General features: G+C 37.0%; 4 protein-coding genes across 4 annotated transcripts in view; 2 read left to right on the forward strand and 2 right to left on the reverse strand.

The window, feature by feature from the left end:
* Positions 1–3,487, reverse strand: part of LOC117345102 (hairy/enhancer-of-split related with YRPW motif protein 2-like) — a 3,928-nt gene extending 441 nt beyond the window's left edge. The window contains exons 1-4 of the mRNA XM_033908054.1: positions 3,335–3,487; positions 1,445–1,537; positions 770–854; positions 1–376 (exon numbers count right to left, since the gene is read on the reverse strand). The exon at positions 1–376 is cut by the window's left edge and continues 441 nt beyond it. Coding sequence (XP_033763945.1) covers positions 1–376; positions 770–854; positions 1,445–1,537; positions 3,335–3,391 — 611 coding nt within the window. The 5' untranslated portion in view covers positions 3,392–3,487. The remainder of the gene's footprint in view (positions 377–769; positions 855–1,444; positions 1,538–3,334) is intronic.
* Positions 3,488–32,558: 29,071 nt separating this feature from the next.
* Positions 32,559–38,382, forward strand: LOC117314555 (snaclec alboaggregin-A subunit beta'-like). The gene is made up of 4 exons (XM_033868622.1): positions 32,559–32,877; positions 37,259–37,448; positions 37,831–38,063; positions 38,375–38,382. The coding sequence occupies exons 1-4, from the start codon at positions 32,814–32,816 to the stop codon at positions 38,380–38,382; spliced, it is 495 nt and encodes a 164-aa protein (XP_033724513.1). The 5' UTR covers positions 32,559–32,813.
* A 138-nt stretch (positions 38,383–38,520) lies between these two features.
* Positions 38,521–44,015, forward strand: LOC117345103 (spore coat protein SP65-like). Its single transcript, XM_033908056.1, has 2 exons — positions 38,521–38,793; positions 42,082–44,015. The coding sequence occupies exons 1-2, from the start codon at positions 38,586–38,588 to the stop codon at positions 42,570–42,572; spliced, it is 699 nt and encodes a 232-aa protein (XP_033763947.1). The 5' UTR covers positions 38,521–38,585; the 3' UTR covers positions 42,573–44,015.
* A 1,829-nt stretch (positions 44,016–45,844) lies between these two features.
* On the reverse strand, positions 45,845–46,927 carry LOC117314556 (cold-shock protein CS120-like). Its single transcript, XM_033868623.1, has one exon. The coding sequence runs from the start codon at positions 46,925–46,927 to the stop codon at positions 45,845–45,847; it is 1,083 nt and encodes a 360-aa protein (XP_033724514.1).
* Positions 46,928–72,089: the final 25,162 nt, after the last annotated feature.

The raw sequence follows: 72,089 nt of genomic DNA on the forward strand, positions 1-72,089 counted from the left end.
GAAACATGCATCGTAACAGGAGATATTTGAAGATGAACGGCAGACATCGAAATTTGTTCTTGAGAAACCTGCATTTGATATTGAGGAACGGTGTCCAAGGCATTGCTGTTACAATGCATTATATCAGCTTCCTGTTTGATATATTGTACAGGCGTGCACTGATTTCCGGCAAGATATTGTTGGGGAAGTCGATGACGTATCTGACTGGCGGATTCAGAGAGGGGAGTTTCCATTGGTTGATCACTTGAAGCCTGTTTACTCAGCAGACATGCGCGTAAGTTGTTTTTCTGAAGAGGTGGCAGTGATGAACTCTCGACGAAATTAAATACTTTTCGTAAACATTCCTTATAGCCTTTCTCGTAGTCTAATCTTGAACCTAAAAAGACAATAATATTTTGCATAAAAACAAAAGAAACAAAAACAATTTTTATTAGTAAAAATGTATAATGTATAAATAGCAAATAAATTTGAAGAATTCCATTTCAGGCTAGTGATATAGATGGAGCTATAATTTATGTATAGAATATTTGTATTTTGCTTTAATTACAGGGCATAAAACAGCAATTTGTATTTAAATAATTTAAGTGCTGCTTTTATAGATTAATCTTATAGGGAAATCAATAGTTTTTCGTTTTGTCATGACATCTTCCAGAGTTACCGAAAGGACAGTATTTGGAAGGCGAAACCTTCTATTCCGAAGATTGATATGGAGATCAATCGTTGATGCATTCGAACATTATTTACGTGTAGATATAAAACAACAACCTACCTTGTCTGTCTGTACTTCTACGTCTCTTGATGTAGTCTACAGTTTTCTCTAGAACTTCGGCTTTCTCTAACTTCACAGGAGACGGCTACAAAGAAAACAAACAAATACATTTAAAAATAATCCGGGAACGACCTACGTGACTTTGTGGGTAGCAGTATAGTTATTCAATTTTTTTTAATTTTTTTTGCGTTTTCGATAATTACCATTTCTACCTAAAGGGAACTCTAGTAGAAAGTGTGTTGCAATGAATTAGCTAATCACATATTTTAGCCAAACCTCGATACGTCATTAATTGTTTCATGATGATAAACTTACGGATTAGAGAGACATTTGCTGTATTTGAGCTATGGAACGCTATTTTATTAAATATCAGTCCCTTGTTTAAGTTCTTATTGATTTTTCGATACACAAGGAAGCTGGATTATAAACATTCCTTTCTTTATTTCCTTTCCCGGATGTATGACCACACTTCATATGAGGCAGAGAACAAAGTATTACATAGACTTGAATTGCTCAACATAGAAATATCCCAAGGCACAGCGGTTCGTTCATGAAAGGACTCAACGGACCGCTGTGCCTCTTTATCATTAAAATCATGAAAGACTTTTAACTGAAACACAAATCTATCGTATAGATTTAATTGGCGGTTCTGTATAGGTACAGCATGTTACGTACCTCGGAATCCTGTGGCAAGATAAGTGTCTCCAACTGCTCGAGGAGAAGGTTAATTCTCGCTCGTCTTTGTCTCTCGGCGATGTGTTTTCTTGTCTGGAACAATATAAATTCTATTGTTAAAGTTTGTTTGTATGACATTAAAAATAATAACGGGGAATTTATAACTCTGTCCTCGGGATATTTTGTCTTGTCTGTTGCAAAACAATTTCTATTGTTATAGTTTTTTTTTTTAAAATGAATATGATAACGGATGATACATAAGCTTGTCCTAAGGATAGGTATCTAGTGTTGTTATTATCTTAGTTTATTTTTTATATATATATATTTGAGGATTACCTATATTGTTGTTTATATATCATCATAAGTATGTAGAAATAAATTCATGAGACACACTACCATACGTGTTACATAACAGTTTGAACTTAATTTGAAAACAAATGTCATTATTATATGTTATCATACATGTAAGTATAATATTACTTTAAGTTTTAATTATGAACCATGACTTTATCATTATATTTCATTTGAATGAATATGACAATGGTTCGAATGTTTATTTCATATTTTTTACAGTGATGCCTTCATTTTTATTGAATGAAATTAGCGTCATATCTTCATAAATATAGATGAGAAATATGCTTTACTAACGGTAAACAGAGATTGTCCATTTCAAGATAGTGCATCTTTGAGACACTTCTAAAAATACGTGTGTATATTCAACATTGAACCAATATGCCACATGGTATCTACAGCTGAAGAATGTTTCCTTGTATCCATAAACTATAGAGGTAAGTAATGTTTATCTTAGTAGTACAGTAAATAATGACTTATCTTGTACACATATTATTAGAAATCATAATAGGGCACTTGTCTGTTATCTGATATCATCTAACACTATATCCCGAGGGAACTACTTAAATATCCACAGCTTCCTTCCTAAAACAAATTTATGGGGCGTTACCAGCCTTTGCGGTGTTTAAATGTTTGTTTTTACGTATAGGCGGCTAGCTTTGTGATGTAACAAATGGGGTACGCCCCTCTCGTGCATGTTGTACAGCCATAAATCTACAGTAATAGGGATCTGGGTAAAACGGTTTATCAATTAACTCCGGGCCGGTATTGTTATATCGCTATACGGTTTAGGTAGAATTATACCGTTTACAAAAACAGTTACGTTTGATGGATAGCATTTTACTGTAATTATGATACTCCATTTGAAATACCATAACAACTACAACATTAACAATATATATATATCAATATTTCATGTTTTGAAATTTCTATATTAGCATCATATTGGTTTTTATTATCTATGACTAAGTAACTAATCTAAGAGGTATAAAGATGTTTCAGGTAGATTTTATTTGGAAAATAACAAATTTCTTGACACTATCATACTGACGAAGAAAATGCTTTGTATATTTTGAATAGTCATAATTTTTTAACATAGTAAATTGTAGTATTACATAGAAAATAGAAAGCGAGTATAGATAAAATTCGAACAATATTTTACACAATTAAAAAATTGAACCCGTTTTTTCTTCTTCAGATAGGTACATTATAAAGTTATACAGACAATTTCATGAAGTGAGTACCAATTAGAGCATATTGGGTATATTATTATATATAAAATGCTCAGAATAAATGAATATAACTTCAATACGAATAAATGATATAATGAACTGATATCGATGCGTTTTGGAAGATTATATTTTCATTAATTTTGATATGTTTTTAAAGGCTGTGTCAATTTTATAAATTAGTAAATAACAACAAAATTAAATAAATGCGTCTTCAATGCCAATTAATTTTACATACTCAAAACCGATGTTAATATCGAAAATAAATAAATAAATAGATAAATAAATAAATAAATGAATATAAACTTACCAAACATTTAAGATTTTCCTTTTCCGTATGACTTATGGACGTTGTCATGAATTTCATTTTTCTTCTTAAGAAAGTATTTTGATGTTTGAAAATAAATGTGTAAATATCTACGGTAACTTAGCGACCACGGCCACAGACAAACTGATGACCTTCTTCTATCTGGTCTCTGCTAAATACCGAAACATCCTCCCCTCGGGGCTTTTCTAGTTCTTTTCACGCAACACGTGGCTATTATTCCGAAATCTGATTGCTTACAAACAGTTTGTAAGGCGAAAGCAGTAGCTTGCTTCTGGGCGTATGTCCGATTTGGATCCGAACAATGATTTATCTCCGAAAATCACTGATCGGCAAGATTATAAATCTATTTAATCTTTTGGATGATTGTTAAAAATGCCCAAACATTTACGACCGAATGTTAAGTAGGATTAAAGGACAGTCAAGACTTCCTCAAAGATCAAAGAGTATGTCGTTAATATGAATTTGGAAATGACCACTTGACCATATGCTAACGGTACTGTTATATCATAGTTCCGCATGCAAGCACGTGTATTATGTATTGGCTATTTATGTACTACCTAGCCCAGGTGTAAACTTATAACTAACGGTTGTTATATGTTTTTGTTTCCAAGCCGGAAGATAACGTCCAGACATTTAGAAATGAGAGTATATGGAAACATGCATTTTTTTCGTACAAATAATGACACATATCCTGTTGTATGCAAACAAGTAATTGTTGGTTGATGTAACTGTATGAAACCAAAAACTAATCCCATTTAATTTAATAGATTCTTCAAAGTTACAAAATACATACAATGTAATTTCATAGATCAAAATGCTTGCTATTTCACATTTGAACACGTGTAAATACAATAACTACAATTTGACATATATGACATGCCGATAGTCTGTTCAAAATGCAAAAATAAAAAAGACCTGTGGGTATAATGATGGCGATCTGATAGAAATGTGTTTTGATTAATATGGTTTTTATTTACGATTAAGAGAGAAATTTAAGAAGGGTGGATTTTTATCGCCAAAGATGTACTAAATTGATATTAACGCATCATATAATAAAACATGGATATATAGTAATTTAAGTTACCACTTCATCTGAAGCGAATATTATTAGTATTTGATATACATATTATTTGATATCTGTATTTGATATATTATATGTACTTTTAATACATATATTCAAAGTTTACTAAAATTTTCTACACATGTGAAGACCCTTGTAAGAAAGGGACTTTTTCTTATTCCCCTTTTGAAATTAAAGGCATATTGTTTTCAGAAAGCACAATGCGCATACTACAATTGTCTATGATAATAGAAGCGTGTCGCAAGTAAGTGAATAGAGAAATGGCGTCAACCTATTAAGGAGAACTTATCTAGAATAAACTACTAGAGCATATACCAGGTTATTGGTGTTGCATATTGTTATTATGTCATTAACGTCATATTCATAAATATTGTCGAGCACCGTCGCCATAACAGTGTCACCCTGTAACCATACCGTTTGTTACTTGATACAATTTATTTTAGTCAACATTTCTAATGTACATCGTATTTTTGTCTTGATGTTAGAACAGAAGCCAGAAACGAACACAAATCGTAATGTTAAATAGAGGATCAACAGGAGGCAGCTGGGAAAATCAGCGGGACGCAAAAAGAGAAACGGAAGTTAGACTGACTAAAATAACACATCTGAGGTTGACTTTATATACACCAGGCGTCAAACTTACAATGAAGCTTTGAAGACATGCCCCAAGTACAAGATTACAAAAAGTACCCATTGTGGGGATGTTTCTCAAATCTGACAAATAGACACCAACCGAGAATGAGTCAAATACATGTGTTATGTTCTTTCTTGTGTTATGAGTAATATATTGATATTTCAATCTTCATTTACAGCTGGCACACTTCCTGTGTCCTAGATACAATAAAGTAAAACGATGACTTCGCGTCAGTCTCATTAACAATTTTACCAATGTCATTTAACATTGCGAACTACTCAAGATAATATCTTTAGTCAACAGCATCCATATATCATACAGACCTTACCTTAAATATCCTTTTATTTCACTGAAATATATCACAAGAACATAACACGTACTGTAAGGTAGACAGCCTATCGAATATTCCAGAAACTCAATAAGTAGTCGTGCGTAGATAAGCCTTCTTCTTTAATTACGGACGGGAAACATCTGACATCTCAACAAAACAAACCGGTCTAAATCAGTACACAGGATAAATAATATTTAATCGATAACTGGTATGTCATTCGTAGTTCGTACATATACTAAGAGGCAGAACACGTATCATTTTGCTTGTTAAAAGGAAAATGTTTTCTACCTTTCGAGGGACTACTCGTGTAAAGGATCTAAAATAATACCAAACCAAACTATACCCACTGATCAATATGAATACTGGGTCTTAAATCAGTACATATGTCTTTCATGGATAGTGACCCGTGTATTATATAGACACTAAATACACGGGGTAGTGTAACCACACACACCGACCCCGAGAACGTTCCAGTCCGCGACTCCAAAACAATAGCAGTCATGACCGGAAAGAAGATGGGTCAGATAAAATTAGGCCCGGAACAGGTTACAATCTGAAACTGGGTGTTGATCATGATTTCAGCAACATATATTGCTGTTTGACGTTTTTTGATAACGGTTTTAAAAATGGTTATTGGAATAAAATAAAAAACAAACATAATAAGCAGTAATTAAAATCTATATTCCGAGTAAATATATAGCCCCTTACTGAACCTATTTACCGTTAATCTATTCCTGACATACATTTTGATTTACAGATATCCAAGTCAATGCATTTTACGTGACTTGATCAACTATATATATATATATATATATGTATAAGTGTGTGACTTAACACAGAATCATTGTTCGATGACGGTGTTACGAAGTGCAGCCGTTACACGGCTTTTATGAAAGCATTGATTGTTAAGACACACTTTTGATTGTGTGATCGCTGGATAATTGTTTGTACTATGGGATGTGGTCAAAGTGTCCGGGTTAACCTTCGGACCAAAAAGGAAGACCCGAAGGTAAGGTTTTTGTGATGCCCCGTACTTCATCTAGGACAATATAGTGAATACAAAAATGTGTTAAATTAAATCGATATTCTGTAATTCTGTTACGATAGTACCTAATCTAAATTGGAATGCATATCAATTAAGTACTCTGCATTCTTTTTAATAAAACAGTGGACACTTTTGGTATAATGATCTCTTAAATGTACGTTTACATTTAAGGAGCTTATCGACATGAATCCGTTACAGACGGGATAAAGATATACCTATACGATTCATAATACTGATTGAATAGTGTCTTCATTATCTGTATGTTCTGTATGTATTGTCAATTATCAAAGTATTAAGCTATAAAATAAAGTTTCGCGGGATAATTTGAGGTATTTAGTTTTTGATTAGTCTGTCATTACAGGTGGCCATGGAACGAAATACATATATGTTTATGATCAGAATATATTTACGGTCAAATCAAGAGTATTTCGGATTTGTACATTGTAAATTATCGCAGAATTTGATTTTGTATAAATAATGTCATGAATCGCTATACAAGTTTTGTTAAAGAATCGCAGATAGATTATCGAAAAACTAATTAAATCTGCATATGACTTTGTGAAGATCTTCCCAAAGAAGAACAAGAAACAGCTTGTCTAACAGGAGACGGATGGCAAGTAAAGATAATAAAACGTGGTCTAACAATATCGATATCGATGTTAACCAAGTTCATGTGGAGTATATATAGTGAATGTGCATAATATATTTAAAATACTCGTTGCAGTATAAAAAAAACGAAAAAACACAGAAACATTATAAATAAATAATTGTGATCTGATTTTGGAAAGAGTATAATGTATATTGTTACAGATCAAATGCCCGGTAAACATGGAATCAGTGAAAGGAAACATGCGTAACTTATTTACACAATCTTTCGTAACAGGTAATTTACTGGTGTTTGATACGACCAGAAGAAATGTTTGTGGGTAGTTAACTACTGAGAATACGTGTGATTTTCGTATCGACCGACCTTAGTATATAGAATGAATAAACCGATTTGAGTTTTTGAAATCGAACTTTTCTTTCAGCTTTTTATCAAGGTACTTGGATGTTTTTATCTTTTTTCTAGCCTTGATATCCGAAAGATAACACAACTGCTGTAATCATAACGATGATTGTACATGGCTAATGGCCTAGACGAATGTAAACAATGACACCGTTGTGATAACACATCCATTTTGCAGCTTTTATATATAGTAAAAACATGAACGACAATATTAATTGTGGTACAAATAGTCAAAAGTATGGTTAACTTAACAGTAATTCAAAGTGAATGAATTTTTTAAATCTAATTATACCTTATTATCAACAAAATAGTATTTTCAGTGGAGGACTGACTGGTCTTTGATATAGGGGTTCTAGTGTTGATATTTGCTATACATTTAATATAATATTACATGTATGTATGAAGGAAGTGATGTCAACACATATAAACATCTATATAAGTTATAACGATTTAAATACATGATACTTGCACCTACTATTGAAATTCGGGACTGAGAGCGTAAGAATATACCCAAAATAATACGTATGTACATATAAATTTAATTTCTGTACGTCTTTATTATAGTTATGATATAAACTGACTGCTTTTGTTATTTCACGATTGTGTCCGCAAATCACAAGTATGGTATACGGTTTTGCTTTTTCTGGTGTTTATTGACAGTTATTAGACAGATTTGGGCTTCAGATTATCACTGTTAATCAAAATCGCTATTAACTTGAATAATATTGTGAACTATTTATAATTTATAAAAATGGAATGTTAGTGTCATCGACCACTGAATAAAGCCGAATACCTAATAAATGTCTTACACAATTTCAATATACAACGAGTGATTTTCGAATTCACGTGAGCATATACAGTTACATTGCCCTATCGCCTGTTTAGCCAGAAAATTAAACACAATTTGTGACACGGATATGTCTATTGTTTAAAGAGTGTTACGGTCGGTTTAATCAGTATAACAGTAATAGGGTAGCGATAGATTGTATCACCTTTATACACACAATGGTTCTATTAATAACAAGTAAGCTAGGCGTTGCAACTTGCTATCGATATAATTTAACTTGAGTATTACGTTATAATTCGACACACATATACCATAACGTATCATAACAATTACCATATCTAGCTGGTAGGGAACTACCCAACCCTAGAGCCCCATTAAATTTTAATTGATATAAATAGTTTATGATATAGAAATAACTGTCTTAAATATATTGATGAAGAAAGATTGATCCCGGTTTTATATTTTACGAGAGCTGATTTATATCTTGTGAGCTTCATATTGAAGGATTTGAATTTTGCCGGACATATTTTATTATTTTGCAACATAACCCCCTTCAGTATCTATACACGTTTGCCAACGGAGTTTAACCACTTTTATAGAACACCTTTTCTTGACTGTTCAGAAAGTCATCCACTGCATTTATTACGTCATCATCGGAATGACAGTGGGTGCCTGAAATAGCTGTTTTCAGATTGAAAAAATAGATGAAAGTCTGATAGAGTGAGATCAGGTGAATAAGGCGAATGCTCAATCAATTTAAAGCAACAATCTTGTCAGCATTGTCCTGATGGAATAAAACACCTTTAGTGAGCTTTCCGTGGCGCTTAATTTTAATATTTTCCCGTAACTGCCTTCGAGATAATCTATGAGCAGCATACCATCTACATCCCAGCAAACCGAGGCCATAACCTTTCCAGTTGATGGACCAGTCCTTGCTCTCTTTGGTGGGGGATCTTCCTCAAAAACGTTACGGCTAGCACACGATAATATGAGCCTGGTGTGCTTCTGGTCAACAGTCAGAAGTCTTGGTACCCATCGAGCCAACAGCTTTTTCATTGCAAGATCCTCGGTCAGAATAGAATGTACTGTGAAAAGCAAACTCGTTTGGCTAGATATCTTTCTGTGACTCGTCTGTCAGTCATAAAAATATCATGAACTTTATTGCCTATTTCTGGGGTTGTAACATTGACAATCCTTCCAGGACGGGGAATCATCCTCAATGCTCTGTCGGCTGCGCTTAAATTCCGTCACCTACCTTTCCACTGTAGCATATGAAGGGGCATCTTTCCGTAAGGTTGCTACCCATATCGTTATGGACATCCTTAGGTGTTGATATTTGATCACTGCTCTTTCACCGAGTTTGTCCATGTTGCAAAAGCCACTTGTCTTGTTGACTTTAGAGCGCTACCTCGTCAATATAAACTAACCAAATTAGACCAGTCCTTAAGTACACGGCCCTATTTAATCAGAGAATAATAGGACTTAAAAAGAACATAATTGAATACCTCCTTCAATACCAGGCTCACAACATATCAATACTCCCTCGTATGTACGTGTCTTTAAAAGAAATGCAATTGTTAAAGATGAGATTCATATAAACTATCTAGTAATCCATTGCATTAAAATGTATAGGGCTGTATTGATTGTATTGTATGGTATTGGTCGTACTTTATTATATTATGTTATATTAAATTGTATTGTACTGTATTGTGTAATTGTTATTTCTGTTGTATTGGTTGTATTGTACTGTTTTGTTTTGTACCGTATTGTATACTATTGTTTTGTATTATTTTGATAATATTGTATTGTACATGGTGTTATATTGTATTATATTATACAATATTTTATTGTATTGGTTGTATGGTATTATATAATTCAAATATTGGTACATATACAGTGTATATTAGATGTAGAATTTTACTATCTATAAACTACACGTATCTTTAAATAGTTTTTGTTTTCCATATTTAAAAGATATCAATAGTAAATAGTCGCAATAAATGGAATGGTTAGAAAACCAGGGACGACAAAGATCACTGTGTTAACATATGTTTAAGATGACTAAAACATTTTGTTTCGCATAAACATAATGATAATGTGATGAATGTATTTCATTTGATAAAAAAGTTACCAGTTTAACAAAGAACGACCACAAATCCATGGCACCGTATAGTGAACCATAAAAAATGCGTGTCACTGTCAAATATTTCCAATCTTTCAAACCTAATGGAAACATTACAGCGATATACATGATGATGACAAGCTTCATTTCTCCTGAACTGTATCCACTAGCTAGGTTCATGTGCGTGATCACGTCATCGCTATAAAGGTATATGTTTTGAAAGTGGTAAGAGTGCTTGCTTACATATGTTGTTTACAGGTGATTAAAATCATATAACATTAATTTCGTGTTTTTCATTTCAGTCGAAAACAATTGCTGACCCGGTGATTCAGTATGGGACCTACCAATTTAACAGAAACAGTATATTCGTAGAGACCCACAGCCTTTATGTGGTCGACCCCAGCCCTCTCGAGTTATGTCCCCCTCCCCATGTTCCGCCTACCAGTAAGTCAGAAATCTTCAATCTAGAGGAATATGAACATCTTGATAAACGAGCACTGAAGGTAAATATAAATTACGCATCAGTAAAGATTACTTAATTGATCAAATATTTTACTCTCTCTTTTTTCTCCTCTTTATCTCCAAACCTGTCCTATATACAGTGTTCAGAGTTGCAGAGTATTTCTGTCATTTGACACTAACTGAACGGTTAAATGTGATGATAACTCGAGATAAACGATTATTCACCCTAACAGGTACTTAGTGACAACCAGGATTTCTAGAGTCGATATCCTTTAAATAGTAAAAAAATACGGGTGTTAATTGATGTTGTCATTGCTGGACTCCTATATAAGAGCTTATACGCAATACTGCAAAATAATCGAACAGAGAAAAAAGATGGATTATCTCATACGAAAGAATAATAGCATTTAAGATATTTCTAAAAACAAATATCGGTCGATATCTTACTGATTTCGTTGTGAAAGTGATTTTTCATGTCAGCAATACAATCAACCTTTTCGCAATCGTAGGTCCCGAATGAAAAGAAGAAAGGGTCTCTCATCAAACTCGTGAAGTACCTTATCAAAGCTTGCAAGGACGATGTTGGGAGAGTTCGTGTGCTCTTTACTTGGTTGTGTGCCCAGAACATGGATAAAATGGTAGTTCCCATGCAGCCACCAAAGGAAAACTCTGTTATTTACTACCTGACGCGGCTAAAGGTCAAGAAAAACAACTACGCGCAGATGTTAAGTTTCCTTTGCAGGTATATAACACATACCATGTATAATATGTGTTTATTATGAAAACAAGTACATTAATTTACATACATTTAATCCACCTTCTTTTCGATCAGACATTTGATGATATAATACGTTGATTTGATAGGATATACGTTATGTTCCACTGACTCATCGCATGTAGTAGACCGTTAATATGATAAAGGATAAATTTGCAATCAGGTCGTTTGTTAGGAATGACCTTCAGAAAGTTTTCTTCTGACTTTTCTTGTTTCTTAATTTAATGGTAATGTTTTGGTAATTATATGATTTCTATTTTTGGCATTGCCTGACCTCGATTGGTCTGTTTGGTCATGCTGATTTCTCGTATGTCTTCTGTCTAAAATAATAAAATCGTATCACCAAGTGGCTTACATATTCATACCAATAATCATTGGTATTCATTTTTATTCACATATGACAAACTGTTCACGCAGATTTTACATATTGGTGAATGCATGTTTCTTATGATGTAATATCCATGATAATAACACAATATTACAGTGGAAATACCGCATGTCTTTTTTTTAGAATTGCTAACATCACATGCGTTTGTATCCATGGATACCTGAAAGGAAGTACTTATCATATTGGCCAGTCTGTTGAGAAGAATAAGGCTGCCCTATACGGCGAATGGAACGCGGTTCTTATCGACAATACCTGGCGTTTGATTAACCCATATTGGGCCGCGTGCGCCGTGGGGTCACAACTTAGTGAAACTGTAGAAAGGACATTTAAGGTAGACGAAACTTACTTCCTGACTGACCCGGAACAGCTAGTGTATTCTCATTTTCCGGAAGAACATAATTGGCAGCTTGTTGATAGACCAGTTAGCATACATGGATTCGAGAAGAAGGCTTTTGTGAAAGAGAGATTCTTTGAGTTGGGTATGAGGCTGCTAACACATACAGTATGCGAGATCCAGTCAGAAACAGGCGATGAGGAACTGACATTTGGAATACCCGAGCACAAGAAGATGGATATTCAGCTTAACTGTCTCATATTTAGAGCAGATTTCAATGATTGGCATTTACAAGAAGACAGTCGTTTCCAACCTGACATGATTTACAATCCGAACGATAACTCTGTTGCTATTCGTATTCGCTTCCCAAGAAAAGGTACATATAAACTGGAAATCGTCGGGAAGGACCGGACAATCACTGACGATGATTACGATTTCGATTGGGTTGCAGTTTTCAAGATCCGTGTAAATGGCTTCCCTAAGAAATACCAATCATTTCCAAAAGTTGGGGACGCTGGATGGGGAAACAATCCCCGAATAGAGGAGCACGGGTTGGTGGCATTATCTCATCCTCATGCTGTAATTCTGGCAGAAGGGGACGTTACTCTAATTGCCTTCGGAATTGAGGAAGATGAAGCAAGAGGTAATTTGAGAACTTTTAATGTCCCTGTTTAGTACAGGTTGATTTGGCTTTCGCAATATTCATTTACCTCCGGGAACACATTGATTAACTCCAATAAAACTCATATCAGCAATAAACATTGTGTTGAACGGTCACAAAGACGCAATGTTAGCGTCATAATCGACAATGCCCTAAAAGTTCAACATTAAACAAAAACTTCCTCTGGACATGTCAAAATAACAGAGAAACATACCAATCTTATTTTCTTTGTAAAAACTTACATTATCTAGAAGATAGAATTTAAATATCAAAAATAGATCGTGTAGAAGTATGTTAGCAATACAAATATTGCATTTCTTTTATCAAGTCTCTGAAATATTATTGTTGGTTGCTTTTCAGACATTTCAGACAAGGAACCCATATAAAATTGTATTCAGGATTTTTTTATGTATTATTTTAGGTTTGGATCTCCGCTACCGCCTAACAGATGTGAACAAAAGCTTAGAGTCGCTTCCTCTGGAGAAAACAGGCGTGACTGAGGAGACTGACCAGTATATCATTGGTGAGATTGAAAACAATACGAACCGTATTTGTATATAACATGCTTTATTCCTCAGAATATACATAAGTACTTCTTTCATTTGAAACCCAAAATTGAAAATTATCAAATGCATTGGGTTGTTTTGCATCATCGCATCGAGGAATTGACATTTCTGCCAGTCTATTTGGAGTTTTTTTTCCATCCCTTCCCATGTATCGATACTTTATGCATTTAGTATCAATGAAGGATAAAATAACTATGTAGTGGAATTCGTTGCCCTACATCATCTTACACTCAAGTTTATATTGAATGGTGCCAATATTATAATGTTGTGTGTGTCTTAGGCATTACACTCTAAAAGATATTACAGAAGAACGTCTTCAAGTCTGCAGGGAGGATTAAAGTCCATCATCACCAGTTGCACGATGCTTTCAAATGAATAGCATCTGCATCGCCACCGGTTATATACATCTATCACGAAGCAATTGTTTTTTGCGGTCTAGACACTTTAAGCCCAGCGATCCGTCCTCAATAAGTAATACAATGGCACTTGCTAGTAATCTGTTCATATCGAGTTTTGTTTCGTAAGCTGTAAGTCGTATGTTACATTACGATTTAATCATTGATATTTAGGAGGAATCCAATAACCTTTTACTACTAGAATTGGTGTTGGACGTCCGATGAGGGTACAGTGGAGGTTGGAGGGTACAAACACCATTTCGGTGGGTTTCGAATATTTGAGATTGATTATTTCCTCTCCATCCCTTTCTACAATGAAAGGAATATATTGGTTTTAAATGACAAACCACGCATGCTATTCGGTATTTCCTCTCTCCCGAGACTCTGACAATAAACATGCGACGGTTTGCTTTTTCATCGAATAGAAAGCTAAATGATAAAATAATTTCGACTCTACTTACAGAGATCCACCCTCCCCAGGGGGACGAGGCTGCGTTGTGCGTCTACATACAGACAGAAGAAGGCGATCAGATCAATATATGTAATAACCTCATCGTCGGCGTCGACGCCGCAAGTGTAAACCTTGCTGAAGACATCGCAAAAGTGAAAACACGTAAGATATCGAGTAAAATGTATTTGGTGCAGAAATGTATATCATTTAGTATATGAGTACAATCTTTACAATGTAATCAACCCCAGTCAAAAGGTTTTGTTTCAATCCAAATTTGTAATACTTTCTAAGCACTAGTTGGCCGTTGGTTTCAAACGTGTCAATATTAATTATGACGCGCTATATCGATACACATGTTTTGCTATACAATAAAGACAGCAGGATATAATAAGATAAATTGTAGAAATGATACTATCCCAATATTAATTTCATTGTACCGTATAAATCTTAAAGTTTAGTTGACTGGTTGTCTACAACAATTTTTATCATATTTACCTGTATAACTTATGAGATATAAATTGGAAATAGGTTTTATTGACCAATCCGAAAACAAGTTTATTATACAAGAATATGAATTCATCTACATTGACACAAATCAACAAATATAATCATCTTTCTTGCTTCATCAAGATTTAATAAGACACAGCGTCCAAGAAACGAAAGAAACTTGTTTTTTTATTATATCAACACAGTGTAACCCGCCAAATCATACAATACACAACACATTTATTACATAGGTATATAGGAGTTAAATGTTCTATGTCTTCTCATAGAGCTCCAGTTGGCTATAGATGACCTTCACCTTGCCGGGTTAGATCGTGCGGTGGATCTTGTCAACATCAAGGAGTACGAGGAACCAATGCAAAGAGAAATGAACATCGCACGTGATCTAATCACGCGCTTTACCGACCTGCATGTGCAGAAACACGACGTGTTGGCAATTCCAAACTCAACCATTGCGGAGATTTGCAACAGTCCAGTATTGGACGAAGTACACGAGGTCGTCAAGGCTATGCTGCTGGTGTTAGGGAATTTTGAGGAAATAACTACGGTAACTATACATATGTATATACATGATGTTTGGTTGGTATGTGAAGGAGCGGGGGAATATACATATTGTATTTCTGTGTCTACACCACACCATCCCCCTTTTTAAAGTTTTGGTAAGGTTTTTCTGATGTCTTGTGTTGATGGAACTTTGGAGAGTCCAAGAATCAAGACCTGCTTTATCCGACATTATGTAGAACGTCGGAGGCGACAAACAGTGGGCTCCTGCAGAATCGGAAATGGCGAAAAAAATCATGATAGCTCACTTGTATAATCATCACACTTCTTTCAAAATTATTACTGTCTCCACAGGGATCAAATTATATCAAAGCATAATCTCTCTAATTTTTCATATCATTCGATATGAACGGGTGCATTTGTCGTCCCACTTATGCTTAAGTATTTCCGGGATTTTCCCTCGGATTATTCACAAAATCAGTATTGGCATGTGTTTTCAACACAGAATAAACTGATACATGTAACTGATGAATGGTTAACAGGTGGGCATTTGGTTTGGCAAACAACGAACAGAAGCCAAAGTAGCTTGCAATGCTAAAGTGCTATTTATATTATTACGTATGTTATCAGTGGTTTGCAGGATTACAATTAAGGTACATGTCCACACTTCTGACATAAAACATGTTTTTTATCCATTTGTCTGAAAGGTATTGCTATCAATGTTTTACCTGAGTATTGATTATAAATACCAAAAAATAATTGACACATGTACCAACCCCCTCTGAATTGGTATGTTGTAACATAGGGTAGGTGATTTTGCAACACTGAACGTTAAAATCTAAAATGCATTTTTAGAATTCAAGCATAGGAGTAGGAGTACCTTTATCAATGTCATATGGTTATCCACGGAAAAGTATAATTTCGTACCTGTTACCTGTTGTGAGATGGATTTTCTTTAAAAGTTTCTACTTATTCTCGCTGTAAGCAAACCAGCAATTTGGTTCATTAGGACGAGTTGGTAAGCCTTTGAAAATACTAAGTGTTCCATTTCCAAAAGAAACACAGGTAAAACCATAGCTAATCTCGCAAACAACCTGGTGCTTGTACACACATGTCATGTCTCATAGTAGCACCTTTACAGTCATTGATTTATCATATTCAAAGGTACTGCGTCTCTTTATACAGCTGAAACTAACCATAGAATACATTAGCACAGATTTTCAATTGATGAGACTCCAAACGTAGTGTATAAGATATATTTTGTTCTGTATAGATATGGACAAACGCCTCGGAAATACTACAACGGAAGGAAAGTGAATCCTTAAGGCACAGGATCAATACATTTAACCTTCAAAAACTGGACATGGACATCACACTTGGTGCCAACAAGCTAATCAAGAGGCTTGACCTTGAAAAAATAACAACCAACTGCCCTGCAGCTGGACATATGTATATGTGGGTAGGTACTCTAGCACTTGTTTAACACTCGTTTGTGTCAAATTCAGAAACTACTCCAATTTTCTTCAATTTTTGCACTCGTTTTTTGCATACACACAAATAGTAATATTAGTTTAATAAGGACATTAAATACATTCGAGGAATCTTACTGGAAGTTGTTTTAATTATAGTGCCATTCGATCAAGTAGAGTTTATTTTACTAGCGGTTTTGTGTTATATAGATCTGATTTTAATTGTAACGGTCCAGATTTAATCTGTGAGTACTCCTTAGTACATTTGTACCTTTCCATGTGTTTTGCTAAAAGGTACGTATTAGGGGACATCGAAGAGTTTAAAAGAGATCTTCTGTCCAAATTGCAACACTTGGGATATTAAATCTTTCCTTTTTTTCCTCCTCGATATGACTTTCTATGCTTCGTTGCCTTACTCTAGGTTTCTCCAGGACTCTCGTCCCAATACAACCATGATTATAACGAGGATTTTAAGCCCCTAAAAATACTTGTTATTTCCTTCTTTACTCATGAGAAACGCTATAACACTATAATATTGTTGCATGGAGGTTACTTTAGATAACCTTACATGTAGATCATTTAATTTAAAGATAAATTGGAACATAACTATACATATTGTAAATTGTAAATTCGATAAGGTATCACGTATTTTACGACGATTACTATTCGCAAAAATTAGTCGCCACGAAATGGTTTAAATCAAAGGTACAGAAGGCGTTTTATGATCGTAAATCGCGAAATCAAATCGCCGCTTAAATGTCGTGAAGTGTTGAAACATGAAATAAATTCGACCCTGATAATAAGTTAGTTTACAGTGTGTTGTGTTTTATATCTTGCATCAAAAATAATTTTGCCAAGATTGTTACTATCGCACAAAGTCATTGTTACCCTACATATAATTGTTATATATTGTGCATAACTTAATAAAATAACATGGTCCTGGCTAGTGTGAACTACATGTACGTAAACTTTGCATGACTAAAGCAATGTTTTATTTATACAATGTACCTGGAAATATACTTAGCAGACGCATGCGACACGAGCCAAAGACCACATTTGTGTTTGTAATTTTTATTCTTTGTCCCTTACATCAGGTCAAAGGTATCACAGAAGAGAACATGAAGAGGAGACCAGATGAGGCGAAGAAAACTATCCCGAGGACACACGAACTGGGAGGACCTGGAGCCCCGATATTTAAAATCAAGGAGGTCGTAGGCAAAGTCCCCATCAATGAAATTTGAATGACGAATGTTTTACAAGAGAAACGTTGTTTTGGCCGGGATCTACACTTTAATTTGCTTCCTGCATTTATCATGGAGAAAACATCAATTTATTCATTTATAGCATGTCAACCCGTCGGCTAGAGAAGTACGCGAGAGTAAGGTTCTTTTCAAAGAGGTTCCGCATGACCTCAAGGTACATTACATTTTAACTTGGTTTAGCTGCCGAAGTGTTTTTCTTTTGACTTCGTTTCGATATCCATATATGCCGCGTTGGCCTGCTGATGACACCCCAAGCACCAGCAACTGACAATAAAAATGTTAATATCTTTGGTACTTTAACTACAGTTAATGCCTAGCAAACTATGCAATCGTTTTATTTCGTATTTGTTCCAAGTTATACAAGATGGATATCGAACCGGATATTAAACAAATGAGTAACATGTTACAGTCGAATTAACCATCCAAATGGTGGGGATTCTGACTAGGGTGACGGTCACTATCTGTACATATCTTAGCATGAAATAGTTCAGCTGAACGGTACAAATGTGATCCAGGCTTACAGTGTTTTTATAGATATAAGTTCGAATTGAAATTCTATTTTGATTTTCGTGTCAAGTTAGAATTTGTCGTTTGCGAAAAGCAGGTGAACATTTTATAATAATTATGTAAACTGATAGCTAGCATGTGTCAATGATTATGTTTGCGTCCCGGTGATATTGTTTTATAAGTACCGCATAGACTCTCATTTTTTTTTATTTGTATTTGATTAAATTACGAAAGATTTTAAATCATCATTTCAATCGAAACATTAATTATTCCCGATGATGTTGCTGTCGTACGATAGTTTCTGTGATCCACACAAAATGGCGTCTTTTCACTTATTTCATAAAATACGTGTATTTCATTTGATTCAATCAAATTGATATAATTAAGTTTTCTTTGTTTTCATGGTAAATCCTCAAATGTGATTGGTCGAAAAATTCTTTTCATTCTTCTATATTTACATTCTTCATGTGGTTTGCTGATATGAACAAACCAAGTGAAAACAACAAACATATGACCATGAATACACTATGAAAACCGTATGAAAACATTGTCTCTCGTGCTGATTTTCCACACATAACATCACAAAAATATCAATACGCTTGAAAAATAGTCCTCGTTTCATTTCCGTAAATTATGTTTTCTTTGTAATCTATTTCATAATTTAATCTAATTTAACACAAATTATTGTATTCGATGTTATTTCATGTCTCTTTGTTTTAAATAACAAGCAAAAACTAAATAAATAAACTACTGCAAACTGCGGAGCGGGAGGACACGGTAAACGATGGTGCATAGGCGGGATCTCCCGGCTGTTCTAATAATTTGGCGTTTCGTCGTATGCATGACAAATTTTTCTTTTTAATAAAATTTCTCGTTTTCTCGATATAAATTTTTTAAATCAAGGTTATGTAAATATATGAATTGAATAGATTGTTTTAATTTTCATTGCGGCTATGAATACCAGTAGCTAGCTACATATCCTCCCAGGCGCGCTACCGCGCGCCACGGGATATGTAGCTAGCTACTGGTATTCATAGCCGCAATGAAAATTAAAACAATCTATTCAATCCATTTATGAAAGAAATTCCGAGAATGGCGCGAAAATTGTGACGTCACAATACGACAGTTGACGTCGCGTATTGATTTGAGAAAAAGAATCCCATTTAAAACCAGTAAAATTGTACATAAAGCATGTTTTAGATTAGAAAATCATTTTCAAAAATTACTATAAGCGTTGATGTCAATTATTTTTTTTAGTTTCATAGGGGTATGAAACAAATTTTGTTTGCAAACTTTTGTAAGAATCCGCTATTACATCAATGCTTAGATAATAAAATCAAATCTCATAGTTTCACATCATTTATGTCACGTATTTGATATATATAATTGAACTATATTGTCCTACTATATCAAACTAGTAACTTTTCTCCATAAAGTAGGCTGTATTACTTAATATCATGTCACTTAGTCCAGTTTTCATGTATAATTAATTTAACACATCAAGAAAGGAGATTAGGGGTACAGCCAATATTGATGAATGTCACATTTTTTTATTAATAGTTTAGCGTCGCCCAATTTTATATCTATTGTGGAACAAAGAGCATTTCAGTTTCAACATATTCAAATTAATTATGCATTTAAAAAAAATCCTTGTCGCGTTTTTGTTTTGTTCTGATATGCTTTCTATATTTGGTTTTTATCGCCATATGGTAGTTTATATATCGATCTCACATTTTGTTTTACATTAAAATGGAAACTTTTATTTTACAACAATTGTGTATTGTGAAACACGTTATAGATGTACCAACGTGTATATTAATCATGTGCTATTGGCCCGGATTGAGTTGCACGAGGTGTCTTAAAATATCTTAAAAAAATATTACTGGGCGGAGTTCTCGGGGGGGGGGGGGGGGGGGGGGGTTGACCCACGGGGAAGGGGACCATATACCTATTCACGTCTGATCGTGAAATGGAACTCAGACCGCCAGGGTGAAAGACAAGTGTGTTACCACTGTGCCACCCGACCACTTATAAGGGTGTGGGTCTATGACATACGTTTGAGTGTTTTCTTTTGTTTTTTTGTTTTTAAATCACATGGAATTTGTTTTTTGTAATATGACATCTTTGCTAAATTACCGGTGTGCTGTAACTCATATCCGAGGACATATGGCGTTTTCATGTTCGAAGGACTATGTGCTAAACTGTTTTTATTTTGTTATTTTGTTTGAACAAAATTGCCCTCTTTCATACATCCATCTGTCATAATCCTTGCTTCATGTTAAGTTTAATAAAGTATTCGATCATAACCTGATCTTTTTTTTGTATTACATTTGTATATAAACACGGGCATTGTTTCGGATCTATTGCTTCAGTAAAAGGAAAGTAGGAATGTCTCGCAGCTTTGGTAAACAGCTAAGATTAAACGACCATATTTAGATAAAAATACAGTTTTGTTATCTTCTAAAATGTATTTTTTATAAAAAGAGGTATAAAATCCAGGAGGTAAATTACGACGATCATTTCTGATATGCCTTATTTCATGATTAATAGAGAATCATATGTACCGCTTATGATACAACACAACGATAACATTGGATGTGGAAATAAACAAAAAATTCAGAAATACAAAATCCTTTAGATGAATGGCTCCGTAATTGATGGAACAACCATGATATTGCGAGAAAATAGTTTTTGGTCGTGAGGAAAATCAGACGAAGACGTGCGACGGGAGGTAACTCGTGATAACTTCGGCGTCATTTCGAGAAATGTCACATATACAATACATAGAGGATCTGTCATGAGTTTCCCTTCATATTAGATTTATGATACGAGTTTTGAATTTTTTATTTTTGCGAGCCTCTGGCGAGCAAAAATAAAAAATTCTAAACGAGTATCATCAATCTAATATGAAGGGAAACGAATGACAGATTCTTTTTATCATATGACGTTTTCTTTCATCGTTCCCCATCAAAAACTGATTTTCTCTTTTGCCTTGAATCGTCACATCTCAACCAAATCACCCGAACCTTCGAAGTAGGTCAATTATACCGACGAGAGAAGAAATAGTTCTAACACAACTGACTCTTGAAAAGGATTCATTTATTAAATACACGTCTCAAAACAAAATTTCAGCATTTTTTCATTTAATCTATAATAGATAAATTGTCCTTGGTGTTTGAAACAATGAGGAAAATATTTTAGTTTGAAAGTTCATGAGCGACTGTTTTTGATGTGACGAAGCCGTGACGTCACTTGGCGCGATAATGGAGGCTTCGTTGTACAAATGTCTATTCGCTGTCGCTGTCGTACAGAACCATTGTACGGCGCCTTTTCACTGCTTTGTGTTTATCCTCGTCCTCGCGGGAGTTTATGGAGATGTGAAATGTTCCATCGTGAATATTCCCACTGAACATTGTGTTCAGACTGCCGTGAAAAGCGACTTTGGATGCCGATTTGTTGGCAGTGTTGTTTGTTTTGACATTACACGTGTTTGTCGACGACAGTGTCAGCATGTTATTCTGAGTAACCGTTGAAGGCAAGTTGTTACAAACTACATTGCCTTTTTTCATGAGGATTTTATTAAATAATGTTATTATTTGTTTATTTGAAAAGAATCTAGACTAGATATGTCTCATCGGACAACGCAACCGCAATTTTCTATCGGAGTTGAAATATGTTACTAGGGGTCATAAAATAGATGTTTGCCAGGCCTAATTTAACATCTTATAGTATAAATATAATTAAAAAACTTAGGATGTTTACATCTTGGATTTTATCTTTGATTGTACAATATGTTATGTTAATAGACCAATTTGTCGTTCAGTTGATTTTTTTTCAAAGTTTACAAGCACTAGTCACCATTTTTACGAGTCGTAGTAAAAAGAAGTAGGTCGTTCCCACGCGTATGAATACAGTTCTCACGGAACCAGCCAATCAGCGTAGCGAAAGGTGTTATTACACTAGTGTCATAAAGAAAATTTATGTGATGGGTTTATGACACCGTATATAACGGTAGTCATATGATAAAATGTATTATGTTGCAATTAAATAGCCCGGTGACCTTTTGTTATGTATCAGGACGTACGTCAACTTTCTAACATACTTCTAGCTACAGTACATCTATACTACAAAGCTACCATCTTTCGTAAACTATTGTATCCTAACGACAACATGTGCTAATTTATGCTAAAAGGTTACACTGAAGATGATCTACGCGGATGAAATCCATTAGGTTTGACGTCTTTTCTACCTGGTTGTCACATATACTTAATAACAGGGCACCAAAGCGTAATACTGTAGTATTTCTGACGTAAATCTTAAGTCAGAAATTTACGTCAGAAAATGACGTCAATGTGACTTTCACTCTTGACCATTATTTGACGTAATCCTGACGTCAATTTTTGACGTAAATCTGACGTAAATATGACGTCAAATGCCTGCTGGGTAGGTAGCTACTAAATTTACCTGATAGACTATTGCTATTTGATTCATGTGCCGTTATCAAAAGATTTGCAGTTTTCAACCAGTTCGATTTGTAGTCCTATGACAGATTTTTAGCTATAGACAATATCGAATATTCCATATCCATCAAGAATGCTGCAGATTATTTCATCAAAATCCCGTTATCCATACAGAAGAAACAAATTCATTTAAAAAATACTATTACTCTTTTGGACACACTTCTCCACATCCTGGGAAACCAAATCCATCATTTACCCAACGATTATTTGATCAAAAGCCCCCTATAAATACAAAAGTTAAATACATACTTCTTATTACCCTTTTGGGCCCCGCTTTCTCCAGACACCGGGACATCAGGACATACAATTATGACCGTATTTTATTAGTAGGACGGTAAGTAAAGCATATGGGAAAGTTTATACTCGAGTCTTATACGGATTATGTGATTACCAATATAGATTTTGTTTGAAAAAAAATGGTTGCTTGATAAATTGAAGATGGGAAGGTGATATTATCCACGATATATTTGATATAAATAAACAATTACTTCCCAATCAATAAGTAATAGCCGCATTCGGGAAAAACCATTCATCGCAGATCAAAGATATCAACAAAACATAGTTACCTTTATACAGGTATTGATGTCTTAGACATATTTGATTAATTAAGGGAATAGTGTGGTTAATTAAATATCAAGAACTGGGGTGTAACTGGTACGACGAAACATTCTACTAATTACGATCCACAGATGTTGTTTTCCCGCATTGAATCCCAAGCAATAGCTGCCATTTAAATTATTCGTAATTCACCCGAATCGTTTTTTTCCCATTTTTATAACTACCAATGCAACATTACTGTACACACCACCATCATCCTCTAGGGATACTCGGATTTCCGATATAGTGAATGTTGGTTAAAGAGGCTTGCCCGCAGAGCGATCAGAAAAATTGGCTAATAGAAAAAGATTTTTTACACATGACAGATTGTTGGAATTGTTGAGTTTTTCATTTTATTTTCCTTATAAAACGCTGAAAAGTGATATTAAAACCTCATTTTTTAAATATTATTTATTTAATCGCAACCCGCAATAAGTCCCCGCTATAAAGTGGAGTCTAATTTGATTGACACATCAAAGAAACAAGCACGTGCACAGTGCCGCACAGTGATAACTCCAAAGGCAGCGGCGATTTACAAAGAAGATTTGCCGTTATATTCCATACATTTCCCTCTCAGGTTGAGTTTTAAAACGTCTTTTAAATACATATTCTGTAATTGTTTTCAAGAAATAAAGTCGGAAAGCCTCTATTATTGTCACATAGAAACGTGTACTGAAGTTTATTTAGTGATCGGAGATGTGCCGTTTACCGGTCCGTCTGCGGGTAAGCCTCTTTAAGAATGATCTCACGTACTGTCGGATAATGGAGAAACGAAACAACGCCATCTATATGGATAAACAGTTTTGATAGAAAGGCTAATCTGTGGAGAAATGATACCTGTTCATTCTGCCAGGAAATATATAAATGGAATTTGGGATTCCAAAATGACTTTCAGCCAGTGTAGTATTGCTAATATAGCGATATACACTGAAACATTTCACCATCCGTATCCTATATTTAGGGTTGTCGGGTGGATCAATTATGGATCAATCACTTGCTTTTCATTTAGGAGGCCGGAGTTCGTTTCCCTGATCGGACATTAAAAGGTATGGGGTCACCTGCCTGACCACGTGAGAAGGTCACCTGCCTGACCACGTGAGTGTTCCACAGTAAAACCCCAACAGCGCTTTCATCCGGGCTAACAAGAGACATTAATATTTGCCGATAGAGCTTGTTTCACAATTGTTTCATACATTAACAAAGCTTTATCATGTATTTAAAGGTTTCTACGAGCACCTTCACCTACTTTCAGTTTACTTAATAAGCTCTCAGAAATACTTGACTGTAAGTCCTAATCAACATGTAGAATAGATTTGTAGGAACAGTCCCTTTGCTTATTCCAGGTCACCGAACTGATTGTTAAGCTCGATGGCGACAACGTACAATTCTTTCATGAACCCTGGTGGATTTTGTCCAAAATTTCATTTAGCATGGACTCGCACATGGTGATACTCGAGTTGCTCATTAGGGAACCTTTCCGGATTTACACCTCAGCTATGAGTGGCCAATATAGATTTGCAGGTTTTGACAGGTTTTTCTATAAGGGGATCCTTTCAGGCAATATTGTGTGATTTCTTGACATGTTGTATCAGTCATTTATATCGCGCCAGATACCAAAATAGTACAGTTTGTTTCAATCTTTATGGTATATTCCACATAAGCTAAGATTTCATAACATGCTCTTTAAAAAAAAACAAAAACAAACAAACAACACAAAATGTTAAGATATAATTATCTACTTCTGTTCTTAACTTGCACGCCTTGATTTGCCATATAAACAAACACAAACTATCTATCTAAAAATCTTAATGTGTCTAGCTGAATAGATTTACAAACGTTAGCGCTACAATTTCTGCACTATGACAGGTTTTCCTTGTATTGTCCGAACAGTATAAAATACGTATGTACATTGTCAATTCAACAAGTACTAAGCCGAACGATGCAATGAAATAGCAGCAGAAACGTGAACACCATACACACTTGTTTCTTTGACGCCATGACAGCACCTCTGTAGTCTGGTAGGTGACAATGCCTGTCCACGTCCGATCGGGGAATCGTTCCCCCGCCGCCTAGGACGTGTGGTACAAAACTACCACCCGACCACCTATGCATTGATGAATGATATATTGATGCTGACAATACAATTTTTAAATGTCAGTTCTAATGAGGTACAGAACAGCCTGAAATTGTGCAATTTATTTCTAATTAATGGTCACAAAATTAACAATTGAACTGCAGAGATATTGATTTGGTCCATTTTCCATTTATATTGCGAAATTAAGCGTGAAGGAAAATGTGTAGATATATATCTAACTTCAATAGAGAAAATCGTAAAACAGAAGTAATGGCGTTCATTTTTTCGGGGAATTATTCTGTCAGATAGCTGTCAATAAATAACTATTAGCTCTCCGCATTTTATAAACAATGTAAAACCGTTTTTAATTTTCAATTTGCAAATTTAAATACGGCAATGCATAGTAACGTACACTGACATTTACTATTATACAAATAATAGGATTTTAATTGTAACACAATCATTTCTTAACATGTTAATAATATGAAACCTAGTAATAATGTTCGTGAATGATTGATATTTCATAATGTAGATCTCAATATGGCATACGTATTTAGATCACATAACTAACGTTTTTAGAAGCTGTTGACATGACGTTAAATAATAATAAACCAAACCCACACAGGGGAGGCCGTCCTCAAATAACCTCAACTGTTGATAGGACGTTGAACAATTCTAAACTTACCGAAACAGGGGAGGCCGTCCTCAAATAACCTCAACTGTTGATAGGACGTTAAACAATACTAAACTTACCCACACAGGGGAGGCCGTCCTCAAATAACCTCAACTGTTGATAGGACGTTAAACAATACTAAACTTACCCACACAGGGGAGGCCGTCCTCAAATAACCTCAACTGTTGATAGGACGTTAAACAATTCTAAACTTACCGAAACAGGGGAGGCCTTCCTCAAATAACCTCAACTGTTGATAGGACGTTAAACAATTCCAAACTTAACCAAACAGGGGTTTGTTTTGTTTAACGTCCTATTCACAGCCAGGGTCATTTGAGGACGTGTCAGGTTTTGGAGGTGGAGGAAAGCCGGAGTACCCGGAGAAAAACCACCGGCCTACGGTCAGTATATGGCAACTGCCCCACGAAGGTTTCGAACTCGCAACCCAGAGATAGAGGCTAGTGAGAGATGGAGGTTAGTGACAAAGTGTCGGGATACCTAAACCACTCGGCCATCGCGGCCCCTTCCAAATAGGGAAGACCGTCCTTAAATGACGTTAGCTGATGATATCGATATGACGTTAAACAATACTAAACCAAACACACACAGAGGAGGCCTGCTTTGAATGACCATAGCTTTGGATATGACGTTTCACAATACAAAGCCAACCGTCTGCATTATTGATTATCAGTTATAAGATGAACTGGTATATTATCTGGTTATATTATGTGTATTTGTTACTGGCATAAAAACGCAAGCATTTAGAAAACAAATAAATCAGCCGAAACGTATCGATCTACACAGGGGAGCTGGCACTTGTGCTGGCTATATATTGATGACTATGTTTATGAAAGATATGGCAACTGATCACTTGTTTGCATTTTAAACAAAACGGATTGTTCCATTATATGGATAACAGCAGTTCCCACGGTCTGTGAACCGTCGTGACTTCAAAACAATCGCCGCATGACGATGATAAAATTGCAGCGAACGGATTAACTTTCAAAAATAACGATTTGGTGCGTCTAGCCCATTTTCATTTACAAGTATAATGTGACCTTGTAGGGTGTCATGCTACTAGCTCCGGGAATAGCATTTCGATGGGATTGCATTATAAAAGCCTGTCAGTCGCTACATTATCTGTTATACATTTTTTACAAAATGTTTTTTTTTTTGTTGTTGGTATTTTTCGTTAAACAACCCAGTTTTTAAATGACTGCGCGCTAACATTCAAAGATAACATTGCTAAATAGATCGTCAAAGCTGAATATTATACTAAACACTGTCAGATTCAATTGTAAGTATTAATTTATGACTTGGTACATATAGCTATGCGATCATTGTTTATAGTGGTGTTAAAAAATTGGCCCTAAGATTTGCTCATTTATGACATCATGCATTTTAACAAATATTTCACAACTCGACATGAAGAGCTAAGCAATGTGTGTATATCAAAATTTGTCAGTGTGTTTAGATGAAATATCTGTATGTGTTTACGGAAACGGGATAAGTGTTTCAAAATGAACTTATATATGTGTGTGTTTGAGAAACAAATTCGCAATAAAGGTAAATGGACTAATTAGAAAAAGTGTATTTCTTTTGACCTGTTGGTGAGAATATTCGTATCGAATGACACCGACCTACCGCAGTACCCCGAAAAAAGAAACCCGAGGCTTATACAGGGCCTACAAACGACTAGGACAGTGACTGAACCATTTTGTCGCATGTTTTTGATTTTAGGTCCAATGCATAGACAAAATCAGTGGTAGTCAGTTTTGGTTAACTTGTCATGCTCAATGCTATATCTCACTTCCGTGTGTACAGACATTGACAAACGAAAACAAAAACGCAGTGGCTTTGAAAGAGGTTCACACTGCGGCGTGTAAACAAAAACAATAACACAATGTTGCAAAGTTGATCACATGTTATGTGATAAAGCACATGTCACATGCACATGGAATGTTATTTGATGAAGCGAAATATCATATTATATGGGCCATGACAACAAACCGGAAACGGAAACCGCGACGGTTATATCGAGAAAGGAAACGAGAGGAAAGCAGTATAACAGGAAGATCGAGCATGATGTTCTGATATATAGGACCTTCTCAGAACAATCTGATTGGACCGAGGCAGAATGTCCACACCATTGTATTTCATGATGTCGATACATTATACAAGTGTAGTGATAGTGTACACGGTAAACATGAACCTTGGAATGGTGGAAAATATGTTTGATATACAGATCATGCATGGAATAGGACTTTCGCAATACTACAGGGAAATATCTACTTTTGTCATGGTTTACTTCAATGGACGTATGGTTATTTAAATAAGAAATCGATTTGGGTCAATTATTCCCAATTCATTACAATGCAGTCACAAGGTCTATCAAAATGACGACTTGGGCAGCATCTAGTTAATTAAAATGCGTTCCGAGATTATGTTTTACTAGAAATATCTTAAAAGAGGAAGGGAGATCAAAACACACTGAGTAGTTCCTGATTAAAAATATGCTTGGTAGATTGGTTAAGAATGGTGTCCTTGAAATTAGGAATAATCGATGGAATCGTGTCATACTGTACACACACAAAAGTATTTAGAAAGTTACAATGACACAGCGAATTCGACAAGTACATATGTCGGTTGAGTTTGGTTGGTAGACATTTTGCTGCCGATGTCAATGTGATCGAGGTCACTAAAGGGTAGCTAAATACCCAGAGGAAATACATATATTTCTGGAGGTCATATACCATACTGAAATATTGTTATAACCCGTCTTTAATGCAAAATTGAAATTGATATCCACAAGCCCGGCATGGTTTTGACTTAATGATATATTGCCATACTGTATTTCTCTTCCAATTATATATCCAGATAATGTCGTTTAATATGAAAGTTTTAAAAAGTCAAATGTCTGCTTATGTAATTTGGATATTGAATTATTTTACTAAAACATTATATTGTTGATATAGAACACCAGATCAGTCTATGGATTTAAAGAGAACAATCATTTGACTAGTTAAAGTCTTTTTTTTATAATTTACTTTTTATTCAGTGTTTTCATCAAAAAATGTACAATACATAACTTTCTCACACACACACACACACCTACACACACACACACACACACACACACACACACTAAGGCTTGTATACACTCAATCAATTAAATTTACTTAATTTGTATAAATCAAAGATATTCAAAATTACTGTAATTAATCATTTATCACATACACACATTTATACACACACACATACATATGTCCCACTCAAACATTAAATGCAGAGAAAACTAAATAATCAAGATTTCTGTACTGTAAATACATTGCATCAATTACACTCACAATTTACACATGTATAATTTCTTTACTACAATTTGTTTATATATTTCACCATCACATACACACACATACACACACCCTCCCATGCATACCCTCATATACCCGCTTCCTCACATGAATAAACACTCTCACATACATACACACCCTTACATACATACACATGTACACCCTTACACACATGTACACCCTGATTAACACATTATACATTTGAATAGTATGCTAGGAAACATCAATGTTTACATGTATATGGACAAGTAGTGGAATAAAGGGGGGAAAATGAGATAAAAAAGCATATTTCAAAAGCCTTTATTCACTCACTCTGTATCCTAGACAGTATCCTACAAGGTATTGACTAAGAGAGAGAGAAAGAGAGAGAACAATGGAAGAAAGGAGAAGTAGATTTAAGGTAGGGTGAGATGGCAGAAATGCAACTTAGAAGACTGTATACTTGTTTTTAATTTTTTAATTTATATTCTTTTTTCAAATATGGACTAGTTGAAGTCTTAACCGGTCTCATAGCCGGAGGAGAAAATAATCTTGATGGTAAAGTAACAAAAAACAAACATGCGAAGCTTGATGATTTCAACCCTTTCTAAACGAAACCTGTCGATTTAGTTCGGTCATGAATTATCATCTTCAAAATGTATATTGATGTAAATATACATTACCCAGAAATACCCGGAATGTAATTAGGAGTATAGAAAATGTCAATCAGCACTGTAGTCAATTTCATCAGACAATTTCCCATGGGAAGACGTACTTGTGACAGTCAATCAAAGAAACTAAACCACCTCGTTATGGGAAGGCACATTTCCTAGTTCAACGTCTATGATAGCGAAAACGATCTTAAGGAAACATAGTCAACAACGCAAAACGAATCGTGTAATTATTTATTTCCGATAACTATTAAAGCAACTTAAGATGCAAAAGATCTTCGGGAATCCAGTGAACTATTTGCTGACGTATTATGATTAGATGCCTTCTGTGTGGTATTTCACGTGAAATTTCACGTCATGTGGGAACATGTACTAAAATGAGCTAGTCGAACTCAGTGACTATACCCAAAATACAAATCAGACCACCCATTTATATCATACGACATGTAGAACCTCCTCCATTCACATCTCTCCCTTCTGTATTTTGGTAAACTCTGCGAATAAATTAGTGTATACACAATAAAGAAAGACTAAGCGGTTTGATAAGCGCGGGAACTGGTAACATAATTATGACATGTATTTTTTGTGACGTTACGAAACGTCAACTAGACGGCACCATTTTGAAAGGACTGATTAACGCAATTTAAGCGTTTTCTCCTGCCACCCAATGATCTCTTTATAAAAAGCTAAAGCGAAGTGAGCATTTTGTCAAAAAGTAAACTGAATATTGCCAAAATCGGTGCATATTTAACTTCTCCACGCGGTAGGCTAATGACAAATGGATGAAGCATACAGCTCCTATAGAACAATCGGCCACGTCACTACTAAATCTGTGTCAATATAAGCTGTGCTTGACAACCACAGCTGATCTGAAACAGAAATGGTACATTGTCAATATATCAATTAATTAAAAAAACGTAAAAGGCATTAAACAATAATGTTGAGTTGTTTCGTTTAATTTTGTTATACTACTGCTGTCTTCCGTAGATTCACTGAAAGTATATTATGTTAGCAATCACAGCTGCAGTAGTTACCAACGTCGCAACACATCCCGACTTTGATTTTCGTTGTTCTTGTGTCTACTGTAGTGGTAACGCAAGGATATGTCTGTATCCCAATGCGTTCATACCGCCATAAACGACGCGAGAATATTCCCTTACTCTGTCTGTGAATGTCCTTTTTCAGTGATACATTTACAGTATACGACTCGAAATTATCCCATTTACTTTGTCTGTGAACATCCCCAGATATACATGACATATTGACTCAGGCTATATAAAACCAGCATTTGAACCGTATGTCACTACAGGTATCAAAAACACATGTTAATATGACACGCGGAACACATCCAACTTATCACTTACGTCAATATGATACCGACAGAAAAATTACCTATAAATATATCAGGCTTCCTTCTGTTACATTGGTCTCTCGTGGTCAAGTATTCTTCACTCGCATATTAAATATGTACGACGGTTCGGGATGTTTTTTGTTATGTTCAACCCATCAATAATTCATAAAGTACGTAGTGTTTTATATTGTTTATATGAGTTATATTTAGGAGTGATGTATTATTGATAAGGTAATCTCGACGATTTCGAAAATATAGGAAGGAATGCCGCTTTAAGTGATATTCAATATCTGTCGCAAGGTGATAGAACTTGTGCTGAAATAACTGGACAAGGCCAGATGTTCTTGACAGGGAGACGAATTGACAATAGAGAAGGACGTCACTCTTAACAAATGATTCTTAGGTATCAGTGCTTTATAAATAGGGATGTCAAGAAATAAAAAAGTAGATAAATATATGAAAAAGAACATTCCTGTAGTAAATAATCGTATTTATTGTCAGAACATGACATATATCAAACCGTATCCTTATTTATTGTAAATGATTAATACGGCATTGGTCACATTAGGAATGCAATCGATATAAACACACTTACTGTGCGTAGTAATCTCCAATAAACTGGTAGTAGTTCCGATAGATATCAAAGTGGCAGATTGATCGGCTATATATTGGCATGTATTTCATCGTCTGTAACTGAAAAGAAGAGTTCGAGGCGGAACATTCCGAATTTGTGTACATTTAAGAGTATTGTAAGGGAGCGCCGATTGAGTTGTTATTGAAGTAAAACTTAATGTCCTAATTGGTTTGTGAAAAAAATGGTTCATGGTAAAATCATGGGCATTATTGACTTTGTATAGACAGACACACCAACGGACATAGAGGAAGTATGTTTTGAGGGGATATACACCTCAACTGCCTCAGTAGATACTGACACTGGAAGTTTTAGTTGACACTTGTTAATCATTATGACTGGTATGATGGCGATGGAAGGACATTGGTTTCTAGGCCTTCTAGCTAGTGTTGTGATACGTAAGTATGACTTCTTATAACAATTTAGACATGATGACTTAAATCAGATAAATACTTAGATTTGAATTTTTGTTCTAGTTGTTTTCCTATGAAATGTTATTAGGGATGAACCTCAGCTTAGATCGTTAATCAGTCGTTTTATTTAAAGATGCATACTACATAAAAAGATTATAGAATTACATTATAGTCTTATATATATAATCACATATCACATCGAATCGACCCGCGATGCTTTTCTGTTAAACCTTTAAGTTATATCATTTATTTATTTATTCATTCGTTCATTCATTCATTCATTCATTCATTCATTCATTTACTTTTAGCATCTGTACACTACCAAAGAGATGTTTCCTTATTAATCATAATAGGCCCTCGGCGAATTAAGTATCGGCCGAGTGGGATCATTTTTACAACATTACGATATTTTTTGTTGTTTATACCTACTATATTTGTGTAACTGTTCCATGTTCTATATCTATATGTGATCGTATGTAATTTACATGTGTCTTGATAAAGGGCCAGATTGCCTCGAAAATTCGACAATTTACTTGTCTGTACTGTCGTTATTACTACTTGACATATATATAGCTGTATATATATTCCTTTCAATGAGGAATCCGTATCATTTTGGCCGCCAACATGATGTTTTACAATATAGGTACACTTTAGGCACATCCATCACTTAGGCAACAAGGATAGTACATATATGTATATGTTTCGTTTTTAGGCTAAGTCGTTAAAGTGATATTAACAACAACACGATGTTCTACAATTTGGTACTAATCATCATTTTATCATTTTACATAGTTTTTATATTGATAATTATTTCATCTTAATCTTTTTCTACTGATTGCATCTCGATTTGTCAATGGTCTGCATGCAATATACATGAATACATATTTTTGTACCTAATTTGTGTTGTGTTCGAATCAGGGTATCGTTTTAATGTCTGTATCCCTGTTTTTATTTATTAGAATAAGCAGTTATTTTTGCCATTTTGACCTGAAAAATAGAAACGAATGGTTTACCAGAATCTTTCAGCACATATCCCAAAAAAATAGAGAATAAATAAAAATAAAAAAAAAATGATAAAGCTGCGTTCATCACCAAAAAACGAATTTATACTGCAACAACCTATTTGCAAGCTATGTTGTTTTACATACACACATTTTAGTAATATTAAACCTTTTTTCTCGTTCTGAAAACAATGCTTGTTTGATGGAAAACTTTTGACACATAATCAGGATTTAACATAATATACATGTGATGTGTTGGGGAACCTGATAAGATGTTTGGCAAATAAGACGTAACGATTACTAAATCGCGGTGTGTAAACAGGTTTGAATTGTACGCCATATGTAGTAAGATTAGAATCAAACCTGGACCTGTTCCATGAACATGGATATCTACACAAGAGAGTAAGAGATTGACTGGTCAGGACGAGACTTGCGATATGGTAACGCCACATTTGACGATGACGCTACCCGATTTTAGTAGCGTCATAAAACGTGCGAAATGTTTTTCCCCGTGTCAGATATAGTTATCCCATTACTAGCAACCATACGACCACCTTGTAAAGTATGTGAGGTATCTCTGAGAGTTGATCACATACGTAATAGTCAGTCAGTTTTTTTTTTTCGTTTGATTGTTTTCTTATTGTTTTGTTTAGATTAATACCTGTCATGTTTCGGTTTCAGATTCGTTTAATTTCCGATGAAATAGCCAGTGTTCTTACCGCAATATTTGTAAATGCATCTAAAAGTTTATGAAACGCATACACATGATAATTAAACAGTAAATAGCTTCAAAAGCCTTAACCCAAAATTACAATACCAGGTATCCTGGACTTGAAAATATAACACAGACGCAACAGGAGTACACTTTTACAATGTTATAATTAAAGTGTTTGTGTCAAGTACAGTCGTTCTGACAATGATACTAATGTTAGCTTCTGTTTACATCAAACGGCAAACATGTTGGTTATCAAGTAGTTGTATATGCTTAGTGAGTGTTTGTTAATGTCTTAAGCAAATAGCTCCTGGTTTATTTTAGCAATTTCCACCAATCGATATATCGTTTATTTCTTGTCCTCTAGGAGTTGGGCATAGTTAATCCACATGCCTCATTGTTAGGATGATCATTGATGTTCAAATAACTACCTGTAGATGACCTTTACAATATGACAGAATTCATGTAAACGAGACAACGAATAACCTTTATTTGTCGATTTTTATACCCCTTCAAGTGGTTATTCTGACTTTAGACCTACATTGTATTGGAATTTATGAGTTTTGATGAAGTCTATTGATCTATACGTACATGTTATATTTCTAATCAGAAAAGTAAAGGACGTTAATGAATAAAATCAAAGAAAATGAATTAGATTAAAATACAATACGCAATCGAAGTTTACCTTATCTGGATAAAAATCTATGACCTCTATCCACATTTGTTTTACATCCTCCCGAATTCGAGAATAAAATACGCGTTACCAATGTCTGTCTGTCCCGTCGTTTCGAATCCCGATCGGAATCTTCATCTTCATTGCGAGAGTCATGCAACATATTTCAGATGTTTGTTTCAGATGTTTATTCCTAATAACATTGTAAATCCTAATATTATAGCAAATTATACACTTAATCACAATCTGCTGGCCATCACCTAAGTTTAAAGGTCAAAGATCACCATCTAAATGTCTCGTTCTGAACTTCATAGTACACCATACTTTAAAGGTCTGTATATAGGGTCGTTGTCATCCATTTTCTAGCCTGATACATTTATTGTTAATGTTTGTCGCTTCAATACATGACTACCTGGCTAAGACGAGTATGAATTGTAACACAGTGTGATGACTAAAATATATTTACTTAAATTAATGTTTACTCTGTGTTTGATATTATGTCCTACAACAAAATAAACGCCCTCAATATTGACCATTGTATTTGACCGAATTCGAATTCGTTTTGATACACAAAAACAAACAATTATTCAATGGAGTGAATTGAGATATTCATAAGACGTGTGTATAATGCATTTTTCACACAATTAATTCCTGTATTTTTTTATGTTCTGCATTGTCGCTTAAATTTGCTCATTAAATAACAGTGAACTGGGTCAAGGCACAGTGATCAATACTGGTAAACGATACAATATACTACATAGCATTGGGTATGTTAAGAAAGTTTAAGACACAATAGTTAACGTAAAGAAACAATATGCATGTGATATTTATGAGGATAATCTAGATGAAAAATATGTCAAAGTCATGCTATTTTCAGTTGATGATCAAATGTTATTAATGGAGATCAGAAGTGAACCATTACATGCAACTTATAAATAAAATGATATATGTAATTCAAAAATAGAAAGACTTAAAGGAAATATTGAAAATAATAAAAGATGGAAAATTCGGAGCAGGAGTTGTAAACGATAAGAAAAGCAAAAATAAAAGGCACCTTTCTGATAAGATCAAGGGTTTAATGAATAGAAGAGGGTGGAAAGACCTCAAAATATTTCTGTACTGTTCGGTCATGATATTTTACAATTGATGAATTACTAAAAAATAATGGGATATCTATAACAGAGCAAGCTGAAGTCTGAAAAGAAGTAAAATAAAGTTTAAAAAGAAATGTATACAGTGAACAGTTTGATTTAACAGAAGATATTGATCTTGACGACAAGTTGAAATAATTCGAAATGGGAAAATCCACAGAAACTCAAAGAAATCCATTAGAATGTCCATCAAAGGGAGACTGAATAAGAAAATGCTTTAAAATTAATATGAGCAATGGGAGCTTAATATATTCCATCGGATGTTGATATTTTCAACATTATTATGAAATCTTTGGTTTATCCCACAGTTCAAGTTTTCTAGCGTGTGACCACGTCGCGGTGCGAGACGTAGGTGTGTGCTGCAAACAATTGCGTTAAATACCAAATTGCTCAATTATTACAAGTGCTATTATCAACCAACCATATGCCAAAGTTATATATGTCGAGACAATCAGCACATGTTTCTTTTTCAAGTTTGCCTGCATTTGGCGGTTATCAAACCAATATTATTGTTTGGCTGTGTGGAAGTTTCGTTTTTTTATAAGAAGATGTGTTGTCATAACTTAACATTGAATATACTTTTATCGATACATAGGCACGCCAACACAAATTTCGGAGAAGGAAATTCCCGGTCACTTTACTGTTAGTAGGACAACAGTAGGACTGTTAGTAGGAAACACTTTTTTTTCTCTTAGTATTTCTTTCGTTCCTTTCCTGATGTCCCACTAGGCAAGTTCTTGCAGTTAGTAAATAAATCTTTCGGTTTAATTTAATTTATATTTTGTTTTCGTGTTGTTCTGGCACCAACAACCCATTTACCTTTATATAGTGATAGCGTGCCACTCCCAATGCTCAGCCACTACTCTTACAACGATGGTACTTCACGAGGAGACAAAGTCGTGGGCTGATGCTAGACAAGTTTGCAGCCAGGATGGTGGAAAGCTTTTGTCCATCCAAGATCAAGAAAAGTTGGCAGACCTCTTATTTATGGACACCCTACCATCTTGGAACAGCCGCGTGTACGTATGACATGGTCTGTAAAGCGCCTGATGTCGTATCACGATCAGGGAAATTGCATTTTGAGAATATATCTGATCACATTCAGAAATACAAAAGTACACTTGCAGACGAGCGCTACGCAACTTAGTGTGTCTCCTTCTTAAGGAACTATTACGGACAGCACGCGAATCATATTTCGACGAATTATTGTAATGGTTCTTTACATCATGTTCTATTAAGTCACATTTTGATTAATGCTGATTTATTTCACAAACTTATAGATAAAACATTTCTAAAACATTTAGAATGAGTTGATCAAGGAATCTAAACAAATCTAAACAGATAGAGCTATAATTATAAAATGTTACCTCCTCACGGTCATTTTTTCATTCTTCGTTACAGCATGACCGCTGATTTGTGGTTCGGGTTACACACAGAAGTAGGTGCGCCGTGTAACACAGTACAGTACCAATGGGATGATGGGGAACCCCTAGGAAGCTGGTCAGATTGGTATGTCGGATCGTATACGGAGCCGAACTTATGTACTAATGACCTATGTATCCGCATGTCGTCGTCCAAATGGAAAACCATCGGATGTAGTAACCAATATGGATTTGTTTGCGAGATTCCCGGAGGTAAATATATAATATGTAAATATCTAATAAATGATATACCTTGAATGTAAGATGTTTTTTAGTATAGGGTAACATGTTAAGCATATCTATCCGTGAGTAAAAAAAAAGACGCCTCTTTCGGATTTTGAAAGATTCTAAATAAATAAATAACAGTTATTGTTATACACTTACGGAAATTAAACAAGGTTGACAATTGTCTCCTAGCAAATAATGTGTATTTCATCCGGGGGTCAAATGTACATAGTAGTTTTACCAGGTAAATTCTGACTCTATCCAATAATATCATAAAAGCATATAAGACCATATTACAGATTCATAACAAATGTACAGTATACCTTGCTTAAGGTCTTTGCGTTTGTTCTGTGTGCGATCTGATGTTAAAGACACGTTAAATATTATTTAAGTGATTCTGGTGTATTATATACAACAGGAACGTGTGGTTTTGAGACTGTGACTGACAAAGCATTTACGAGAGAACCCCATAGCAGCAGTATTACGGATCTTCAAAACATTTTTGTGAAAATGGAATCCACCAACAATTTGGCAAGTTGTCTGGAAGCATGTCAGACGTCCACTATGGGCGACCTTGATTGCTGGTTCGTAGTAACAAACAGCAGCAATTCTGATATATGTTACCTGTACTACACAAGTGACAAATACCTGGCAGACAAGGTAGAGAACACAACAGTCACTACGGGCTCAACCATTTATATCAAACGATGTGGCAACGGTAAGGATTGTAAAAATGATTTTAACATTTTCAATTTTTTCTTTATTAAATATAATTAGCATAATACAACTCAAAGGCCAACGCATAAACACTCGCAATCAGTTAGATATATGTACCTATATACACTTAATATCTACACGTCAGTACACAAACTGTAGGTAAGCTATCATAAGTGCAAGGGGAATGATATACATTTATATCCCAACAACAGCTACGTGTTAGACTTGTTAACTTCCACCTCGATGATTTCTTATGCTATCAACAATGGCTATCAACCTTGCGACATGGATTATCTCGATGGTTTTGATACTGATGGCTTTATTGTATCAGAGATAATCACAGAAAAGATCAAGGAGAAAATCGAGATGCCTTTCAAAATGTTATTGGGAATGCGTCCGACCGAAGCAATGTATGTTGTACAGAATACTTTTTTGTTACTATTTAGAATATCTATAAATGGTGGCTCATTTACAATACACATTGATAACAAGCCAGTCTTACAGAAAAGTTCCGGACCAAAGATCTTAAACGTTTTTGGCGGGGAGCAAATAGTAAAGCAGTTTAATAGTTTGACTCTACTATCTCTTACTCTCAATTTATATTAGGATCTCGCGTGACAATCATTATATTTCTTCTTAGTCTTAAGAAGTATCTAATAGGACGTGACTAAACCCATCAACATTACGTCAGTTGTCTAATACTATATGATTCTAGGCGGCTAGTGACCCTTACCTGGGTATTCATGCATAATTCGTAATCACAACCTGGAATGATATGTATTATATGCTTTCGATATGATTGAAGTCTCATTATGTGAATAATGACCATTAATACCAATATCATCGTCACTTGTTTACCCGGACCTGTGTACATCTGGTAATACCGTGGTATGATTGTGTTATTTCTGATCAGGATAATCACCTACCACATACAGGGAGGATTAAGCACTCGTTCTGGCCTCTGAATACTCGAATCATTAACAGCTACATATATATCATACTAAGTCAACTACATTAATGAACTTTGAGTGGTATTTTGTTGATCTCTATTAAATCTAAATATCCTAATGAATGTTCTTGAAATCTTTAAATGCAATATATTATCTTGATTGTGTCTCTGACATCTACAGTCAGGCATTTTGTACAGGGATGGACAAGGATGTTTCAGTTCTTGGGATATAAAATGAAATCTTAGCCTTTTGACTAGATAAACCGACAGACTCGGCATATTGGTTACTGCTGATAAAACCAAGTACCGATCAAAATCAAATTACTGTATATGAAAGAAAGATAAATTTCGTTTTTCAGATGAAAAACGTATTAAGAAACGTTAAAATATTGAGATAGTTGCTTTTTACTATTTCATCAACATAAAATAACATTTTATGCGAACAAGGTCATTATCATTTTTAAACGAGCCATAACACCATTAAAGCTGACAAGAAATAAGGAATGAATCGAGGATGTCTAACAGTGTTTCTAGTAATGCCAAATATATTTTACGAGTGGGGTAAATACCATTAGTCACACGAGTGAAATATATTTAGTATTAGTGAACATATTGTTAGCTATTCTGTTTATAACATTTTATGGCAAAATATACCGGGCCATGCTTTAATATTCCAATTATTGTTTGTAAGCAGTGTTTCCATCGATCAAATCAGAAAAAAATATGCTATTTTTCAAAATTTCTGAACAGGTGATGTTTTCACTAGTGGAAAATGTCACTTTTATTGTGATTAATTTCGATAGTTCACCAGTAAAAATGTAATAAGATATTGTTCTTGCCTCAAATTCAAAACCATTACTGGTTATGTCTAACAAAATATATTAATTTTGTATAGGTATTGGTAGTCAAATCGATAATTCACTTGGTTACAAATATATGAAAAACAATAAAAGTTTCCATAGCACGCAGTTGTGAATATTTGCACTTATCAAAGAAGGTGTTATATTAAGAATCGTTAAAAGACTTTAGTCGACATATGCTATAAAAGCTTATAGTGTTATTAAAGGTGATAGTGTAGGTCATAACTGATCAATTTGAGGTAAATAAGAAGGCAAACAAAACAGTCACGAACCTTCTGTTGATTGAAATGATAGTGGTGTAAATGCATAGAAAATATCAAAGACGAATATAATCCTAAGTTAATATACAGGACTTGTATTGAACTGTTTTTAATCTTGTTGAGTACAGTTGTACCTAAATGAAATGACATGCATTCCTTCAAAAGGAATACATTGTGTATAAAAGGTTATCCATTTCTATGGATTTAATGAAATATCGGGTCTCTCTTATGATCTCATTGTTCGTACGGTTCGTACCATCGTCTTGCTATTTTAGGCCATTCAATATCATAAAGCTTGCCTCATATGTCATACATAGAAAGGCATTGCTGTTAGATATCTTCGAGTACGTGTCATTTTTCTTTTTAAATTCTTGATATAAATCTTTCTATCCGACCTTCTTTGTTGGCATTATGACAACTATATGTATCTTATCCAAATTCTTTGCAGTAACATTTGTAAAGGCTATTAAAGTGCACATTGTTTACATAATTCATTGCACAGTGACTCTATAATTCTTGTCTCAAATGCTGTATTGTGCCAGGCAGGTTGTATGAAAGAAATTTACTTGCTGCCTCTGTCTCTATGACCGAAGAAAGTCCCCTGTAACTGCTTCACTCTAGGCATTAAGTTGAGAGTTCGCTTTCGGTTCTTTTGGTTCCGGCCGATACATACATTTTACTCCTGCAACAAATTTAGGGAGTGAGACGACCAACACGGACGTTGTCAGTATAATGTGACCAGGTGGGGTGTCCTGTTGAGTGTATTCGGTAGTAAGCATCAGTTTGGTAGCACTGTGAAGTAGATAACAGTTTAGCGCTATCACAAGGTGAACAAAACACGATTATACCGCAACCTCCTGAAAAGACACACATATTCTAAACACATGCATCTCGCACACATAGAACACTGTCCTGGTGATAGATAGTCAAATGATTAAATCCCCGACCATATCAACTTGGATTCCTTTACGGTAAGTACAAGTTTGCCTGTTGTCAGTATAAGGCGGTCTTGTGTCAGGCTTTCGTGTCCTGGTGTTGAATTTTAATGTGATGGTAAAATATATATATCCGTCAGTGGTCCAGTGATTCGTGTATACCTTCCTCGAATTATTTTATCATACCAATGTGACAAACAAAACGCAACCATACACCTTTCTAGTACAATAGATTATAACTGTTGAAAAGGCTGCCTCATTATCGACTGCATATGTTGATTACAGTTGCTGTATATGGTGAAACGACAACAACAGCAGCACCAGCAGCAACAACTACGACGTGTGTTTCTTTGACCGCAACAACAACGTCAGCCGCGACAACTTCTACAACACAAACAATAATCACGACAACCATGCAACACACATCTACAACTACCGCTGCACCAACAACGAACGTCGTGGCTCAAACAACTGAGGGTGTGCAGTGTTTACGATTCAGTAACCAGACAATAACGTACACAGCTAGTGAACTTCAGGTACAGCTGAAAAAACTCAAAACAGAGCTCACTATCATAAAAAATAGTACGAACCGACACATGCGAACACTCATTAGTGTGTATGATGGCCGAAAAAGCGCCGTCAACATCGGAGTCATTTGTAGTATAATCCTCGGGATCATTCCTATTCTTTTCCTAATTGCTGACATGCCGTTGTTCTACAGACATATCAGAGGTCGCTGGGACGAGGAGGAAGACGACGAAGGTGAAATCGACTGAATCTTGGTTGTTCCCCAAGACCAATATTTTTTGTGATGACCAAGATGACAATCGGTTTGAGATACCTTCTCACTGAAACATATGCATTACATAACTGTGTTATTACCGCGCGTTTTAATAGTGTCTAAACACTCAAAAGCGACCTTGCAATGTGTCTGTTGCTATGTCTGAGATTAACGTGAGTGCTACATTAATAATGCGTTACTGCTAACATATTCTAAATACATAAACAATATAATCATACTATGGTGGACCAAATCAATTAAGAGGTTCAAGAGATATATATTAATGATGCAAAACAGTTTAGTGTGTCCCTTTGGTCTTGAATGAGGGCAACCAAATCTTATAATGTCCATTCATGTAGCTGCTAATCGGACTGTATATATTTTTTTTACACTTTTTGTAGTCATAGTGACATCTACCACAGCCATGTTTATACACATACTGCACATATGATACGAATGCATATCATCATGTCAAATGTCTGTAAGTTAAGCCTTCGCCTAGATCATTTTATGAAACGTTTTAACAGTATATATATAACCGTCTCTATTCGAAGCAGCATTGCTCACTTATTTTATTAGTCTAGGTACATATCACATCTATCAGCATAGCAATGTGTATCATCGTGGGAAAGTTTAGGCCTCTGAAATGGATTTTTTCAATGTAAATTGTACAATGAGTTCCAAGTTGTTTAAGCCCACCAGGACCGAAGGTTGGGTGAGCTTATCTCGTTGTGCGGCGTCCGGCGTCTGTCGTCCGTCGTCCGTCTGTCAACATTTCTAAAAATCGCTACTAGTCCCGAACGCTTGAATGGATTGTGATGAAAGCTAGTCTGGAGCATTGCTTTGAAAAGGGGATCAATCGTTGTATAAACGGAGAATGTACCTCCCCAGGGATCGGAGGGGCGGGACCAATTAAGGGAAATTTTTGGTCTGGAGCACCATTGGTCAAAGTGATCTAATGTTGTATAAACGGAGGGTGTGGCTCCCTGGGGGCCAGTGGGGCAGGGCTTAACGGCGGATATTGAACTAAATTCTTCAAATTGCTTCGAGTTTAAACCCTTGAGATCCCCTCCCCATGGCCATATATAGCATTGCTGGACATCAAGAGATAAACACAATCATGATATAAACATAGGCCCTGTGGTATTTTCTCACCACTTGGCTCTAGTCTCTTGGTTGTATTTTTAAAACTATTGAGATCCCAGTCCCATAACCATATATAAAATTGTTTGACATCAACAAAAATAGATAACATGAACATTATTATGACGTTTGGTCAAGCCAACATGGTGAGCGATACAGGCCCTTTAGACCTGTTGTTTTTAGTAACATCCAACAGGGACGGGAAATTGAATCCCCTGTTTGCTGCAGGGCACAGCATCTCAATGCAGGGCATATTTATTTGATAGCTGTCGCTTGCTTTTGTTTGTTTGTTTGTTTAGCAAATTAAAACATTTTGTAATAATGAAGTTGTTTTTATTTTATTCATTTTAGAGGATTGAACAAATTTTCTGCGATGTCAACAATACAGGTGGCGGTGTATTTAGATTATAGATTAAAAATCGTTATTAAACCTCTCCTTGACGATATCAGGAACCTCTGTAAAGCTGGCTGCAAATCCGTCGACCACATGTTTCTATCAATATGTCTTCTTTCTTAGTTTTCTATTTATTCTATGTCAAGCTGAAAAATCAACACAATCTGTTTGCCTTATGCAAGAGGACTCTCATTTCCCCTTTTTTCTATCCATCATTTGTATCCCTACATGAGTATTTTATCAATACTTAAAAAGTACACACGATTTGAAAGGGAAACTTACGAGAGTAAAATGTAATCATGTATATCCTATATTGATATTAACGTCGCATTTGAATTAAAATTGCCCTTCCTGAAGCCCCACTTGTCGCACGCGCCGGAAGATGACAGTTTGCCTGTTTGAGTGTAATATAAATAAACTGTAAGTATGGCAGATGGTAGTCTCGTGCAGTTAGATATGGCTTGCAATGAAACATTATATCTTAATCATTTGAAGAACAAAACCGAACCTTTAAAAGACTAAACAATATTCGAGTGTACGGGTGGTGTACATGTGCTTTAGGTAAGTATGCTAAGCTAATTACAGTTTGATATCTTGTCATTCTATCATCTTTGCCAGCAATAACACAATTTCGACAGCATATGATCTCTTTATGTAAGTGCACACATTGTTTGTTGGTGAAGTCCTTTGCTATCCAATTGTTTGAACATTTTGATTACATGGAATGGCATAGTTATCAGTGTTGTGACTAGCATAGTACAATCTGTATAATCTTAATTTCACATTGTGCTAAGACTCACTTTATACTATTCCGTTAGTGCTAAAGACCGGAACGAAGAACAAGAGATTTAACACTGAGATTACGCGAAATTTGTGATATTTTATGTTTTATAATTATCCAGTCTGAAAAATGTAATTGTTCCAAAATTAATCAACGTTTCGTTACCAAACACAACTTTCTTACCGATTTTATGTAAATTGACGAGTATGTATGTTTACTGTATATACTGTGTACCTAGTTCATTCTAGTAATCGTAATCGTATTAGTCGTATACGATCTCGCTAGCCACTTCATATTCAAAAGTTCGATATAACCATCGAATAGATCAGAACAACTCGTTGTCGGGTTCACTAGTATGTTTCTTGGTAATTGGCACTTTAATGGATGTCTCGCACTCAGGTTATTTGTGTCCGGAAATTTCCGATCGTTGATGCATTGGCGAAAAGTGTGCCCTTTCTGGAAATATTTAGAACAGCTGGCGATTTTGTGTTTTCTTGGTACATTGTAGGTATAACGGGCCTTGTACCGACCGTTTTGGTCTCACGAGAGTACATCATACACTGTAGTTCCTGCCACTCCTTCACCGGTGTAACTGTTAGTAAATTTGCCTTAAAAACTTTTCCCGACAGCAATAATATGCACTTGTCAAAGTGAAAACTTAAGTTATTCAGATAGATCCGCCATAACTCTCTGATTCTCTGTAGATCTGTAATATGGAGATGGTTATCAACTCTCCAAGGCGAATATACATTCCAGAGTGTCTGATAAACTCTGTTTTTTTTTTATCTTCCGAAAACCCCATATTCCATAAATGACACAAATGGCAACCGAAGGAACAGCTCGCTGAACTAATCAGCCATAATGAAACAGTTGTAACAAAGTTTCCCACACATTCAATTTCATTGAAGTATTGTAGGCACTATTTCTGTCACCTCTCTCTTTCTGTAGTTTACCCGTATGACTGTGTCCCTTCGACAGCCATTCTCGTATGACGCTGACTGTGTGTGTCCCATTGACAGCCGTCCTCGTATGACACTGACTGTGTGTGCCCCGTTTGCAGCCGTCCCCATATGGTTCTGTCTCCTGGTATATCTGCATGGCAGCCGTCCCCATATGGTTTCTGCCTCCTGGTACCTCCATGGCAGCCGTCCCCATATGGCTCTGCCTCCTGGTATACCTCCATGGCAGCCGTCCCAATATGGCTCTGCCTCCTGGTATACCTCCATGGCAGCCGTCCCCATATGGTTCTGCCTCCTGGTACCTCCATGGCAGCCGTCCCCGTATGGCTCTGTCTCCTGGTACCTCCATGGCAGCCGTCCCCATATGGCTCTGTCTCCTGGTACCTCCATGGCAGCCGTCCCCATATGATTCTGTCTCCTGGTACCTCCATGGCAGCCGTCCCCATATGGCTCTGTCTCCTGGTACCTCCATGGCAGCCGTCCTCATATGGCTCTGTCTCCTGGTACCTCCATGGCAGCCGTCCCCGTATGGCTCTGTCTCCTGGTACCTCCATGGCAGCCGTCCCCATATGGTTCTGCCTCCTGGTACCTCCATGGCAGCCGTCCCCATATGGTTCTGCCTCCTGGTATACCTCCGTGGCAGCCGTCCCAATATGGCTCTGCCTCCTGGTATATCTCCATGGCAGCCGTCCCCATATGGTTCTGCCTCCTGGTATACCTCCATGGCAGCCGTCCCCATATGGCTCTGCCTCCTGGTATACCTCCATGGCAGCCGTCCCCATATGGCTCTGCCTCCTGGTACCTCCATGGCAGCCGTCCCCATATGGTTCTGCCTCCTGGTATACCTCCATGGCAGCCGTCCCAATATGGTTCTGCCTCCTGGTACCTCCATGGCAGCCGTCCCCATATGGCTCTGCCTCCTGGTACCTCCATGGCAGCCGTCCCCATATGGCTCTGTCTCCTGGTATACCTCCATGGCAGCCGTCCCCGTATGGCTCTGCCTCCTGGTACCTCCATGGCAGCCGTCCCCATATGGTTCTGCCTCCTGGTACCTCCATAGCAGCCGTCCCCATATGGCCCTGTGTTGCGATAACGGTAAACCCCTTACACTCGCATTGTCTGCACATATTTTACTTGTAATGCTCATTTAACCTCAAAATACATTTGAGCAAAATGCATTGATAGAAATTAAATTGCAAACATACCGGTATACTATGTTATTCGAGTGAGATTGCATTGCATAACATCAGAGGGCCTCGGGCGCCGAGTGTTTAAGGTGTCCAGACACTTTATCACTAGCCCTCAACCTCTTGGTTGCGAGTTCGAAACCTACGTGCCTGGTGCCGACTGTGGGCCGGTGGTTTTTCTCCGGGTACTCCGGCTTTCCTCCACTTCCAAATTGTTTTTTTTTACAACACTTTTAGAAGAGAAAAGTTTTTAAAAGGTGTTTGAAAACATTCGTGATAAAATATTTATTTTACGCTAGGTGTCTTCCACGGATTTAATCACAAAGTTCCATGAGAAAGCGCAGTAAAATGGAAAAACCTCACGTTCTACGTGCTGTGACGCAAATCGAACATTCATGGAGCTCTTGGATATATCCTTTATCTAATATCTGGTTGCAATTACTTTTCGTTAATTGTAAGGGTAAGAAATATAATTATAAGTATTAAACTTCATTCAGTTTCGCTGTCCTTATAATCAGTTTAATGTTATGTAGAGGACATTCATATGCCCATAACCATGACCTTCAGTCCATCTGTTACCTGCCCTGCAGGTAGCTCTTTAAAATGCACCCGTTGCCGACATTGCATGCTTCGTAACAGACCTTCTCATGGTTTAATGTCGCCGGGTGTGGTGTCCTTGCTGGTGCCATTTCTGGTGCCCTTTCTGATGGTCTTTGGCAATATACTTCAGTGAGGTAGCACTATAAAGTCGGCATTTGTTCAGCGCAGTCACAAGGGTCAACTACGTACGAACCGCGGCATCCCAGAACAAAAACACACTTATCGCGCGAAGGCGGCTCGCACACAGCGGAAGTCGTCCTCAAATAACAAACAAAAAATGATAGGATGTTGAACAATATTAAATCAACCAAAATGCTTTTGTGAATTTGCAGTGAAATGTGTAACATGGCTACGGATTTCAATATACATCACTGTCATCCTTTCTTAGAATGCAATTGTTACCGTCGATCACTTATAAAGAACGTGATCAATGTTTTTATTGCAGTATTCTCTAATGTGACACTATACCAAAAGCAAACAGTAACGACAATTACAAGCGCTCCAATCTCCACGAAGGTTCCTGTATCAACAAAACATAAGGACCATAGAATCGGTAAGGGTCTATAATTAAATCGACACGAAACACAATGACATTGTCATTTGATATGTGATCAAGTCATGCCCGATGCTGAACCTCGCGTATAAATAATCACTAACAATGGCCATATGAAAATCCAATCAATGCAATGAAAGTTCGTGAGCAATTTAAATTGATCCCATGGGAAATATATATAGGAGTCATGATGGTATGTAATTAATATAACCCTGGACAAATTTTCCATTAAAGAAATAAAGAAAATCAATAGAAATAGACATTATCATACTAGAATCGTTTAATTGCATCTGTGCATGATTTTAACAAAAGAGTTTAGTTCATAAATCTTATTGATCAGTAAGAATTCCAATTAAAGTTTGGTTTCATAATAAACATCCTGCTGATAGGAGCATCTCTAACACAGGTCAATATATTGCATAAAATGCGTTTTGTCTCAATGACGTGCAAATAAACGTCGAGACTTTACATGAAAAATATCTATTATAAATCGTTCAATTAGCTTGTCAAAAGTACAAAGTAATTATCATCGCCGTGGCTAATTAAACAACCATACCCGAATAACGTAGACGGCCCCTACCCAGAAATAACACAGTATGCGGGTATTTCAATTATATGTGATTACAATAAAAATTGTCTATTTATAACACCATTTGCATAACAATGCAAAATCCAATTACAACCTTTAATGGCCTTATTGTGTAAGAGGTACATGTATAGCAATGCCAATTAACACACGGGTATATGTATAGTCTTATATTATAAAAACCAATTGTCAGAAATTACTATAAATAATGAGTTCAAGTGTCATTGAGGACACCAACAGCCAATGTCATAATGAGCTCGAGTGTCAAGGACATCCAACGGCCAAGGTCCTAATGAGTTCGAGTGTCAAGAAGGACATCAACAACCAAGGTCATAATGAGCCCGATTGTCAAGGAGGCCACCAACAGCCAAGGTCATAATGTGCTCCAGTGTCAAGGTAGACACCAACATCCAAGGTCATAATGAGTTCGAATGTCAAGAGGAATACCAACAGCCAAGGTCATAATGAGCTCGAGTGTCAAGGAAGACACCAACAGCCAAGGTCAAAATGCGTTTGAGTGTCAAGGTAGACACCAACATTCAAAGTCATAATGTGCTCGAGTGTCAAGACGGGCATTAACAGCCAATGTCATAATGAGTTCGGGTGTCAAGGAGATCACTAACAGCCAAGGTCATAATGAGGTAGAGTGCCAAGGACACCAACAGTCAAGATCCTAATGAGTTAGTGTGCCAATGACACCACCAGCCAAGGTCATAATGAGTTCAGGTGTCAAGGAGGATACCAACAGCCAAAATAAGAATGAGTTTGAGCGTCAAGGAGGTAACCACAGCCAATATCATTATTAACTCGAGTGTTAAGGAGACACTAACGGTCAAGGTCATAATGAGTTTTAGTGTCAATGAGGAAACCAACAACCAAGGTCATAATTAACTCGTGTGTCAGGGACACCAACAGCCAAGGTCATAATGAATTTGAGTGTCAAGGAGTAAACACGCCATAACAGATACAAACATGCATTTTGGTTATTGCTTTATTTCATAGCCCAGGCAGTATCGATAATGACCAAAGCAGGTTTTAGACTTTTCAATGTTAACAAAGTTCAGCTCCTCCAACTTACTCACCCCAACTTACTCAATGACCGGCTTTTTCATTTTACCTGTCAGTATGCAAAACTGTTTCTTACTAGATACCTTTAAAGCCAAAAGCATTCGTCTCCTCGTTAAAACAGTAGTTTAAAAATAAGGTGCCGATGACCACCATGACATACACCTTTGATTGTTTGCAGGCATTTTTTACCTCTTACCTTCAGGGCAATAACCAAATGACCTAATTGCATTGCACTGCACAATGTTAAGGGGTGATATAAGGATACCACAAGTTTAGTTTCGTCACTTTATCTTAAAATGTTTGAAAGTTCTCGTTAAGAGGAGAATTATTATGTGTATTTTTAAAAGCACAAAATAGGATAGGCCTATATATACATGTATGACACAATTGGCATTTATAAAATTGGGTCACTGTGACCTACCTTTTGAAAATGGTTATTTTATCTAATTGATTTTATTTCAACATATCAATACATCATAATTATAAAAAAAAAATCCAAAAATAGCATTAAGCTTTGTCAAAATGAGCTAGCCAGGAAACTGACCCCCTTTTTACCCCCTCATAACTCGAAATGTCTTCTGACCTTATCCTAATTTCATGCCATATCATGACCACCTAACCTCAGAGTTTTTATATACAAAAAATAAAACGTATCGGTGATAGCCACCAGAGAGCCCAATTTGGCATTTCTCCTTTGTCCCGAATTGCTTGAATATGTGATCAGGGTCATGAGAGGACGAGTCTGATGGAGACACCAACAGCCAGAGTTATTAGAGTTTGATTCTGGTGGAGACACAAACAGCCAGAGTCATTAGAGTTTGAGTCTGGTGGAGACACCAACAGTCAGAGCCATTAGAGTTTGAGTCTGGTGGAGCCACCAACAGCCAGAGCCATTAGAGTTTGAGTCTGGTGGAGACACCAACAGTCAGAGTCTTTAGAGTTTGAGTGTGAAGGAGACACCAACAGCCAGAGTCATTAGAGTTTGAGCCTGATGGAGAAACCAACAGCCAGAGTCATTAGAGTTTCAATGTGATGGCGACACCAACAGTCAGAGTCATTAGCGTTTGAGTCTGATGGAGACACCAACAGCCAGAGTCATTAGAGTTTGAGCCTGATGGAGAAACCAACAGCCAGAGTCATTAGAGTTTCAATGTGATGGCGACACCAACAGTCAGAGTCATTAGAGTTTGAATGTGATGGCGACACAAACAGCCAGAGTCATTAGAGTTTGAGTGTGAAGGAGACACCAACAGTCAGAGTCATTAGAGTTTGAATGTGATGGAGACACCAACAGCCAGAGTCATTAGAGTTTCAATGTGATGGCGACACCAACAGTCAGAGTCATTAGAGTTTGAGTGTGATGGAGACACCAACAATCAGAGTCATGAGAGTTTGAGTCTGGTGGAGACACCAACAGCCAGAGTCATTAGAGTTTGAGTCTGGTGGAGACACAAACAGCCAGAGTCATTAGAGATTGAGTGTGAAGGAGACACAAACAGCCAGAGTCATTAGAGTTTGAGTGTGATGGAGACACCAACAATCAGAGTCATGAGAGTTTGAGTCTGGTGGAGACACCAACAGTCAGAGTCATTAGCGTTTGAGTCTGATGGAGACACAAACAGCCAGAGTCATTAGAGTTTGAATGTGAAGGAGACAACAACAGCCAGAGTCATTAGAGTTTGAGTGTGATGGCGACACCAACAGTCAGAGTCATTAGAGTTTGAGTCTGGTGGAGACACCAACAGCCAGAGTCATTAGAGATTGAGTGTGAATGAGACACCAACAGCCAGAGTCATTAGAGTTTGAGTGTGGTGGAGACACCAACAGTCAGAGTCATTAGAGTTTGAGCCTGGTGGAGACACCAACAGCCAGAGTCATTAGAGTTTGAGCCTGGTGGAGACACCAACAGCCAGAGTCATTAGAGTTTGAGTGTGAAGGAGACACAAACAGCCAGAGTCATTAGAGTTTAAGTCTGATGGAGACACCAACAGCCAGAGTCATTAGAGTTTGAATGTGATGGCGACACCAACAGTCAGAGTCATTAGAGTTTAAGTCTGATGGAGACACCAACAGCCAGAGTCATTAGAGTTTGAGCCTGGTGGAGACACCAACAGTCAGAGTCATTAGCGTTTGAGTTTGATGGAGACACCAACAGCCAGAGTCATTAGAGATTGAGTGTGGTGGAGACACCAACAGCCAGAGTCATTAGAGATTGAGTGTGAATGAGTCACCAAAAGCCAGAGTCATTAGAGTTTGAGTCTGGTGGAGACACAAACAGCCAGAGTCATTAGAGTTTGAGTGTGAAGGAGACACAAACAGCCAGAGTCATTAGAGTTTGAGTCTGGTGGAGACACCAACAGCCAGAGTCATTAGAGTTCCAGTGTGAAGGAGACACCAACAGTCAGAGCCATTAGAGTTTGAGTGTGAATGAGACACCAACAGCCAGAGTCATTAGAGTTTGAGTGTGAAGGAGACACCAACAGTCAGAGTCATTAGAGTTTGATTCTGGTGGAGACACAAACAGTCAGAGTCATTAGAGTTTGAGCCTGATGGAGAAACCAATAGCCTGATTCATTAGAGTTTGAGCCTGGTGGTCACACCAACAGCCAGAGTCATCAGAGTTTGAGTGTGAAGGAGACACAAACAGCCAGAGTCATTAGAGTTTGATTCTGGTGGAGACACCAACAGCCAGAGCCATTAGAGTTTGAGTCTGGTGGAGACACCAACAGCCAGAGTCATTAGAGTTTGAGTGTGAAGGAGACACCAACAGTCAGAGTCATTAGAGTTTGAGCCTGGTGGAGACACAAACAGCCAGATTCATTAGAGTTTGAGTCTGGTGGAGACACCAACAGCCAGAGTCATCAGAGTTTGAGTGTGATGGAGACACAAACAGTCAGAGTCATTAGAGTTTGAGTGTGAAGGAGACACCAACAGCCAGAGTCATTAGAGTTTGAGTCTGGTGGAGACACAAACAGCCAGATTCATTAGAGTTTGAGTCTGGTGGAGACACCAACAGTCAGAGTCATTAGAGTTTGAGTCTGGTGGAGACACCAACAGTCAGAGTCATTAGAGTTTGAGTGTGAAGGAGACACCAACAGCCAGAGTCATTAGAGTTTGAGTCTGGTGGAGACACAAACAGCCAGATTCATTAGAGTTTGAGTCTGGTGGAGACACCAACAGCCAGAGTCATCAGAGTTTGAGTGTGATGGAGACACAAACAGTCAGAGTCATTAGAGTTTGAGTGTGAAGGAGACACCAACAGCCAGAGTCATTAGAGTTTGAGTCTGGTGGAGACACAAACAGCCAGATTCATTAGAGTTTGAGTCTGGTGGAGACACCAACAGTCAGAGTCATTAGAGTTTGAGTCTGGTGGAGACACCAACAGTCAGAGTCATTAGAGTTTGAGTGTGAAGGAGACACCAACAGCCAGAGTCATTAGAGTTTGAGTCTGGTGGAGACACCAACAGCCAGAGTCATTAGAGTTTGAGTCTGGTGGAGACACCAACAGTCAGAGTCATTAGAGTTTGAGTGTGATGGAGACACCAACAGCCAGAGTCATTAGAGTTTGAGTCTGGTGGAGACACCAACAGCCAGAGTCATTAGAGTTTGAGTCTGGTGGAGACACCAACAGTCAGAGTCATTAGAGTTTGAGTGTGATGGAGACACAAACAGCCAGAGTCATTAGAGTTTGAGTCTGGTGGAGACACCAACAGCCAGAGTCATTAGAGTTTGAGCCTGGTGGAGACACCAACAGCCAGAGTCATTAGAGTTTGAGCCTGGTGGAGACACCAACAGCCAGAGTCATTAGAGTTTGAGCCTGGTGGAGACACCAACAGCCAGAGTCATTAGAGTTTGAGCCTGGTGGAGACACCAATAGCCAGAGTCATTAGAGTTTGAGTCTGATGGAGACACAAACAGCCAGAGTCATTAGAGTTTGAGTGTGATGGAGACACAAACAGCCAGATTCATTAGAGTTTGAGTGTGATGGAGACACAAACAGCCAGAGTCATTAGAGTTTGAGTCTGGTGGAGACACCAACAGCCAGAGTCATTAGAGTTTGAGCCTGGTGGAGACACCAACAGCCAGAGTCATTAGAGTTTGAGCCTGGTGGAGACACCAACAGTCAGAGTCATTAGAGTTTGAGTGTGATGGAGACACCAACAGTCAGAGTCATTAGAGTTTGAGTCTGATGGAGACACCAACAGCCAGAGTCATTAGAGTTTGAGTGTGATGGAGACACAAACAGCCAGAGTCATTAGAGTTTGAGTGTGAAGGAGACACCAACAGCCAGAGTCATTAGAGTTTGAGTCTGGTGTAGACACAAACAGCCAGAGTCATTAGAGTTTGAGTGTGAAGGAGACACAAACAGCCAGAGTCATTAGAGTTTGAGCCTGGTGGAGACACCAACAGCCAGAGTCATTAGAGTTTGAGTCTGATGGAGACACAAACAGCCAGAGTCATTAGAGTTTGAGCCTGGTGGAGACACCAACAGCCAGAGCCATTAGAGTTTGAGTCTGGTGGAGACACAAACAGCCAGAGTCATTAGAGTTTGAGCCTGGTGGAGACACCAACAGCCAGAGTCATTAGAGTTTGAATGTGATGGCGACACCAACAGTCAGAGTCATTAGAGTTTGAGTGTGAAGGAGACACCAACAGTCAGAGTCATGAGAGTTTGAGTGTGAAGGAGACACCAACAGTCAGAGTCATTAGAGTTTGAGTGTGATGGAGACACCAACAGTCAGAGTCATTAGAGTTTGAGTGTGATGGAGACACCAACAGCCAGAGTCATTAGAGTTTGAGTGTGAAGGAGACACAAACAGCCAGAGTCATTAGAGTTTGAGTGTGAAGGAGACACCAACAGCCAGAGTCATTAGAGTTTGAGTCTGGTGGAGACACAAACAGCCAGAGTCATTAGAGTTTGAGCCTGGTGGAGACACCAATAGCCAGATTCATTAGAGTTTGAGTGTGATGGAGACACCAACAGTCAGAGCCATTAGAGTTTGAGTCTGAAGGAGACACCAACAGTCAGAGTCATTAGAGTTTGAGTGTGATGGAGACACCAACAGCCAGAGCCATTAGAGTTTGAATGTGAAGGAGACACCAACAGCCAGAGTCATTAGAGTTTGAGTCTGGTGGAGACACCAACAGTCAGAGTCATTAGAGTTTGAGTGTGATGGAGACACCAACAGCCAGAGTCATTAGAGTTTGAGTGTGATGGAGACACCAACAGCCAGAGTCATTAGAGTTTGAATGTGAAGGAGACACCAACAGCCAGAGTCATTAGAGTTTGAGTCTGGTGGAGACACCAACAGCCAGAGTCATTAGAGTTTGAGCCTGGTGGAGACACCAACAGCCAGAGTCATTAGCTTTTGAGTGTGAAGGAGACACCAACAGCCAGAGTCATTAGGGTTTGAGTCTGGTGGAGACACCAACAGCCAGATTCATTAGGGTTTGAGTCTGGTGGAGACACCAACAGCCAGAGTCATTAGGGTTTGAGTCTGGTGGAGACACCAACAGCCAGAGTCATTAGGGTTTGAGTGTGAAGGAGACACCAACAGCCAGAGTCATTAGAGTTTGAGTGTGGTGGAGACACCAACAGCCAGATTCATTAGGGTTTGAGTCTGGTGGAGACACCAACAGCCAGAGTCATTAGGGTTTGAGTCTGGTGGAGACACCAACAGCCAGAGTCATTAGGGTTTGAGTGTGATGGAGACACCAACAGTCAGAGTCATGAGAGTTTGAGTCTGGTGGAGACACCAACAGCCAGAGTCATGAGAGTTTGAGTCTGGTGGAGACACCAACAGCCAGATTCATTAGAGTTTGAGTCTGGTGGAGACACCAACAGCCAGAGTCATTAGGGTTTGAGTCTGGTGGAGACACCAACAGTCAGAGTCATTAGAGGTTGAGTGTGATGGAGACACAAACAGCCAGAGTCATTAGAGTTTGAGTCTGATGGAGACACCAACAGTCAGAGTCATGAGAGTTTGAGTGTGAAGGAGACACAATCAGCCAGAGTCATTAGCGTTTGAGTCTGATGGAGACACCAACAGCCAGAGTCATATGGGGAAGGGTGTCTAGGAGACTTCAACAGTAAGGGTCGTATGACGACGAATATTATGGAGACATCCGTCTCAAATAGCCAGAGTCAGATGAGTAGGTGTGTCTAGGAGACTGAATCACCAGACTTATACGCCGACGAATGTCAATGAGACATCAGCAGCCTGGGTCATATGAGAACAGGCATCAAGAAGACTCAACAGAGTGGGTCATATGAGGACGAGTGTCGTCTAGGAGGTACAAACAGGGAAAAAAATAAAGCAAAGAAGCAAACATCGGACATAATAAAAAGAGCGAATAGTTAGCAAACTGAACAAAATTCGGTTAATGGTCCCAGATTTGTTACTTTTAAAATACGCTTGACCAAGATGTGTCTAGCCATGTATTTGTCTTGTTAGGACACATGGCTAGCCATTTATTTTTTTTTGTCTGGGGGCCGCGATGGCCGAGTGATTAAGGTGTCCTGACACTTTATCACTAGCCCTCAACCTCTTCGTCGTGAGTTTGAAACTCACGTGGGGCTGTTTCCTGGGGGGGTTGGCTTTGGCGTTTTTTAAAGGCTATAAAACATTTTCCTCATCCGAAAAAGGGGGGTTCTGATTTTTTTCCAGCACTGTTAATCATAAATAAAGAAGTTTAGGAAATATTTCTAAAAAATCAAAAGCTAAGGAAAAGACTCAAGGAACTGTATTATGGGAATAGGGAATGACATTTGTAGAGGTTTTCATGATTATAGGATTCAAAAGGCGTGGCCTCGTTCAAGAGAGATAACTCTAGCTGTCGTATTCAATAAACAATTATCACCGGTCTGTGGCTCGGAGGTATGAGGAATTGAGGCTATATACTGACACTATAGCAACACAAATACACACCGTCATTAGTTATTAACAAAACACTCAAGTACAAGATACAAGAAATTTTATTTTGTGTCGTATACATGGTAACCGGGACGTTAGCTTTCAAGGGTTATTACTACAACAAACATATGGAAAATCGTGGTTAACAAAATTATCAATATTTCGAAGTAATTCTGAAAAATATGTTATCACTTACGTTGGTAGTCTAATGGTTATTATCTAAAAAGTTTGTAAGCTAACTTGAAACTCAGACAAAAAATCTGATAATCAATACCAGTATAAATATTATACAGTTATTGCATTTAATGGAGGTGTACACGAGACTATACGGACTTGGTGAAGAGTTTGTTCATCGAGGCCGAAGGCTTTATTATAAAAATAGTAAAACATATGTACATATGTATATATAACGAATACTTTATATGAACTCTGTGATATATTCAACGTCAAATAGAATTAGGTAAAATATATCAAAGTCTATAGAATAGATCGATTTCTTCAAGTAGCTAAATATTGTTTTCGAATCCACGGAATTGAAAAGAGTTTTCATATCGGGGACTCGAAAGTATTTAGCACGAATAAATATCATATTGGTATATAATGATCATTATATCAGAGCTATGGATAAATTAATGTGTGCATAATTTGAAAAATGTTGTACTTAATTTTTGACAATCAGTTGCCATTTTTATAAAAGCTCGATTCAATTACGTGTAAAAAGCATACATTTTGTTGGTGAATATTGGTGAATATAATAATTCTGTCTGGTTACGGTTTCGTGAAATTACAAATATATTCGACATGAATAAAGACCTTTAGAAATAACCGGAAAAGTTGACATAGGTGTATATTTTGAATTTTGTTTTTAATTTTCGATAGAAATGGACAATCCACAAGCCTGGAGCATGATTAATTATATGTCAAGCCGTTTCGTTAAGTTTCTAACATAAAAAACGCGGAATGTCTGCTAATATAGATACCATTATATAACAGCATTCTGCCTTATTGGTCTGACAAGAGACTTATATACTATAGGGCTCTGGTCTGACTTTATAATTAAAAAAGAAGAAGAATTAAATCAATGAAAATTACTGCGTTTACTTCGATACAGTTTGACGCAAATGTAAATTTTGCAGTGGGATTGAACCGGTCTGACCCATAGTTGCAAACAAACAGGTTCTACACAATTGTAAAAAGAGTGACATAGATTTTACGAACAGGCCTTGTAAGGCTTTGGCGAAAGATAAGATGGGAAACCAATCAATCGTGTGAAGATTGAGCTGAGTACATACGTACATATACCTGTACTTCCTGTACACCGTTCATGTGTATAAGGTGTATCGTTACAGCCCACACAAGTGTAGGCTACAAAGTTTACAGCCTATATATTTAAATATTTTACACGTCTGATTAAAAACGCTATAATAAAGGATTCCATTATTGGAATCTTGTTACGCGAACACCGGGTATTCTAGTTTCGGTATTGGTTCTGCAAAAAAGTACATTTCGGTTTTTAAAAAACATACCACATGTCTTGAGCGTGATAAATCACGCGATGTACGTGTCAATAAGGGGATCGGTGATTGACGTAACAGATAGAACACAAAATGATCTTAACCAAGCATATCTCAGTTGTATATGATGTAGCTGTATTTTATTTGAATGGTTGTCAAATTTCTGTTGTAACTGTTTGGAAATAATAATAAACGTTATTGATCGGGTTGTGAACAAAAAAATATTTAGTCTGCCTTTGGCGAATCGAAGTGAAACATGTTACGTGTACAAAGTAATTGTTTTAATTATTTGGTTATAATGTCTGGTTAGTGTAGTAACTTTAACGTTCAATATTTAAACACAATGTATATTCATTTTACGATGAGAAATTATTGAAGTTTATTAGAGCTATAGATGAATATTCCATTTGTTTTTGTTGATAACTGGTATTGATATTTTTTAAGGTGTGGAGCAATTCACACAATTATAAACTTAATTCATGAAATATAGTAGAGCGGTACTATATATAGTTTGAATTAGATTTGAGTTGGAGTGGGATCGGAAATGGTACTGGACTTGAAGTGGTTATTGGAGCTGAAGTTGCAACTGGAGTTATAATGGTACTAGAGTTGAACTCAGAGGTCATTGAAGTTGAAGTGTTCATTCGAATTGGAATGGTACCGGAAGTGACGTGTATTGGTGTTCAGACTTCGGTAGCTGGATGGCGATGGAAAAGTAATACCAGAGTTAGAGGGGGATACATTGAAGCGATTTTTGAGTTGGAGTGGTACTGGAGGTGGAGTGGTACAGTACTGGAGTTAGGGTGGTACTGAAGTTGGAGTGGTACCCGAGTTGGAATGGTACTTGGATTGGAGTGGTACTGGAGTTGGGGTGGTACAGGAGTTGGAGTGGTACAGGAGTTGGAGTGGTACAGGAGTTGGGGTGGTACTGAAGTTGGGGTGGTACAGGAGTTGGGGTGGTACTGGGAGTTGGGGTAGTACTTTTTATATTTTTTTTTTATTTTCAAAGACATTTCATTTTGGATTACAAGGCAATAAACATCACATTCACACACTTCACATTCACACACATATATACTGAAGAAAACCAAACTGTCAATTAATGGGTTCTTTTCATTACTGTATTATGGAATACATTGTATATGTAACCCTGGTAAATACTAGCCGCAATATACCGCTCGGCTAGAGAGATCTTCTCCTTAGCTCGATCGGTTGAGCGTAAGACTAGTAAGCCAGAGGTCCCGGGTTCGATCCCTAGCGGAGGCAGTGATTTAAATTTAATTAATCCTGCAATCTGCAACATTGGCGCCCATGTAGGGACTCGGGAATGATACTCATCGCTGCTTGCGAAAGCATCGCTGTTACCCCTGGAAACTCGAGGACGAGTTCTTTCCTGGAGGGGGAGTATGTAACCCTGGTAAATACTAGCCGCAATATACCGCTCGGCTAGAGAGATCTTCTCTTTAGCTCGATCGGTTGAGCGTAAGACTAGTAAGCCAGAGGTCCCGGGTTCGATCCCTAGCGGAGGCAGTGATTTAAATTTAATTAATCCTGCAATCTGTTACATATATATGAAATTGTCAAAAGTCAACTGATCTATAATATTGAGTATAGTTAATTGATTAAACGACATTATAGTCACTATATTCCTGAAGAACTTTTAAGTACATATAAGTTGTCCAAAATATTAATGCTATATATAAAGTTATATGTATATCCAAATGACTATATAATATCAACAGTAACATGTAACATAAACACTGTACGTAATATTACATAATTCAGAAACATACATATCTCTTTCATATATACAGTTTTCCTTTTTAAATTATAACATTTTTATGTGTGTGCATACATATCTCACAAACATACACACCTTTACATCCATTCACCATGCATACCAGGATAATACAGTAGACAAACATTGAAGAGATAAAAAAGGTGATAGTATACCAAAAAGAAAAGATTTTTTATCTATAAAAATAGGAATGAAGAAAATGTCGCATAAAGTTTCAAATCGCTGTAGTAGTTCCTGCACTTCTGTGCATTCCCATAGACAATGGACAATAGTTTCTCTTTCCATGTTACAGAGTGTACATAAAGGACTAGGGTATATGTTTATTTTAAAAAGAAAAGTGTTAGTTACTAGAATATGATGTAAAATTCTAACTTGAAACCATTGCAATTTAGAACTTTTCGTGATAGTAAATGGAAGTTTAAGTATTTTAACCCATTTTTCATGATTAAACTCAAAGTCAAATTCTTCATTCCATTTTCTTACCCCATTTGGTGTTGAAGGTGCTGTAATGATGCAGTTATACAAGTCTTTAGATCCCTTTTTACTCTTATAAAATATTTCTATGTTTGATGGTTAAAATGGTAAGTCTGGTCTTTCTATCATAAAGTCAAATCTTCTAAGAAAATGCTTTACAGCTGTGACTAGACCATGATATTGTAGAAAATTTGTATTTATTCTATAGTTTTGATGGAATTCATCAAGGGAATAAAAAGTAATATCACAAATATTTTTGACAAGGTCATTTATAGTATAAACAGCGGCTTTAAACCAGTGTGGATAGAAAACAAGTTTATTCCCTACTTGGATGTCATTGTTATACCAAAGTGGTGTTTTTAATATAGAATCGTGGCGTATCACCCTCATATAATTTGAGTTATTCAATCTAACCCAACATTTGAAGATTTCCTTCCAAAATTTATTTTTACAATTAGAAACACATGTACTAATATATTCCTTGCAACAATTTTGTAATTCTTTTTATATCAAGTCAAATTTAAAAGTACATTCCATTTCCCTGATGACTGAAAATCTCTCCTGACCCAACTTAGCTTAAGAGAATCGATAAATGCATGCAGATCAACCATTTTCAACCCTCCATCTACATAATCTTGAATAGCAACATCCTTTTTTATTTTATGAGGTTTACCACCCCACAAAAAGTTGAATAATATAGAATTCAGTTTAGTAATACATTTTTCAGGTGGACTTGGTAGGGTAATAAATAGATAATTAAATTGAGAGATTAGTAAGGATTTGATTATGTTAATTTTACCAAGAGGTGTAAAGTTCCTCCTACTCCATATATTAATTAGAGATTTAAGTTTCACCAACTTTTTGTCAAAATTCATTCTAGGGATTTCACCAAGATCCACAGATCCACAGATGGAGTGGTACTTGGAGTTGGGTGGTACTGGGAGTTGGAGTGTTTCAGGAGTTGGGTTGGTACTTTAGTTGGGGTGGTACTGGGAGTTGGAGTGTTTCAGGAGTTGGGTTGGTACTTTAGTTGGGGTGGTACTGGAGTTGGGGTGGTACTTTAGTTGGGGTGGTACTGGAGTTGGGGTGGTACTTTAGTTGGGGTGGTACTTTAGTTGGGGTGGTACTGGGAGTTGGAGTGTTTCAGGAGTTGGGGTGGTACTTTAGTTGGGGTGGTACTGGAGTTGGGGTGGTACTGGAGTTGGGGTGGTACAGGAGTTGGAGTGGTACTGGAGTTGGGGTGGTACTTTAGTTGGGTTGGTACTTTAGTTGGAGTGGTACTGGAGTTGGAGTGGTACTGGAGTTGGGGTGGTACTTTAGTTGGGGTGGTACTTTAGTTGGGGTGGTACTGGGAGTTGGAGTGTTTCAGGAGTTGGGGTGGTACTTTAGTTGGGGTGGTACTGGAGTTGGGTTGGTACTGGAGTTGGGGTGGTACTGGGAGTTGGGTTGGTACTTTAGTTGGGGTGGTACTGGAGTTGGGGGTGGTACTGGAGTTGGGGTGGTACTGGGAGTTGGGTTGGTACTGGAGTTGGGTTGGTACTGGAGTTGGGGTGGTACTGGAGTTGAGGTGGTACTGGAGTTGGGGTGGTACTGGAGTTGGGTTGGTACTGGAGTTGGGGTGGTACTTTAGTTGGGGTGGTACTGGAGTTGGGGTGGTACTTTAGTTGGGGTGGTACTGGAGTTGGGTTGGTACTTTAGTTGGGGTGGTACTTTAGTTGGGTGGTACTGGAGTTGGGGTGGTACTGGAGTTGGGGGTGGTACTGGAGTTGGAGTGGTACAGGAGTTGTACGTTAGTCAGTGTTACATTGCCGGAGTGGTACTAATCAGCTATACAACAGGCTTTTTCAAAAAATCGATTTACAGAAGTATTTCTAATAAAGATATATTTAGTAAACGATTCTAGACACTTAATTAAAATTCTTCCATTTAAGTCCACACCAATATTTTTTTTTTTTTTTTTTTGAAAATATCTATGTACCATATTTTGTAAATCGAAACGAAGGATTTACAGGAAGCGCAAAATCGAAAGCGAAAGACCGTTTACCTTGTAATATATATATATATATATATATATATATATATATATATATATATGGGGCAAAGAAGTAATTCAAACAGTATATATATATATATATACACACATATAGGAGTACATTGCATGCAGTGTCATTCTATAGTCGGGTGGAACAGCCGGGTCGGGCGAGCGGACATAGTCTGTCTGTGTCTAATGCGGAGTAAATCCAAGTGGCTCAAAGTAAGTGTCTTTATAATATGGTTATTGACATTTCAGAATATGGAATTAGTTCGTTGAATTTAGTTGCTAATGATTGCTAACGACTAATGCAAATAGAAGGCATGAAAAATAGGCCTTTAGTAAATAACGTAAGAGTGATGGAAAAGGAAAATTCTCTGGTATTTGAATAAGGTTTGTATTAATATAATGTTAGTTGTCCATTACATAATAGATACTAAATGTATGTAAATTTGTATCTGATACCTGAACAAGATACTGTAGGTACAGAGAATTCTATACCCATGAATATTTTGTAGATCTGTAAAACAAAATTGCTTGTTTCTTATTTTACTAACTATAACATGCATGTAATATATCTTAACAGTGATTTAACGGAGATGCAACAGACACTTTGATAAGATGAAAATTAAGATTTAAATGAAGACACATGTGTTGTTTCTATAATATATTTTTAAACCTGCTGTTTCAAAATGTGGAACACATTTTTTTCTCTGGAAACAAATATTAATTTCAATTACAAATGTGTTGTTTTTTTTTTTGTCTTTATTTTTTGTTTTGTTCTCTCTCCTTCTCTCTGTCTCTGTCTCTCTGTCTCTCTCTGTCTCTCTCTCTCTCTCTCACACACACACCCACACACACCCACACACACACTCATTCACCCTCACTTGTATTCACCTGAAACTCGCTACGGATTAATTATTACCTGAAAGCCACTTCACTATTACCGAGGCAATTTAGAATAAGAATATCACAATATTACTAACGTGACAAGTGGTTAAAAGTTATTGAGGGGTTGAAAGTTTAAAAAAATATATTTTTAGGTTTTAGACATTATATAAGAATCTGACTACATTTGATCACGTGATCATTTTACACACACCTGAATCTTACTACGTTACTTACACACATTCATCCTTCTAAATTTAACATACACATACCTGAATCTCACTCCATCGGACATACACACACCTGAATCTCACTCCATCGGACATACACACACCTGAGTCTCACTACATCGTACATACATGTACACACACACACCTGAGTCTCACTACATCGTACATACACATACCCATACACATATCTGAATCTCACTACATCGGACACACACACACCTGAGTCTCACTACATCGTACTTACACATACCCACACACACACCTGAATCTCACTCCATCGGACATACACACACCTGAGTCTCACTACATCGGACACACACACACCTGAGTCTCACTCCATCGTACATACACATACCCATACACATATCTGAATCTCACTACATCGGACACACACACACCTGAGTCTCACTACATCGTACTTACACATACCCACACACACACCTGAATCTCACTACATCGTACATACACACACCTGAGTCTCACTACATCGGACACACACACACCTGAGTCTCACTACATCAGACACACACACACCTGAGTCTCACTACATCGTACATACCATACACATGCACACACCTGAGTCTCACTACATCGGACATACACACACCTGAGTCTCACTACATCGGACACACACACACACCTGAGTCTCACTACATCGTACTTACACATACCCATACACATACACATACCTGAGTCTCACTACATCGTACATACACATACCTGTATCTCACAACACCGGACATACACACATTGCAACTTACTACATCGCACAAACTATAACCTTCATCATTTTTTTGTTAATGAGCCAGACAGAATCTCCATCTGTACACATGATCCTTGGTTATACTTTTCTGTTAGTGTTAATGTTTATTCCATGCATCTTTGCTTATTGTCCGGTAAAATCTTAATATTCTTCCTTGCTTATTACGACATAGTGGCGGGACTAGCCTCCTGTATGTTTAAGTTCACACATATACGCATACTATCAAAACATTTGATGAAGATTTAAAAAAAATCGTAACTGGTAACCAGTCACATATACCTTTACATCTGAAATATTTGGACCAAGATTGGTTTCAAGGTGATTTGTGTATGACTACTGAATCGAATATGTCAAAATAAGCACCGTTGATCGGCTGCCTAATATGTCAGTATTCTATAGCGACGGTGATATTACCCAGGTTCTTAAGTTATACACTACTCATAATAACTCCTGAAAATACTAAAAAAAATGTGTGTAAGACACTTAAATTGTATTCTTGATTTAAAGCATTGGACATAGTCCTGGATAATTTGTGGCCATGGCTGTCATACCAAAATTCACATCAAACATGAATTTTTGAACCAAACCTTGGGCAACTATCAACGTTCAGAAAGATCCAAGTAGATGTGGTTTTAACAGAATCTGGAGACATTAGTACTTTCTGCTATGTGTTTTCTCTTCTTTGTTACACTTTGTACCCTCCACTCCAACTAGAATGTCTGAAAAAAACACACAACATGAAACATTGATTTGAATATGACTGCCAATAAAGCATGGGAAAAAATGGTACTGGGCAATAGTTTTGACTTCTTTGTAGCGTAGTGTATTCCTTGAAGCGTAGATTATGTAGACTAGGATAAAAGGTGTGTGATCGTTTGTCAGAGCAAGACTTTATATGTATGTAAATTATATTCAGTAATTTAAAACACACGGTTTGTAATAGACGAATTGTATACCCCGTGACGTTCTAGCCGACAAACTACAACTACGTGATTGAAGTTGTTGCACACATACATGTACTAAATTGACAAAGTGTACATGCCAACTTACTCATTGAAGTAGCTGTACATGAGTAACTACACCAATGGAATGCGAACATCGTTGATAGTGTCGAGTTGGCTGTATTTGAGGCATACAAATACCGACATGAATGTATCGTTTGAGTAACCGTTTTTTTTTCTTTTGCAACATCAATCATGATACTCTCCTTTTACTTAATGGCATAGCTAATAACTTTAAAATTGGGTATACTTTCAATGGCTTCTCAACACACGGTTAATGTATCTTTCTTGCCATGTTTATAATATCAGTGTTGTACAACTGTTACAGAAGATTGACGCTGTAAAAATACTTAAGAGTAAACGGTCATGTATACTTTGTCAAGTTACTCCTGTACAACTACTTCAATGAGTAACTTTGTCAATTTATTATGTGTACAACAACTTCAATTACGTAGTTGTAATGTGTCGGCTGATACGGGCCATCGTATCGATGACATACCATTAATATTGCCATATCATATTTAGCATGGAGAGATAGCATTTCCTAAACATGTTCACAGTGTATACTGGATCTGTACAACTACCTGGGTTTGTACCACGAACTGATAAGCTCAGAGCGGGGAAACACGTGCAAGTTTCCTTGTGATGATTAAAAGATTTCTAAGAATGCCACATGCCCTTTTTCTGTAAGACGCTCTTTTAAGATAGTTATATAACCACTGCCGTCGGACATATGATTTCATGTTTGTAACCGATACAGTTATAGACTAAATTATAAATAAGCGGTAATATTTGATACATGTATGTAGGGGTATGTAGTGAGATTTCTGTCACACACATGTAGGGGTATATATTTGTTGTTAAATTCCTGTAACACACCTGTAGGGGTATATATGTAGTGATATTCCTGTCATACACATGTAGGGGTATATATGTAGTGAGATTCCTGTCATACCCATGTAGGGGTATATATATATAGTGAGATTCCTGTCACACACATGTAGGGGTAGATATGTATTGAGATTCCTGTCACACACATGTAGGGGTAGATTTATAGTGAGATTCCTGTCACACACATGTAGGGGTATATATGTAGTGATATTCCCGTCACACACATGTAGGGGTATATATGTAGTGAGATTCCTGTCACACATGTAGGGGTATATATGTAGTGAGATTCCCGTCACACACATGTAGGGGTTTATATGTAGTGAGATTCCCGTCACACACATGTAGGGGTATATATGTAGTTAGATTCCTGTCACACACATGTAGGGGTATATATATATGTAGTGAGATTCCTGTCACACATGTAGGGGTATATATGTAGTGAGATTCCCGTCACACACATGTAGGGGTAGATATATAGTGAGATTCCTGTCACACACATGTAGAGTATATATGTAGTGTGATTCCTGTCACACACATGTAAGGGTATATATGTAGTGATATTCCTGTCACACACATGTAGCGGTATATATGTAGTGATATTCCTGTCACACACATGTAGGGGTATATATGTAGTGAGATTCCTGTCACACATGTAGGGGTATATAGGTAGTGAGATTCCCGTCACACACATGTAGGGGTTTATATGTAGTGAGATTCCCGTCACACCCATGTAGGGGTATATATGTAGTTAGATTCCTGTCACACACATGTAGGGGTATATATATATGTAGTGAGATTCCTGTCACACATGTAGGGGTATATATGTAGTGAGATTCCCGTCACACACATGTAGGGGTAGATATATAGTGAGATTCCTGTCACACACATGTAGAGTATATATGTAGTGTGATTCCTGTCACACACATGTAAGGGTATATATGTAGTGATATTCCTGTCACACACATGTAGGGGTATATATGTAGTGATATTCCTGTCACACACATGTAGGGGTATATATGTAGTGAGATTCCTGTCACACATGTAGGGGTATATAGGTAGTGAGATTCCCGTCACACACATGTAGGGGTTTATATGTAGTGAGATTTCCGTCACACCCATGTAGGGGTATATATGTAGTTAGATTCCTGTCACACACATGTAGGGGTATATATATATGTAGTGAGATTCCTGTCACACATGTAGGGGTATATATGTAGTGAGATTCTCGTCACACACATGTAGGGGTAGATATATAGTGAGATTCCTGTCACACACATGTAGAGTATATATGTAGTGTGATTCCTGTCACACACATGTAAGGGTATATATGTAGTGATATTCCTGTCACACACATGTAGGGGTATATATGTAGTGATATTCCTGTCACACACATTTAGGGATATAGATGTAGTGAGATTCCTGTCACACACCTGTAGGGGTATATATGTAGTGAGATTCCTGTCACACACATGTAGGGGTATATATGTAGTGAGATTCCTGTCACACATATGGAAGGGTATATGTGTAGTGAGATTCCTGTCACACACATGTAGGGGTAGATATGTAGTGAGATTCCTGTCACACATGTAAGTGTATATATGTAGTGAGATTCCTGTCACACACATGTAGGGGTATATATGTAGTGAGATTCCTGTCACACATGTAAGTGTATATATGTAGTGAGATTCCTGTCACTCACATGTAGGGGTATATATGTAGTGAGATTCCTGTCACACATGTAAGTGTATATATGTAGTGAGATTCCTGTCACACACATGTAGGGGTATATATGTAGTGAGATTCCTGTCACACACATGTAGGGGTATATATATAGTGAGATTCCTGTCACACATATGTAGGGGTATATATGTAGTGAGATTCCTGTCACACATGTAAGTGTATATATGTAGTGAGATTCCTGTCACACACATGCAGTGGTATATATGTAGTGAGATTCCTGTCACACACATGTAGGGGTATATATGTAGTTAGATTCCTGTCACACACATGTAGAGGTATATATATAGTGAGATTCCTGTCACACACATATAGGGGTATATATATAGTGAGATTCCTGTCATGTAGGGGTATATATGTAGTTAGATTCCTGTCACACACATGTAGGGGTATATATGTAGTGTAGATTCCTGTCACACACATGTAGGGGTATATATGTAGTTAGATTCCTGTCACACACATGTAGGGGTAGATATGTAGTGAGATTCCTGTCACACACATGTAGGGGTAGATATGTAGTGAGATTCCTGTCACACACATGTAGGGGTATATATGTAGTGAGATTCCTGTCACACACATGTAAGGGGTATATATGTAGTGAGATTCCTGTCACACACATGTAAGGGGTATATATGTAGTGAGATTCCTGTCACACACATGTAGGGTATATATGTAGTGAGATTCCTGTCATACACATGTAGGGGTATATATGTAGTGAGATTCCTGTCACACACATGTAGGGGTATATATGTAGTGAGATTCCTGTCACACACATGTAGGGGTATATATGTAGTGAGATTCCTGTCACACACATGTAGGGGTATATATGTAGTAGATTCCTGTCACACACATGTAGGGTATATATGTAGTGAGATTCCTGTCACACACATGTAGGGGTATATATGTAGTGAGATTCCTGTCACACACATGTAGGGTATATATGTAGTGAGATTCCTGTCACACACATGTAGGGGTATATATGTAGTGAGATTCCTGTCACACACATGTAGGGGTATATATGTAGTGAGATTCCTGTCACACACATGTAGGGGTATATGTATGTTAAGTGAGATTCCTGTCACACACATGTAGGGGTATATATGTAGTGAGATTCCTGTCATACACATGTAGGGGTATATGCAGTGAGATTCCTGTCACACACATGTAGGGGTATATATGTAGTTAGATTCCTGTCACACACATGTAGGGGTATATATGTAGTGACATTTCTGTCACACACATGTAAGGGTATATATGTAGTGAGATTCCTGTCACACACATGTAGGGGTATACATATAGTGAGATTCCTGTCACACACCTGTAGGGGTATATATGTAGTGAGATTCCTGTCACACACATGTAGGGGTAGATATGTAGTGAGATTCCTGTCACACACCTGTAGGGGTATATATGTAGTGATATTCCTGTCACACACATGTAGGGGTATATATGTAGTGAGATTCCTGTCACACACATGTAGGGGTATATATGTAGTGATATTCCTGTCACACACATGTAAGGGTATATATGTAGTGAGATTCCTGTCACACACATGTAGGGGTATATGTAGTGAGATTCCTGTCACACTCCTGTAGAGGTATATATATAGTGAGATTCCTGTCACACACATGTAGGGGTATATATGTAGTGAGATTCCTGTCACACACCTGTAGGGGTATATATGTAGTGAGATTCCTGTCACACACATGTAGGGGTAGATATGTAGTGAGATTCCTGTCACACACCTGTAGGGGTATATATGTAGTGATATTCCTGTCACACACATGTAGGGGTTATATGTAGTGAGATTCCTGTCACACACATGTAGGGGTATATATATGTAGTGATATTCCTGTCACACACATGTAAGGGTATATATGTAGTGAGATTCCTGTCACACACATGTAGGGGTATATGTATAGTGAGATTCCTGTCACACACATGTAGGGGTATATATGTAGTGAGATTCCTGTCACACACATGTAGGGGTATATATATAGTGAGATTCCTGTCACACTCCTGTAGAGGTATATATATAGTGAGATTCCTGTCACACACCTGTAGGGGTATATATGTAGTGAGATTCCTGTCACACACCTGTAGGGTATATATGTAGTGAGATTCCTGTCACACACCTGTAGGGGTATATATGTAGTGAGATTCGTGTCATACACATGTAGGGGTATATATGTAGTTAGATTCATGTCACACACATGTAAGGGTATATATATAGTGAGATTCCTGTCACACACATGTAGGGGTATATATGTAGTTAGATTCCTGTCACACACCGGTAGGGGTATATATGTAGTTAGATTCCTATCACACACATGTAAGGGTATATATGTAGTGAGATTCCTGTCACACACATGTAGGGGTATATATATAGTTATATTCCTGTCACACACATGTAGGGGTATATATGTAGTTAGATTCCCGTCACACATATGTAGGGGTATATATGTAGTGAGATTCCTGTCACACACATGTAAGGGTAGATATGTAGTGAGATTCCTGTCACACACATGTAGGGGTATATATGTAGTGAGATTCCTGTCACACACATGTAGGGGTATATATGTAGTGAGATTCCTGTCACACACATGTAAGGGTATATATGTAGTGAGATTCCTGTCACACACATGTAGGGGTATATATGTAGTGAGATTCCTGTCACACACATGTAGGGGTATATATGTAGTGAGATTCCTGTCACACACATGTAGGGGTATATATATAGTGAGATTCCTGTCACACACATGTAGGGTATATATATAGTGAGATTCCTGTCACACACATGTAGGGGTATATATGTAGTGAGATTCCTGTCACACACATGTAGGGGTATATATGTAGTGAGATTCCTGTCACACACATGTAGGGGTATATATGTAGTTAGATTCCTGTCACACACATGTAGGGGTATATATGTAGTGAGATTCCTGTCATACACATGTAGGGGTATATATGTAGTGAGATTCCTGTCACACACATGTAGGGGTATATATGTAGTGAGATTCCTGTCACACACATGTAGGGGTATATATGTAGTGAGATTCCTGTCACACACATGTAAGGGTATATATGTAGTGAGATTCCTGTCACACACCTGTAGGGGTATATATGGAGTGAGATTCCTATCACACACATGTAGTGGTATATATGTAGTGAGATTCCTGTCACACATATGTAGGGGTATATATGTAGTTAGATTCCTGTCACACATATGTAGGGGTATATATGTAGTGAGATTCCCGTCACACATATGTAGGGGTATATATGTAGTTAGATTCCTGTCACACACATGTAGGGGTATATATGTAGTGAGATTCCTGTCACACACATGTAGGGGTATATATGTAGTTAGATTCCTGTCACACACATTTAGGGGTATGTATGGAGTGAGATTCCTATCACACACATGTAGTGGTATATATGTAGTGAGATTCCTGTCACACACATGTAGGGGTATATATATAGTGAGATTCCTGTCACACACATATAGGGGTATATATATAGTGAGATTCCTGTCACACACATGTAGGGGTATATATGTAGTGATATTCCTGTCACACACATGTAGGGTATATATGGAGTGAGATTCCTGTCACACACATGTAGTGGTATATATGTAGTGAAATTCCTGTCACACCCATGTAGGGGATATATGTAGTGAGAATCCTGTCACACACATGTAGAGTATATATGTAGTGAGATTCCTGTCACACACATGTAGGGGTATATATGTAATGAAATTCCTGTCACACACATATACACAAATATACTTTTTATTTTCATTCGTTACTTGGCTACTAGTAAAAATTCATCCAATATACTCCCATGATGTTGTAGTCATTGACTGTGTTTTAGATTAATGATATCTAGTTCCCCGATTAGCTAATTCTCCTGACCTACATGTACATAGTTTTGTGTTGAGTCTACCAATCAGATCCTGTCATTGGTTGATTTAAATTGGATTTTGACTACACATCTTTTTAT

This window comes from Pecten maximus, chromosome 16, assembly GCF_902652985.1.
Source record: "Pecten maximus chromosome 16, xPecMax1.1, whole genome shotgun sequence".
In the NCBI taxonomy this organism is placed as follows: domain Eukaryota; kingdom Metazoa; phylum Mollusca; class Bivalvia; order Pectinida; family Pectinidae; genus Pecten; species Pecten maximus.

Coding starts and splice junctions, on each gene's coding strand:
- LOC117314555 (XM_033868622.1), top strand. CDS start 32,814: ATGACTGGTATGATGGCGATGGAAGGACATTGGTTTCTAGGCCTTCTA. Junction 32,878..37,258: donor TCTAGCTAGTGTTGTGATAC/GTAAGTATGACT, acceptor ACCTTTATATAG/TGATAGCGTGCCACTCCCAA. Junction 37,449..37,830: donor CCATCTTGGAACAGCCGCGT/GTACGTATGACA, acceptor TCTTCGTTACAG/CATGACCGCTGATTTGTGGT.
- LOC117314556 (XM_033868623.1), bottom strand. CDS start 46,927: ATGGGGACGGCTGCTATGGAGGTACCAGGAGGCAGAACCATATGGGGA.
- LOC117345103 (XM_033908056.1), top strand. CDS start 38,586: ATGGAATCCACCAACAATTTGGCAAGTTGTCTGGAAGCATGTCAGACG. Junction 38,794..42,081: donor TATCAAACGATGTGGCAACG/GTAAGGATTGTA, acceptor TGTTGATTACAG/TTGCTGTATATGGTGAAACG.